The sequence below is a fragment of the Primulina eburnea genome, chromosome 11 (assembly GCF_022965805.1).
Source record: "Primulina eburnea isolate SZY01 chromosome 11, ASM2296580v1, whole genome shotgun sequence".
Classification (NCBI taxonomy): Eukaryota; Viridiplantae; Streptophyta; class Magnoliopsida; order Lamiales; family Gesneriaceae; genus Primulina; species Primulina eburnea.
The window spans coordinates 6,168,355-6,240,443 of NC_133111.1; the positions used below are offsets into that span (position 1 = coordinate 6,168,355).

General features: G+C 33.6%; 5 protein-coding genes and 1 pseudogene across 6 annotated transcripts; 3 read left to right on the forward strand and 3 right to left on the reverse strand.

Annotated features, from left to right (window-relative positions):
- Nucleotides 1-2,021: 2,021 nt before the first annotated feature.
- Nucleotides 2,022-6,286, reverse strand: LOC140804251 (DNA repair protein recA homolog 1, chloroplastic-like). Its single transcript, XM_073160141.1, has 13 exons — nt 5,899-6,286; nt 5,129-5,220; nt 4,917-4,992; nt 4,345-4,407; nt 4,059-4,188; nt 3,846-3,931; nt 3,621-3,746; nt 3,380-3,484; nt 3,233-3,289; nt 2,997-3,059; nt 2,845-2,921; nt 2,691-2,763; nt 2,022-2,397 (listed from the first exon to the last, which is right to left on the reverse strand). The coding sequence occupies exons 1-13, from the start codon at nt 6,124-6,126 to the stop codon at nt 2,293-2,295; spliced, it is 1,281 nt and encodes a 426-aa protein (XP_073016242.1). The 5' UTR covers nt 6,127-6,286; the 3' UTR covers nt 2,022-2,292.
- A 4,941-nt stretch (nt 6,287-11,227) lies between these two features.
- On the reverse strand, nt 11,228-13,080 carry LOC140805104 (putative 4-hydroxy-4-methyl-2-oxoglutarate aldolase 3). Its single transcript, XM_073161294.1, has 2 exons — nt 12,876-13,080; nt 11,228-11,906 (listed from the first exon to the last, which is right to left on the reverse strand). Exon 2 carries the CDS (start codon nt 11,896-11,898, stop codon nt 11,398-11,400), a length of 501 nt encoding a protein of 166 aa, XP_073017395.1. The 5' UTR covers nt 11,899-11,906; nt 12,876-13,080; the 3' UTR covers nt 11,228-11,397.
- Nucleotides 13,081-24,517: 11,437 nt separating this feature from the next.
- LOC140804582 (uncharacterized) lies at nt 24,518-25,549 on the reverse strand. The gene has a single exon (XM_073160640.1). It carries the CDS (start codon nt 25,547-25,549, stop codon nt 24,518-24,520), a length of 1,032 nt encoding a protein of 343 aa, XP_073016741.1.
- Nucleotides 25,550-36,591: 11,042 nt separating this feature from the next.
- Nucleotides 36,592-46,306, forward strand: LOC140804492 (uncharacterized). The gene is made up of 6 exons (XM_073160531.1): nt 36,592-36,672; nt 37,463-37,596; nt 37,752-37,898; nt 44,343-44,567; nt 44,728-45,223; nt 46,060-46,306. Exons 2-5 carry the CDS (start codon nt 37,496-37,498, stop codon nt 44,969-44,971), a joined length of 717 nt encoding a protein of 238 aa, XP_073016632.1. The 5' UTR covers nt 36,592-36,672; nt 37,463-37,495; the 3' UTR covers nt 44,972-45,223; nt 46,060-46,306.
- Nucleotides 46,307-49,999: 3,693 nt separating this feature from the next.
- Nucleotides 50,000-58,623, forward strand: LOC140804171 (sec14 cytosolic factor). 2 transcript variants are annotated; one of them, XM_073160006.1, is made up of 11 exons: nt 50,002-50,272; nt 50,382-50,410; nt 52,931-53,014; nt 53,101-53,154; nt 55,106-55,180; nt 55,471-55,524; nt 55,699-55,758; nt 55,842-55,937; nt 56,993-57,094; nt 57,523-57,603; nt 58,061-58,623. In XM_073160006.1, exons 1-11 carry the CDS (start codon nt 50,191-50,193, stop codon nt 58,379-58,381), a joined length of 1,038 nt encoding a protein of 345 aa, XP_073016107.1. In that variant the 5' UTR covers nt 50,002-50,190; the 3' UTR covers nt 58,382-58,623. The 2 variants fall into 2 exon arrangements, with proteins under 2 accessions (XP_073016108.1, XP_073016107.1); XM_073160007.1 differs by lacking the exon at nt 56,993-57,094 and having other exon boundaries at nt 50,000-50,272.
- Nucleotides 58,624-61,130: 2,507 nt separating this feature from the next.
- LOC140804172 (KH domain-containing protein At5g56140-like) lies at nt 61,131-71,389 on the forward strand (annotated as a pseudogene).
- Nucleotides 71,390-72,089: the final 700 nt, after the last annotated feature.

A 72,089-nucleotide genomic window follows, 5' to 3' on the forward strand; every position in this document is an offset into this window, starting at 1 on the left:
CGGGTATTACGATTGGTGGGTGTATTGCTTCATTGATGATTTTGAGTTAATGGTGAAAGCATAATTTACTGAATGGGCAACGGTTTCAGAAGTAACCATATTTGGACTACTTTTATTGACTGGTATGATTGTTAAGAAGTAGTTCCTTTTTTAAAAAAAAAAATACTTTGGAAGATAAGCTGAAGCACACCCTAATTTGCCATTCTTGGTTTTGTAAGCATCTTTACTTTTTAAATGACATGTTGAAGTACAAGCTCTAAATTTCATAATTGTAAAAAGCATACAAAATATGCACCTCAAAGTTATCTGGTTTACAATTGGCAAAATCCGATATTATGGCCATCTATCCCTTCTTGTGTCAAATCAGCTCATCGATATCAGAAGTAATGAGCGGGCCATATGTTCCCAATTTTATGGGAATAGTCATGAGTGTTCCATCCTTTTACATAGCTCTTTGATAATCACACTAGAAATTACATGATACAATTTTTGAACAAATTAAATTGGTTATCAGAGTATGTTTATGATATATGCAGTCCGGAGAATTTTTCCTAGGTGTTAGCAACAACTACATGTAGTGTTTGAAAGTGTTGGTCAATTCAAAGGTTTTACCATTTTGCTTGATCTGACTTGTGCTGTGAGGAACATTCATGTTTTCAAGTTTCCGTCCTCTATTACCATCTGACTTGTGCTGTGAGGAACATTCATATTTTGATCCATCTCCAAGACTCCAACTTTCCGGAGCCTTCAAGTTTCCGTCCTCTATTACCAATGCGTCATTTGTGTTGCGAAAATGTTATGTTACTTTATCAGTTTGAGCAGTTTTATTATCTTCGAAAAGAAGAACCATCAAACTCTGTGTCTGGTATCCTCACACTCAACTTTGATTATATTCTAACCATTTTCTAGTTACGCTGAACCATTGGTGTTTGTTTCATGTTAATGAATTAAGCAAGCAAGAGTGGCAACGGATTCACATTGTCACATTCTCCTAATAGTGGTGTACCAAATCATGTTTTGGATTAGGCTTTACTAGCTATATCTTTTTTTATTTCAACGGATCCGAGGAGTTGAAATGTGTCCTTTATCATATTCCCACATCACCAAATACATCTCAAGGTGATAGTATTTCCTGTGATGCTGCTCCAGGTTTCCATTAGAAGTACCATGCACCCAAAAAAGGTACTGGTGACAATATTGGAAAGCTATGGAGCTGACTTCCGGATGCCGAAAGAGTATTCAACTGATTTGCTGTCTCTGGAACAACCATTTTAAGTGCTAAATTGATAAATGAGATGAGATATCAATCACTCCCACTCCAAAACATTAACTAAGATTCTTTTGCTGTTGAAACTATCTATGGTATAATGTTGGAAAACATATTGATGATTTAAAGTTGGGAGTCTATCTCCATCTCAAGTTCAGTTGTGGTGGTATTCAGGTACATCAGGAAAGGTGAAATCTTCGATCATGAATCATCCCACCATGTGTAATCTGGCTGGACTTAGTTTGTCGTTGCTTGGGGTGTCGATCTCGGAAAAGAAATCCCATCTCTTGGTCTTTACCACCCAGCAAAATGTGCCTTTGGCATATTATTTAAGTTGCTTTTGCTTTGAGTTTTGTTTCTCTCTGTTCGTAGAAAGGAGACCGACACCCCAAAAAACATCCGAGGTTCATGAGTGAGTTAGGAAAGGTATAATCTTGTGAGGTATCTTCGAACTATTCAGCTCATTTTTGTTTGTACGACTTTCATATTTCACGTTTTATTATGAATAAATTTATGTATGAATATTTTGATTTTTTTATTAAAGAAAAATATATCGGGCAGCTTTTCTACACCGTGTTTTAAATCAGTAGAATGAAACGGTGGAATTATATTATAGTAACTTGAAAATTTAAAATTTACAGTTTCATATTTGAATTAATATTTTGGCACCAACACACAAGTACAAGAACCACCATTTGAAAGACAAATTTGTCTTTTCACAATTCGAGGAATCTTTGTTCACGATCCACGGACATAGATTTGATCTGTTTAAATAAAATTCCTAGCCATTTCCAAGCAAGTTCATCCACGAGCAAGTCACATTCCATGGGAAGATGAACATCAGCCAAAATGATGGAAACCGTGGGATTCCATGAAAACCTTCCCAGGTCGTTTTGCTTGAAGAATGTGTACATTTATACCCAAACCAAGAATCTAGACTACCAACTAATGTTCAAATAATATTTCTCGTCCATTGAACATTTGTAACCGATCTTCTGAGAGAAACCTTGCACAAGATGGAAAACTCACAACATTTCTTGGAGTATATCTTCATCTCCGGATTGTGGAAGCGAGAGCTTCATGTAAGAGTCCACTCGACCAACTCCTTCAGCCACTGCAGCTCTAACTTTCTGCAGGTATGCGAATTGTAGTTACTCTTTCGGGTTCCATAGAAATAGAAAAAGAAGGGCTTAACACATGGGAGTCACAATGTAAACTTTGTGATCTGTTTTTGTAAGATATCATTGAATTTCACTAAGTTCCTTTGTGCTGGTTTGCAGACTGAAGCCGATTAAATTTGTTAAACCATTGGGGGAGTTGGCGAAGAAAAATTATTTTTGTCCTAAAAACAAATGTAGAGAGCAGTACCCTAAATCCATAAGCAAGATTCAAGCTGTTGAACTACCAAATGGAGTGTGGTTACCTTCTCTATCTCTTCAGACAAAAGAGGATTTTCTTTAAGGTGCTGTAATGCTCTGTCTCTTCCTTGTCCCAATCTATATTCAATAGCCAAGTATGTTAAACATGCACTCAACAATTATCTATTTTTTTCAACCAAAAGATAATACAGAGCAAACCTCTGATCTCCATAGCTATACCAAGCACCCTTTTTTAAGACAACATCCGTCATTTCACCACAATCCAATATGCAACCCTGAATGGCAGGTATAAAAATCTTGGGGCAAGAAAAAACCAGGGTAGAAACAACAAACTAATTTTTCATACTCACCAGCTTGCTGACTCCCTCTCCAAATATAATTTCAAACTCAGCTTGCTTGTATGGCCTTGAAACCTGTCGTAGAAAACATTAGGTGAAACCAAGATTCGTAGCATCGGTGTAAACATACACTAAAAAAGACATTACTCAGAAGTCCACGCCATGAATGTCTCTACTCAGGCAGCACATTCAAGAAAGAAATAAATGGCAGCCAGCAATATACATTCATGTGGTTTTGTGGCACTGACCTTACTCTTTTGAACTCTTACACGAACTTTAAGTCCAACATCTTCATCTCCTTTGACCTAGGATAAATAAATCTTTTACGACTAAACCCTAACTCTTTAGAGTAGAAAAGTGTGATATATTATTAAATTGTGTGGTTTTGGGCTTACAGACTTTATCTTCCCGGTAGGGCGTATCTCAAGTCGGACAGATGCAAAGAACTTCAAAGCAATACCACCACTAGTGACTTCAGGATTTCCATAAAAGACACCTATCTGGTTTGAGGAAGGATATCACCAGAATTCAGATGAATAGTTACCATAAGTTTCATGCACAGCACATTTCATACAAAAGAGATCAGACAGTTGCTCCAATATTAGAAGCAAATAACAGTTCTTTGATCAAACATACCTTGTGTCTTATTTGATTCAAGAATACAAGTGTGCACCCAGCTTTAGAAGCATTGCCAGACATCTTACGCAATGCTTGGCTCATAAGTCGAGCTTGCAAGCCCATTTGTTGCATTCCGATTTCACCCTAAGTGGATAATATAGCACAAACAATTTCAATGTTCTAGGAGAAAACCACTGGCTTAGAATACAGAATTTATAAAGTAATACAACTTAAGCAACTTACTTCGATTTCAGCCCGTGGAGTTAGTGCTGAGACTGAATCAATGCAAATGAGATCAACAGCACCAGATCTACACATTCGGTCAGCAACTGACACAGAAACCACATAAACCAGAAGCATATGTAGCAGTACTATATGATTGTGGCTCAGAAAAAAAAGGTCACTATAAAAAGCTGTAATTCATGTCTTGACAACTTAACAAGGAAATAAATTTACTCTCTAGTGCCATTTCTCCATTATCAGGCTGGCAAACAATCAAATTTTCTACATCGACTCCCAAAGCTTTTGAGTATGTTGGATCAAATGCGTGCTCAGCGTCAACTAGCATGGCATTTCCACCAAGACTCTGTATAACACTGAGAAATTTCAGATTGTTTATATACTGCATCGTGGGCAAAAACCAGGACACACGCTATCAACAAATTTTAAAATGTGTTGCATTATATATGATGGATTGTGAATTGCAAATAGCCGGCATAAGTAAAACAAACACACACTAAACCTGGACTTCTGCGATTGCATGGAGTGCTAATGTAGTCTTTCCACTACTTTCTGGTCCATATATCTGACAAAAACAAAGGTTAAAATTTGTCGAGTGTTAAACTGCATGTATTATGCCAAGATTTTCAGTGCCAAAGTTGAAAAACTTATCAATATACATTTAGAGAGGAAAATTTATCAAGCTTTTTCCCCAAATCCTCGGGCCTAATTCTCTCCAACCATTCAAGTTTTGCCATAGTTACAAGGTGACAATGTCTTAGGGTTGATACCCTCCCGCACTGTGCTTAACTCCAGAAACTGGAATCTTGACTACTACTGTAGTGTATTTAGACATAAACATCTTGTGTCAAACCAATTTGACCATACTGCATGCCTTCATCGAAACCTCGATCAAAATTTTGAATCCCGAAAACCAAATTTCAGCAAACAATTTTGGCATGTAAAATGTTTCCGAAAGAACATGTTCCACAGGTAGAATCCAAATGAATTTCAAGAAATAAGTCCAAAACATAGTAATATAAGAGCTAAGCTAAAGAATATGGAGGATATGGACAAAGCAAAACAAGCCAATACCTCCACAATTCTTCCTCTGGGTAGGCCACCGCCTAGAGCAAAGTCCAGCGTCAAGCAGCCACTGGGAAAAGTTTCACTACACAAGGAAAAGGGCATGCAAATAGCAAAAATCCATACAGAGTTGTAAGACATTTGGTCGCGTCTTCATATGCATGCACATTGGGGTAGAGTCAGATTCATATAGTTAATTGGCATTCATGAAAAACACCTACACCAGAGCTCCCCCAGCACTTCCCAGCCTCGTAACGCTTCCTTTCCCAAAAGAGTTATTTATGTCGTTCATAACCGCATCAAGGGCTTTTTGCTGTCCAAAGAATATAAGCTTGTCAGTAACAGTAAAAAGTACAAAAATATTATGAGATTATCTTTGTACATGTCCCTGTTTGCTAGGTCTAACAAAACTACTGGTTTTCCACCCAGGCCAGCAGCGTAGAATCGATTTTCAGTTTCAAGTACAAATATCCCCTGTTTGCTTTGGTGATATAAAATACAGAATCTCATATCTTCACATTTATACTTCCATGGTAGTCCACCATGATGAAACGATCTTAAGATACCATGCTTAGCCCAGGTTGGTGAACTCAAAGGTCAGGGAGTAATTTTCTTATTCTATCAATGATCCTCTCACATTTGTTAACAAGATATCTCAACAATCAACATCATAAAAAAACCAATTAGATGATGGAAAATGTAGAACAAAAGTACATCTTTTACCCTTTGCCTGATAAAAAAAAACCTACGAAAAACCTTAGCTTAACACAGATTTTTTATGTCTATGATGTTCCTTGGGGGCGCTTCCACTCTGCAAAACTTAAATGTTAAATATGCGATACAAACAAACTTCAATCATGGAACTAACATTTCCCCGCCCCATTTGGCTCCCCGTAATTAGTAATACAGTGACTGCAATAAACCAAATCAACTCGGAACATATAATCTTTCTTAACTTTAAAGGTGTTCGGGAATTATACTGGCCACTAACCCGGTCAAGAAAACGAGAGTCCGAGTCATTTGCAAAGGCCCCATTAATTTTCCCATCAAACTCCGCACGAACACGTATTTTCCTCGCCGAAAACTTCCGTCCCACGCGAAACGGAGGAGAGCCTTGAAATAAAACATGAACCAGAGGAGCCTTTGAGAAGCTTGGTGAGCTATAGTTCTTGGATTTCGAGGAAGGATACTGGGTTTTTAACGAGAAAACCAAATCCATTGCTGGATTTATGTTGTATTAATATCGAACTAGGAAGAATCAGGGCAAGGTAACGGCAAGAAGCAGTCGAGGAAAAAGAAGCGTTTTGCTTTGTTCAGAATCTTCTCTGAGAAGCTTTTCTTTCGTGGGGGAAAGCCCAACCCTCGAAGTGGTCCATACTAAGAAACAAATGGGTTGTAAAATGAGCGTGTCTCTGATCCGACTCGAATAACATTTAATTACTTATTGTTTGATAATATTTTGACAAATGAGCGTGTCTCTGATCCGACTCGAATAACATTTAATTACTTATTGTTTGATAATATTTTGACATATATATATATATATATATATATATATATAGAGTAGGTTTCTTGTGAGACGGTCTCACGACTTTTTATCTGTTAAACGGGTCAAAAATGACCCAAATAAGATAGAGTAGATTTCTTGTGAGACGGTCTCACGACTCTTTATCTGTCAAACGGGTCAAAAATGACCCAAATAAGATATTCGTCTATATATATATATATATAACTCAAAACCGTAACAAAAATTAATTGAAATGATATAAACCATGTAAATTTTAAATATAGCTTATATTTTTAAGAGATATCAAATTTAAATTTAAATTTTAGGTAACAAAAAATTAAAAGACTTCACATTTAATCATACATTTATTTCTATTTTCAAATATTTAATACAGTAGATAAATACATTAATACTAATAAATATTTCTTTTTATAGCAATTTTTCGGCGAAAACTTTCAAATATTAAAAAAAACATATTGTTTTTATATATATACAGAGATTTTTAATTAATTTACGATTTATTTCATGATGATTTAGCTCACATAAAATAAAAATTGCTCCCATTGAGATTACCGTCTACACAATCTTTAATTAATTGATAAAATATTTTTGACTAATTAATTAATTATTTTTTAACATGAGCAATGTGAGTGCCCGCCACTACTAATACAATTTATTAAAGTTAAACCTCGTTTACTAACTAATTTTCGTATGGTGGTGAAATTTTTTACAATTCACAACATCCTCAAACCATCCAACTATATATAATATATTTTTCTTTATATTTAATTTTATCACACGCCATTTCAATTTAATAAATTTTGAATTTTACCAGAAAAACTACTTTATTCTGTAATTTTTTAATTGAAACACATGCATCACGTGTGTCACGATCTGCTAGTATTTATATACCCGTGACTCGTGAGCATAAGATTTGTTACTTGTATACTTGCATGGATGTCTCATATGTTCCATCGAGCGAACATATAACCACGAGACTTTGGTCATAGCAAATACATGTGAGTACAACGAAGTTTCTCTAATTACAGCTGAATGGTTACGATAACATTCATTTCCACGAGTCATTGCCTCAAGTTTGAACAAGTACATCTGAGTTGATATGACCCCGTAAAATGCTAAGTTCGTAAAGGTAATACTTATATGTGTACATCGACGTTTTGCAACGAGGTTGCTAGACGAAATTAAGATTTATACTGAAGAACAAAACTCGACGATGGGACGGGGTGGCGGCGGGTTTGTCGTCCCCGTACCCGAATTCCATCCCAACCCCATATCCGTCCTGATTCCAGCCTTTTTGGGTTCGGAGAATTCCCAAACCCGAAACTTCGGGGATCAACTTCTCATCTCCGTCTTCATCCTCGCTTCAAAAATATTAATATGACAAGACGATGACGTATCCAGAAATTTTCTCAAACCAAAACTTATTATTATCTATTATTATTAGTTATGATATTAATATCAATATTAATATTAATAATGTTATTAATATTTTAAAAAATAATATTATTATATTATTATTAATATTAATAATACTATTATTTTATTATTGATATTATTTTCGAGCAAATTCGGAGATGGTGATAGTAATCTCATACCGCCCCGAACTACATCGGAGATTTAAAAAAATCTCTAAACTCGAACCTAAACCCGAATAAATCGAAAATCTCCATCCTCGTTTCGGATTTTCTCACTGAACTCCAGACCCATGGAAAAAGTTGTCGCTTGAGTCTCACTCATGGTTGTATCCCACTTGCCCCATAGATGGAATATTGGATATATATTTCACATGTCACACAATAATGGTCACATTGATGGAATAGTTGTGATAAAGATATTTGACAGTACACACATTTAATGAGTCAGCAAAACATGTAATATAACGTACATCCGACAAAAAAATCTGTTGGGCTCGGAGACATGGCCCATTGATGAACTACCATACTTTTTGACTCAAATCTAGGTAAATTTGAGAGTAATAATATTTTAATCTGGATTTTTTTCATGTTTCTATTTATTTTATATATGACATTTAAAATTAAATGAAAAGATGGGTACCTATTTGGGTGTATTTAGTCATTTTTTTACTTTATTGCGGTGGTGGAAGCTTTTGTGGATGCCTCCGAAGGCCCGTATCCCAACAACAGTTAATTTGAAGATGTTATGTCCGGTAAGTCAACTGTTGTTTATGAATTTTATTGAATCAGTTGTAATAAACAATCTTTATTTTAATATAATTCATTATTTTATAGTTTGCTATTTCTTTATTTGTATACACATGTTAACAACATGGACAAAGACCTTGATTATACTTTAATACAAATGAATCGTAATTCGATACTGAAACTCATTTGTAAGCACTGTATAATCTAAATTTGTTCCTAGTCGATTCAGCCGCCTAAAACATGGATAAATGTCGCTTGAGCTCCAGACTAGCATCTATGATGTTGTGTACCGCGTTTCTTGGTAAGGGCATAGAGATGTCCAAACATGCAGATGGGTAGTCATATGATGATTATACCGAACAAACCTCTTTGAACTTTCCAAGTGGTCATCCTTCATCGAGAAGATAAGTCTGTGGTTATGATTATATATCATTAGTCCTTACGATCCGGGACAATACTGAGGCTCTATATGCTAGGGTTGTGCTTTGACTCGTTTACCTGCTCCAAGAGAGTCATCAGGTGGCGAGATTGTGTACAGTTACGACACGTGTAGGTGCCAATGTATTGTAGTCGGGAATTCACTGCTCACCTACGGGTGTGGATATCCTATGTGTTTTAATGAAATAATAGTGTATGGAATCTCTGGCCAGGATATGAGATATACGTTAGAGAAGGAGTTCTTCAATTGTACATGCGATGCCACTATTTATTCTCAAAGACGTGTCACATAGTTATCGAATTATTATGCAACCCTCAACGAACCAATGGTTGCATATTCGATCAGGGTATATGAGATGAAGGGACCATACTGTACGTTAATCATAATCGACTGGTTCTTGCAGACACTATCAGTGATACCTAGGGAATCATGATGCGATGCTACTAGACACTCTTACCATGATCCGATGAGTTTAATCAGAATTATGATTTCTGACATTCTCATGATCCAATATTGATACATAGAATGGGGCGAATTAGGATAAGCCCAAATAAAGGATTATGTCCTGAATCACAATGAGTTGTGAACTCACGGCTAGCTGTATCCCTAAACCATTGAGGGTCACACAAGCACTTGATCATTTGTTCTCGTTGAGAGAATAAATTCAAGTAGTTGAATTTATATAAAATTATGATATAATAAATTCAAGAAGTTGAATTTATGATAATTAAATTTTGAAAAATAAATTCAAGGATTTGAATTTATGAGATAGTAAATTCAAGAAGTTGAATTTATGAATTACATTTGAGGAGAATAAATTCAAGGAGTTCTGAATTTAAATTATTAAACTTAAAAATTTGAGTTTATTAAATATAATGAAAAGTATGTTTAAATGGGCTTGTAGTAGTACAAGTCCAACATACGAAATAATTAATTTTTTAATGGACTTTGATTAATTAATTACACTAGTTGGACTAGTCCATTTAATTAATCAAGCTCATTAATGTTAATTAAATAGGTCCAATTATTATATTATGTTAATTAGGGCATGGAGGTTTTATTTAAGTGGGAGACCTAAAAACCTTGCCACCAATCCTTGTGATTCTCGAAAATTCCCTCTCCAAAAACCTAAAAAATTCAGCCACCCTCTTCGCAAAAGGGGATTGAGCCGCCTCTCGAATTATTTATCTTAACGTAAAAACTTCTTCCAAATATTATAGTGCTAGTTGGAACTTGGAAGAGGATCAAATCTTCTAGTCATGGATTTGATAGAAGAGTTGGCGAAAGGAGTTTTTGAAGAGCGTTCGTAGGGAATTCATCAAGGGCTATATCCGCTAACCTCGGAATAGTTGGAGCCTTGTGAATTTTTCACCAAAGGTATAACTTCTAACATCCTATGAATGTTTTGATTATAAAAATCATACGAGTGTCCAAAACAAATATATCTTGAATGTCAAGATCTAAAAAAATTTTAGAACTTCCGCTGCATTTGAGCACGAGAAAACCAAGATCCAACAGATGTATCATACACCTGCTTGAGGTATTTTTCCTTTACGCAAAATGTATTATGCCACTACTAGCCATTGCATTCTGTTTTGTGTTGTGGTCTTGTGGATCGGATTTGGTGGAAAAAGATTGTGTTCTTGTAACATTTATGGAACCTAGATTGTGGGTTATTTCTGTCCAAGGTGCTTACGAGGGATGACTTTTGAGCTGTTCTCGTTGATGTGCTGGGATATTTGGACTGATTATTGTAAAATCATTAATCCATTCAGAATCTTCATTTAAAACTGAGTTGAATGTGTCTTGCGTCTATTCTTTAGAAAAGGCTCAAATCGCTGTTCACGACAGCAGATTCAGGGTCCGAGCATGACTGATCACCAATGGAAAGCACCCGAGTATAATATGCTAAAAATGTAAGCATATGCCTGGTGTAAGGTAATAGTGCTGCGGCAATGGTTAGGAACTTTACGGGAGAGGTTACGTGAGCTCAAGCCAAGTTAATCAGGTGGTCGGTTCTATCTTCAGTGCAGAACAGAAAGCTATAAGCTATAACCGAGGGGAGAATTTATACATCGACAGGGTGCTGAAAATACATCTACTTGGAAACCCAAACAACTATTTGTTTGAAAGAAGTCGAGAACCAATAAAAAAAACATCTTATTGTTGAAATAAATATTAACAATAAGTATTTTGTTTTTGAAATATGTTGTATTTTAAATGCTCATCACGAGTTACACATTACAATAACAAAGTTTATCAGGATAATAATATTACAGGCGCAGTAAAATGAAACCTGGAAAGCTTGCATAGACAACTTATTGGACAATGAATCAAATACATAATGATTTCGAGCAAGAGCTAAACAGAAAGCTCTGTTTTGGATATGAGAATACCATCACTATCTGCGTACAACCACTCTCCGTCATGAATTTCCGTCCCCGCGATATGAATCGGGATGTGCCTCTCGCCGACGCCTCTTTTCTTTGATTTTTTGGGATGTGATGCCAATGCTCTAACCCCAGTATCACAACCATTGATCTCATCCACATCTCGGATACAACCATTGACAACTATTCCAGCCCAACCATTATTTTGAGCTAATTGGCCTAGATTTCCTCCAACCAAAGCACAATTCATGCTGCCCCCACCATCTACTACAAGAACTCTACCATGGCCCTTGGATTCAAGGAACTCTCTAACCAATACGTTGTCCTCAAATACCTTGAGAGTGGCGACCGGGCCAGAGAACGCTCGACGTTTCCCATACATTTGGAAGATAGGGGGTAGGATTCGAATGTGACCACTTTCAAGTAGTGGTTCATTTGCATCACAAAAGTCAGTAGTTGCTAAGGAAGCCATGGGTTCCCCTGTAAACACAAGTAAGCAGCCGTAATATACTGTCGAAAAGAATGTAATATATACGTGATGTAAATCGAATCGACCAGCGGGGGGCGTCCCCATGGTGATCGGTAGCTTTGACTCATATTTTAAAGATGGAGAATAAGGTCTAAAACTCCATCATAAGCTAACCCAAGGAGAATTGTCCAAGTCCATACATACAATTCTCGATTGTATTTACAAGACATTATCGTGTGATCCATAAAAACAGTCCAACACATAAGAGCCAGTTTGATCCATGATATCACGTTAAGATTGAGACTTGGGTATAACTCTCATCCAAAAGCTAGCTGAAGAAGTAGTATTGTCCAAGTCCATATATACAACTCACAATGACAAAATCCAACCGATATTAGACATCCAACGCATACAATTATAAGGTCTAGATCTATAACTCTCAACTGCTATTATGAATAGTTTATCGATCTTATCCATAATTCGATGGCAACTGCACATCATTGCCGCTATGATGGATCCATATTTATGATCATTAGCAAAAGATAATTACCAGATTGAAACGATTTAATACAAAAATTACTTCAAAAAATGAACTTTCCGGCTTCCAAACAACTAAAATACCGTTAAAAGAAATGCACACACACCCTAAAACAATTTCAACTGGATTTAATACCAATACACTAGTTAACAAATCTTCCCCAGCTCGTAAACCAACTTTTTTGAAAGCAAAAGTTGGTAAGGACAACTGAAACTATAATGAACAACGAGAGGCCAATTCATTAATCAAATCCATCCAGATCGAATCAAAGATGCTGATCTATTTCATGGGTCATGGTTTACGCAGGTTAACAAGAAATCACCACCTTAATGTCAAAAAAAGAAACCACACAAATCCAAAATCACATAAATGGCTTCCTAAACAATAGATACAGAATTGCCAGCAATCAGAAATTAAATTTTGCGACGAATGTGATTCTTACCTTGGAATTAAAAATCAACGACCCTAAGATGCAGAGATCACGGAAATGGATAGTGCGAAGTTAGAATACCAATAATTTGGGAATTTATACTCCACCGAGTTTCTATCCTTCGATTATTGTGCCGTGAACTTGCGGTCTACTGAAAGTGTTGAGAAGCTGGGACAAGCAACTAAGGTTACTTGGTAAACCCTGATCGAAATCATTAATAATTGAATCCAATAATATGTTTGGAATCAGGAAATAGTAAGCAGGGGTGGACGTTGGTCGGTTCGATTCTGTTTTTTATATAACAGTTCGGTTTTTTGATTTTTCAGTTTTGAATATATCTGGTCTAAAACAAACCATTTTATTTCGGTTCGGTCTGGTTTTTTCCTAATATGGTTCGGTTTATATGGTCGGTTATATACACTTTTATAATATTTTGTTAAAAAATAACATTATACGTCACTTGATACTTGATAGATGCAGCACATATAAAAGAAACAATGACAGTAGATGAGTAGAACATATATGATGACAATAAATTTATAACTTAACAATATAAGTTTCAATCAGTAGCTCTTCAATAAAGAGTTAAAATTTCAATTCTCAGACTCTAAAATTCACATAGATTTTGTGTCTCAAATCTCAATACATTTAACAATATGAGCTTCAATAAAATTTGAACTTCCAATTGTAAAACTCCAAAATTTTGTTTTGCAAAACTAAAAACAAAAATGACATTAAATTCATCACAATAGTGATCATGAATCGCAATCTTGAAACATAAGTTAAATATATGTAAACTTACTTAAACTAACAAAGATATTTCCCAATCATATAAGAAAAATCTTATTTTGTGAAAAAAACAATAAATTCATTAAAACTAATTAGGATAACTCGTAATCTTGTAACAATAAATGAAAATGCATAAACTTAACTAGTTAACTAACAATATTTCGTTGAAGCCCTATAGCTTAATATAATATGGCCGATTCGGTTATTTCGGTTTTCTGATGATCAAAACCATAAACCAAACCGAGAAACCAATTTTTTTTAATTTTGAAACTGTAACCAGCCGAAAAACCAATAAAACCAAATTATTTAAACAGAATTTTTCGATCCGATCAATTATTTCGGTTTTAATCAAATTATGACACCCCTAATTATAAGGGGTTTGGAGAGTATTTCATGGAAATTGAATCATAAAAAGAAATAAAAATATTTTTACTAATAAATTTTTATAAATTACTCATAATTTTAAATGTTCTTCTCAAATTTTATAAAATATCATTTATCCAAAAATACATATTATCAATTCACAAACATTTATATCATATATATTTTTGAGAAAATTATTTCAAAATCAATTTTAAATATTTTATTTTTAAAAAATCTATAAATAAGACATTTTTATTAAAAAAATTTGCAGTTTTAATAGTAAAAACTGAATTTATCAAAATCTGACAAATTTATTTTTAACGATAAACATTATAATTTTTACATTTATTAAAAAAATTGTTCAATTAAAAATATTTTTTATATGTTCGAAAATAATTTTTTTTTTTGATAAAAAAATTAAGAATAGTTATTTAAATATTGTTAATAAACAAATCATTTTAAAAAATAACAATACAGAATTTTTTAAAATAAAAATAATTAATTTTAATAGGTAAAAAAAATTTCAAATTACATTTAAAATTTTTACCAAATACTCGAATATAATTTCAAATCTATAGATTTAAAATCCAATTTCAAACCTAAATCCAAATCAACATCAAAATCTCATTTTTTACTTGTCCAAACAAACTGTAAAGCACGAGACCCATTATTTATCTCCAGAAAAACTATTGTGACACCATTTTATAAATCAATTTAATCATATTGATCTCTATCCCGACTCAACTCATGGAAAAATGTTACTTTTAATATCAAAAATATTATTTTTTATGATAGTTATAGTCAGATAAATCCGTATTGACGTAAGTCATGAGACGGTTTCATTAGAGACTTACTGATTTATCTCATATCAAATTACTGAGTAAAATTTTACGATATTATTCTTCATATATTTTTTAATTTATATTAATTTATTATTAAAAAAAGAATTTAAATCAAGCAAATCAAACTTATTATTTTTTATTCAATATTATTTCACACATTAATTAAATATTTTAATAATCACAATATTATATATCTAACTCAATCCCATCAACTTATCTACCTTCTCCGCGGATCAAGATCCTCTGCTGTGGGGGAATCTGCTGTGGGTTCCCCCACAGCAGAGGTGCTGTGTATTAAATTTTTTTTATTTTTTTTAAAAATTGGTATTTTTACATTTTAATTAATTTAAAATCAAAATTTATTTTTTTTATATTAAAATATGTGAATAATAATTCAATTTAAAGTTACTATTTTATTTTTGGTTATAAATATATATTGTGTGGGTAAAATAACGTCTCTCTTATTATTATTTTTTTATAATTTTTCAACTTTTTTTTAAAAAAAATGTTAATAAAAATTTAATTTTTTGTTATAACTATGTTATTCCGAACGAACAAGAAAAAAAGTCGGTTCATTCAATTTTTTTTAATATTATAGTTCTTTTTAAAAAAAAAACTATTTTTCTTATCTTGTTAATTTTTATTTAGAAATTAAAATTTTATTAATCACATATTTGTAACAGATAATAATCTTGTTGGCTTTTTTATATTCTAATTCTTTTGAAAAATTGTTTTCTCTTTTTTTGTATTGTTAATTTTTCTCATTCCTTTTTAAAATTTTAAATACAAAAAATATTTTTTCTTTTCTTAGGGATTTAAGAAATAATCCAATTTTAAAAAAAATGTAAAAAAAAAACTAAGTGTTCGAACACGAAAAAATTACACAAAATAATTTTCTTTTTATATCGTGTCAATTTTTTGGTATTATTTTTAATTGTTCGATAAGTTCAACCTTTTTAATTTTTTTGTAAATTTTTTAATTGGATTATTTCTTATATCCCTAAAATATAAATTTTTTTAATTGGATTATTTTTTAAATATATATATATATATATATATTTATATATATATATATATATATATATATATTTCCTGTATTTAGACATTAATTTTATTTTTGTTACAAATATGTGATTAATAAAATTTTAACTTCTAAATAAAAAATTAACAAGAATAAAAAAAGAGAAAATAGTTTTTTTAAAAAAACTATAATATTAAAGAAAAATGACATATACCGTCGTTTTTCTTGTTCGTTCGGGATCACGTATTTGTAACAAAAAAATTAAATTTTGATTAACAATTTTTTAAAAAAAGAGTTGAAAAAATTATTTAAAAAAATAATAAGAGATGCGTCATTTTACCCACACAATATATATTTGTAACCAAAAAAAAATTATAACTCTAAATTGGATTATTAATCACATATTTTAATATAAAAAATATAATTTTGATTTTTAAATAATTAAAATATAAATATATCAATTTTTTTAAAAAAATTAATACACAGCACCCTCTGCTGTGGGGGAACCCACAGGAGAGGATCTTGACCCCTTCTCCGCATGGACACACACTGCAAATTACAAAACTCGGGAAAATTTTCAGTTCTATTTTTTGAGACAAGAGGTTTGACCCCTTCCCGTGTGGTTTCTCATTGCATTATCCTTGCACGAGCTACATACCTTATTGTGGTCGATCCCTACAGAGCTTAAGCGGAGAAATACCGTATTTTCATGCTTTCTTGAACTATTTCAATGTACTATTCAGGGTGGTCATTGAGAACTTGATGTTGAGCAAAGCTCGAACCCTGTTCCACAATCTTCTAGTAAAAGAGCAATCAAAGAAAACTGCCGAATAGATTACCTCATGCCCAGAAGGACAAAATTGAATGACAGTGTGCCGATATGCTATCTCAAGGCTTCATCCGCCATATTACTTCACCTTTTTCTTCACCGGTATTGCTGGTAAAATATGTTGGATCCCGGTTTTCTACGCGCCCAAACGCAGCGAAAGTTTTAAATTTTATTTATTTATTTTGACAATCAAAATATGATTTGTTTGGGCGCTCGTATGATTTTAACAAAATATTTATAAGATGTTAGAAATTATACCTTTGGTGAATAATTTCACTTGACACCAACTACTCCGGCATTAGCGGACGTAGCTCTTGTTGTAAATCCCTACGAACGTTCTTCGATCTATTTCTTTAATCTTCGAATCAGGTGCACGACCGAATTACTTGTTCCTCTTCTAACTTGCAATAGAAAGTATAGAAGATTTTTAAGTAAAGATAAAACACTATTTGGTTCAACCTTTTTTTGAGAGCACAAAATCATTTTAAATTATATAAGCCGAAAGAATTTTTTTATTGACTCAAATCTTTCGGATGCCCTATGAAGAAAAAGGGAAGAGCCGAAAATTAATGATTTCATGCCAATCAACTTTTTTTGTTATTATGATGCACACTTTAATTTCGAGATCACCAATGTCTAAATAAAGCATGTGTACTCTTTTGACTGTCTTAACAGTCATGCTCTCAAAATTTCTATAAGTTTTTATAAACTTTATTTACAAGCTTATCGATTGATCATATCAAACTTATATCTTAAAATTCAACTCATTGAATTTATTATCTCAACGGGAACAAGTAAACCAGTACTTGTGTGACCCTCAATGGTTCAGGGATACAGCTAGCCGTGGGTTCACAACTCTTTGTGATTCAGAACATATTCCTTTATTCATGCTTACCCTTTTTAGCCACATTCTTTTCATCAACACCTTGATTAAGAATGTCAGAACTCATTTCTGATTGCACCCATCGGATCATGGTAAGAGCGTCTAGTAGCATCGCCCCATGATCCCCTAGGTATCACTTATAGTTCTTGCAAGAACCAGTCGATTATGATTAACGTACAGTACGGTTCCTTCATCTCATATATCCCGATCGAATCTGCAACCATTGGTTCATCGAGGGTTGCATATTAATTCGATAACTATGTGATAACTATAAATAGTGGCATCGCGTGTACTATTGAAGAACTCCTTCTCCAACGTGCATCTCACACTCTGGCCAGAGATTTCATGCACTATTATTTCATCAGATCACATAGGATATCCACACCCGTAGGTGAGCGGTGAATCCCCGACTACAATGCACTGGCTCCTATATGTGTCGCAACTGTACCCAACCTCGCCACCTGATGACTCTCCTGGAGCCGGTAAACGAGTCAAAGCACAGCCCTAGCATATAGAGCCTCAGTGTTGTTTCGGGGCGTAAGGACTAATGGTGTACAATCATAACCACAGACTTATCCTCTCGATGAATGATAACCACTTGAAAAGTCCGAGGGAGGGTTGTTCGGTATAATCATCATATGACTACCCATCTGCATGTTTGGACATCTCCATGCCCTTACCAAGAAACACAGTACATAACAATCACAGATGCTAGTCTCGAGCTCAAGCGGCCTTTATCCCTGTTTTAGGTGGCCGAATCAACTAGGAACGAATTTAGAATATGCATTGTTTACAAATGAGTTTCAACATCGAATTACGATTCATTTGTATTAAAGTATAATCAAGGACTTTATCTATGCTGTTTGCATGGATATACAGATAAAGTATAACAAGACCATAAAAAGTTAAATTATATTAAAATAAAGATTTTTTATTTCACTTGAGTCAATAAATTCCCTAGCCAACCGTTGGCTTGCAGCATCTACTCTAACAAAAAATCAGATGATTCTTGGCGCTTATGTATTGATTATCGCTTTCTCAGTGCCAAGACAACCAAAGACAAGTTTCCCATCCCACTTATTGGACGAACGAGCTATTGGACTAATTGTGTGACTCGTTACTTTTCAAAGTTGGATCTCCGAGCCGGAGCATCCAAATCACTGCGTTTCGAACACATCATGGGCATTTTGAGTTCCTCATCATGCCGTTCGACCGGACCAATGCCCCCTTGATATTCTAGCCGTTGACGGATTCAATTTCCACGCTTATCTGCACAAATTCTTCTGTCTTTTTCGATGACAGTCTCGTCTATAGTCGGACATGGGAGTGGGACGAACACCATGCCCATCTATATGAGGTGTTCTCTATCTTGGCCAAGGTCTTCTCCTCGATCAAACACTCGAAGTGTTCCTTCGGGCGCATGGAGGTGGGATAAATTGGCCACACGGTTTCCCGCAAGGGCCTAGAAGTGGACACAACAAAAAATTCTACGATCACTGAGTGACCCCATCCTTCTACATTGAGCGCACTACGATTAGTTTATTGGAAGCAATTTCAGTGTTGCTCGGTTTTAGCCAAGTTCATGATGAAAGAGCTTGATTCCTTTTATTATTTTGGATCATTATTGTTTTAACGTTTAGTTTTGGGTTTTTATGCTTAATTTATCTTGTAAACAAAATCATATTTCAGCCAACAAACTTGAGTTTGTGCTTGAGGGAGAGAAATTATCTCATGGATTTAAATGATCGCAATATGTGGAACTTGTCAAGAATCACTCCTTGTCACGTTAGTCATTTAAACCGAGGTTCCTACTTTTCTAAGTAGCGGGTCGAGGTCCTTGCATGGATATCTTAGATTCTTGCTTCGGTTCTTACCACATTTGTTGGCAATGGGTCGAGATAGAATCACATAATAGATTCTCGCTTCTCTAAGCAATAGGTCTAAGTTTCGTCGCGTTATTTTTTAGTTGTTTTATCCTTGTTTCATTTGTTTGTTATTTTGGTATTGTTTTGTAGTCGTTTATGTGGGTCACACGTACAACAATTTGAGATAATAAATATGAAAATAAAGAATTGGACATTGAGATTTACGTAGAAAAACCCTAAAAAATATTAAGGTAAAAACCACTAACAATATATAAAGAATTCCACTATAATATTTTATGGTGTACAATTATTCACTGTGTTTCTAAAGAGAACACACACTCTCTTAATACAGGAGAACAAACACCTCACAAATATTATATTAATTACCACTCAAATGCTATAAGATTAGAGAAAACTCGACGAAAGTGATGCAACCAAAATTAATGAGTCGCGTAGATTGCGGACGCGAGATCCGACTAGTTAGTAAACTGGTCCACTTGGTCGGTAAATGAGCTCACCTGGCTGGTAAACGGATCCACGTATGAAATATACAGTTAATTTGTAAGGCATCACCTGCGTCACGAGCACTCATTAAATGGGCGCCGGGAGGGTTCCCAGCATAGACACTCTGACGTTCAAGTCAGTAAGCAGTTCAAAAAAAACTCAGAGAACTAAAGAACTTTTATAAAAAATGATAGCCTCCCCAAATTGTGCCGGAGTTCCTCTATTTATAGATTTTTAGGAGTGCTTAACAGGCTTGGGATTTCGCAAGCACCATCCAAATTCTGAGCCTCGGTAATGTTAAAACTAAACAAATAATTAATTGAATTAGACTTACTAAATTGAGCTTATTCTTATTAATCAAACAAATAATTAATCGAGTCGGATTAAATAATTATATTGGGCTTGTACTCGTCATAAGCCCCCTACTCTCGAGCATCTTCAAATAAATGGAGGTTATCGATAGTGTAAATTAAGTGTGAAAATCAGTCAATAAAAGATTAAAATTTTTATGCAGGTTTTAGGGAATGATTTTATTTCCTTTTTTGCAGTAAAAACGATTTTTATTTCCGATATTATATATATATGGAATTGTTATAAATTTAGTAGAGAGAATGAGAGAAAAACTAGTCTCTTATTACAACCAAACAACTCTATTTATAATGTAGAGAGGTTAGTCTATAAAAAGAACTTTACAATCAAATCAATCACCTAAATATCATATATATATAACACTCCCCCTTAGATGATTGATGGAGAATCCAGTGTTGCCTCGTTAAAACCTTGTCAGTAAAACCCAGTGGGAAAAACCTGAACGAAGGAAAAAGAGTACAACAACTAACACTCCCCCTGATTTCAATCATCGAAGATCTGTTAATTGATGCATCCCTATCTTGTACACCAATTTCTTGAATGTTGATGTTGGTAACGCTTTTGTGAATAAATCAGCTACATTGTCACTAGAACGAATTTGTTGTACATCAATATCACCTTTCTTCTGAAGTTCGTGTGTGTAGAAAAACTTTGGCGAAATATGTTTCGTTCGATCACCTTTGATATATCCTCCTTTTAGTTGTGCGATGCAAGCAGTATTATCTTCAAATATAGTCGTCGGGCTATCTTTCATTGTTGGTAACCCGCATGATTCTTGAATATGTTGGGTTACGGACCTCAACCACATACATTCTCGGCTTGCTTCATGCATTGCAATGATCTCAGAGTGATTAGATGATGTCGCTGTTAAAGTTTGCTTTGTCGACTTCCATGAAATAGCAGTGCCCCCTCGTGTAAACACATAACCTGTTTGGGATTTGGCTTTATGTGGATCTGAAAGATAGCCTGCATCTGCATATCCTATTAAAGATAAATCTGATTTTTTCGAATAAAACAATCCCATGTTAGTCGTACCACGAAGGTAACGAAATATGTGTTTCACACCATTCCAATGTCTTCGGGTTGGAGAGGAACTATATCTTGCTAGGAGATTAACAGAGAATGCTATATCTGGTCGAGTGCAATTTGCAAGATATGACAATGCACCAATTGCACTAAGATATGGTACTTCAGGACCAATGATTTTTTCTCCATGTTCAAGTGGACGGAAAGGATCTTTATTAGTGTCGAGTGATCGGACGACCATTGGTGATGGTAATGGGTGTGCTTTGTCCATGTAAAAGCGTTTTAATATCTTTTCTGTGTATGAAGATTGATGAACAAACATTCCTTCGGATAAATGTTCAATTTGCAATCCAAGACAGAACTTTGTCTTTCCCAAGTCTTTCATCTCAAATTCACTTTTTAAATAATTGGCAGTTTTGGTGAGCTCTTCGGGAGTTCCTATAAGATTTAAATCATCGACATATACTGCCACGATTGCAAAACCCTCATCCGTTCTTTTTGTAAAAATACATGGGCAAATAACATCATTTGTATAACCTTCTTGTAGTAGAAACTTGCTAAGACGATTGTACCACATGCGTCCAGATTGTTTTAATCCATATAATGATTTTTGTAATTTTATTGAGAACATGGTCTTGGGGGTTGTATCACTTGCTTCTGGTGGTTTAAATCCTTCAGGGATTTTCATGTATATGTCGTTATCAAGTGATCCATATAGATATGCAGTGACCACATCCATTAGTCGCATGTCCAAATTTTCTGATACAGCCAAGCTAATCAAAAATCTAAAAGTGGTGGCATCCATCACAGGTGAGTATGTTTCCTCATAGTCGATTCCAGGTCTTTGAGAAAAACCTTGAGCAACGAGTCTGGCTTTGTATCTTACAATTTCATCATTTTCATTCCTTTTTCGTACAAACACCCATTTGTATCCTACAGGGACTACATTTTTAGGTGTTTGAACTACGGGTCCAAACACTTTACGTTTTTCTAAAGAATCTAATTCAGCTTGTATAGCTTCCTTCCATTTTGGCCAGTCATTTCTTTGTTGACAATCTTTAACAGATTGTGGTTCGGGGTCATTAACACCTTGCGTGATATCAAGGACCACATTAAGAGTGAAAACATTGTCAATGTTTGTTTTTCTCCGATCCCATATTTTACGAGATATCAAATAATTTGTTGAAGTCTCGGTATTTTCATGTGATTCTGGTTCTCCCTGAATCACGTTATCCACATCTGTTTCATTTATTTTTCTTGTTGTATCATGTAAGGTTGCTTCTTCTGGAGCTTTCAATTCTTGCTTTTCTTGCACCTTTCTTTTCCTAGGTACTATATCCTTCGAACCAATCGGTCGACCACGTTTCTGGCGTATTTTAGATTCATTTGCGGGTGAAGTATTAGATGGTCCTGTAGGGACATCGATCTTCACTGGAGTATTCTCCACTTGTATGTGTGGCTTTGTTACATTTTTTGTATTAACAAAAGCATCGGGCAATTCATTAGCAATTCTTTGCAAGTGAATGATCCTTCCAACTTCTTGATCACATTGATTGTTTCGGGGATCATAATGTGCTAATGTTTTCTCATTCCAACAAATTTTTCGTTGTTCTTCTGGATACAATTTTGCTCTTCCCAGTGTTGGAAAATCACTTTCATCAAAATGACAGTCTGCAAATCTTGCGGTAAACAAGTCGCCTGTTAATGGCTCCAAATATCTAATGATAGAAGGTGAGTCATATCCCATATAAATTCCAAGTCTACGTTGTGGACCCATTTTGGTCCGTTGTGTAGGTGGGATGGGTACTTGTACCGCACAACCAAATACTCTAATGTGAGAAACTTCAGGTTCTCGACCATACACAAGCTGCAAAGGTGAGTATTGGTGGTAGTTAGTTGGTCTTACACGAATAAGTGATGCAGCGTGTATGATAGCATGACCCCAAGCTGAAGATGGTAGTTTTGTTTTCATGAGTAGCGGTCTTGCAATTAATTGCAATCTTTTAATAAATGATTCTGCAAGACCGTTCTGTGTATGAACATGAGCAACTGAATGCTCAACTGAGATCCCAATTGATATACAAAAATCATCAAATGCTTGTGATTTGAATTCAGCAGCATTATCAAGACGAATTGTCTTGATTGGGTGATCAGGGAATTGAGCTCGTAATTTAATAATTTGACCAAGTAGCTTTGAAAAAGCTATATTTCGAGTTGCAAGCAAACTAACATGTGACCACCTAGTTGAGGCATCAATTAATACCATGAAGTATCGAAATGGTCCACATGATGGGTGTATAGGCCCACAAATATCCCCATGAATTCTTTCCAAGAATGTTGGAATTTCAATATCAACCTTCGTTGGGGAAGGTCTTATAATGAGTTTGCCTTGTGAACAGGCCACACATGAAAACTCATTATTTAAAATAATCTTTTGGTTCTTTAGGGGATGTCCACGAGTATTATTTATTATTCTTTGCATCATTGAACTCCCAGGGTGACCAAGTCGGTCGTGCCATAATATGAAAATTTTCTTGTCAACAAACTTCATGTTTGTGACTGTATTTGCCTCAATTGCTTTAATTATTGTGCAATACATTCCAGAGGAGAGTGCACGTAATCTTTCTTTTATTTGCTTCTGGCCGCATATAATAGATGTAATACAAAGGTATTCAACATTGTTTGCATTCAATGTTTCGATATGATATCCATTTCGGCGGATATCTTTAAAGCTAAGCAAATTTCTATTGGATTTGCTAGCATATAGAGCATTTTCAATATATAGGCTTGTCTCATTTGGTAAAATGAATTTTGCCTTTCCATGGCCTTCAATAATTTTTGATGCACCCGATATTGTTATAACATTATTTTCAGCTAATGTTAATTCTAAAAAATACCTTTTGCTTTTAAGGATGGTGTGTGTTGTACCACTATCGGCTAGACAAACGTCTTGATATTCCCTCATTAATCTAAAAATAAATGCATAATAAAGTAAGTTATAACTCTAATAAAATTGTAGTTAAACAAGGTTCTCAAAGTAGTTATCACTTATTACAACTCAAGAAAAACCTTAAACAAAGATATAATAATGCGGACATCCTAGAAAAAAAATAATTAAAAGCATTGAGCCAAGACAAGAAAAAATACTAGAATTAGAATTTGATCAATCTATATTTTCTAGCACACCACCCCCAATCAAATGATCAATATTCCCATCCGGTTGTGCAAAGAAATCAGAGACATCTAAATGAGTTATGTCGACAGGGCCATCATCATCAGCAAAATTTGTCTCTATTTTTCCTTTTCCTTTTCTTGAATTTTGGTAGAGATCTACAAGATGCTTTGCCGTACGACAGGTACGAGACCAATGCCCCTCCGTTCCACATTTGAAACACTTATCTTCATATTCTTTTGGTTTTCCAACTGATTCTTCATTATTCGGTTTCCACGGTTGGTGGTTTGTTTTCTGTCTCTTTCCATCATGTTGCTGAAAATTTTTCCTTTGACCATTGCCGCGTCCGCGTCCACGCCCACGCCCTCTTCCATAATGAGGGATTTGGGTTGAGTTGACATTCACTTCAGGGAATGCTGTTTCATTTGCTTCAGGAAATGGTGTAGAGCCGGTTGGGCGCATTTGATGATTTTTCATCAGTAGTTCATTGTTTTGTTCAGCAACTAGTAGACATGAAATAAGCTCAGAGTATTTTTTAAATCCACGCTCACGATATTGCTGCTGCAGGAGCACATTTGATGCGTGGAAAGTAGAGAATGTTTTTTCAAGTAAATCTTGATCAGAAATGTTTTCTCCACAAAGTTTGAGCTTGGAACAAATTTTGAATAATGCAGAATTATAGTCGCTTACAGATTTGAAATCTTGCAGGCGAAGGTGGATCCATTCATAGCGGGCTCTTGGGAGAACTATAGTTCTCTGATGGTCAAACCTTTCTTTAAGATCTTTCCAAAGTTCTTGCGGGTTTTTCACAGTGAGATACTCGGCTTTCAATCCATCATCGAGATGGTGACGAAGGAAAATGAGTGATTTTGCAAGATCCTGCAGGGATTCGTTGTTTGCTTCTTTTATCGTATCTCCAAGATTTTTAGAAATGAGATGAACCTCAGCATCCAAAATCCATGACAAATAGTTTTTTCCACTGATATCAAGTGCTTCGAATTCGAGTTTGGTAATATTTGTCATATCAACTGTTAAATGAAAAAAAAATTAAGAAAATTAATAACGAATGAAATCACCCACAGGTTTTAGATGGAATACTGATTATAACAAAACACTTTTAATTGAGTTTTGAGTAAAGTTATGAAATCATACATATAATTTGAAAATATATATATTTATCGATTTTTAAATTTGAATTTTAATAATTAAATATATAAGTATATATTAAACAAATATATAAGGGGAGATGTGAGTTTAAATATATAACAGATACATGATTATTCGGTTGTCTATATATTGATGGAATCATTTTTTGATTTGAATCGGTAAGATTAGGATCAATCACGTTAATGTAGATCTAAAATCAAGAAAATGCCTAAAAGCAAAAAAAATTAAGAATCAATCACGTTAATGGTCAAAAAGTAAAAGCATATAAAGTAAATGTATTTCTAATTAGTATTTAGTCAATATTCTTCAGGAATATAAATTGAAGATCTTGGATAATATTCTTCAGGAATATTGATAGATATAAGATCTTGAATAATATTCTTCAGGAATATTGGTAAATTTAAGATCTTGTATCCTTAGATCTGTCACGATTTATCAACATAAAAATATGTAGTGCTGCTTTAAGAACACCAACATAAAATAAGAGTTTGTGCTTCTTCAAGAGCATCAATATAAATATAAAATATTGTGCTACTTCTGGAGCATTAATATAAAACTAAGATTATCATCATAAGATCATATTTGCTATTTCGAGAGCATCAATATGAAATCTACATATTGTGCTTTATCGAGAGCATACGAAAGAAAATAATTAATGAGTTTACCTTTGAAGAGCACTCGTGCTGATAACGTGTTATAAATTTAGTAGAGAGAATGAGAGAAAAACTAGTCTCTTATTACAACCAAACAACTCTATTTATAATGTAGAGAGGTTAGTCTATAAAAAGAACTTTACAATCAAATCAATCACCTAAATATCATATATATATAACATGATTTTATTTCCTTTGATTTGTTATGGTAAAAAAATCTCCAACCACTATAAATATGAGTAGGCGTGATATAACTCAAAAAAAAGACAAAACCATAGCAAGAAGAATTGTGAGTGGACCGAAATTGCAGACATGAGTACGCATTATCTTTTCCATCTTTTCATTACGTTTGTATTGGTTTTGACTGTTTATGCTTGCATTGTTGTTTTCATCTCTTTGTATTGTGTCTTGGATTAAGACTTTTGAAACGTGTCTCACTTTACTTTTAAATAATCTTTCCATTCTTTCATATTTGAACGAAACGAGACGGTTTTCTCATCTACGCTTTTTTACTTATTTTTTATTTCTTAGTTTGGGTTTTGAATTGTTGTATGGCAGAATTGCTCGATTTCATCTGCTGATGTGGTGTATATATGGCGACTTGGTGGATATGGAGATGAGTCGTTCACTGCTGGGAAGAGGGATGATTGTTTGCGATCGGTCGAAAGGGCGGTGGATCATCGACGCTTACTGTGGTTGGATATGAAGGCAGCACTGTGAAAATCTTATTGTTCACGGAGCGAAGATGGTGATGGTCATTCTGCATTCTCCGGTGACCCTGTCTGTGGTTGTGGAGTTGTGTGCTTTGGCATTGATTTCATCGGCAATGTTGGTGGCATGTAGCGGCGGCGGCACTGATGATCGTATGGCTGCTACTTGAGGGGGGGAGCATACCATATGAAGATGGTCGTGCCCGTGGTGAGTTTCTTCTCCAAGCACAGGTTCTCGGGCGGTGACGGCAGCGGCAAGACCTTTAACCAAAGGCGGTGTTGCTTTTTAACTGTTAGGAGAAAGGGACATTCTGGTGTGCGATCCATGAGGCGGAGATGGTCTTGCTATGGCGTTCGTGGATCGGAGCCGTGGTGGAAGAATTGCTCTTTGGGGGAGACCAGTGGCATGTTGCCGTAGTGGTGTGCAACGGTCGGTTTGGTCCGGTTTTAATAAACTTCGGTTCGATTTTTCGATTTACGATTTTTCGAATGCCTAATCCTAAACCAAACCATTTTAATTCGGTCTGGTTTGGTTTTTTTGTATTACGGTTTGGTTATTACGGTCTGTGTAATAATTGTAGTTATAAATGAAGTTGTACGTTATAAATTTTAAAAAAAATAAAAAAAAAATCACAATCAAATTGGTTTGGATTATCTTACAAAAATCAAAATAAAATAATAAAAAACAGGCATAGTTTTTATTTTGTGTAACCAATTTGTTAAGTTTCTCACAAATATCAAAATAAAATAATAAAAAATATAGCTATGACAATTGTAAGCAATTTGGAATTTGGATATGTTGATAGTGAATAATTCCAGCATTGGATCCATCAACTACTGCAACAAAAATCCTCATATGTAGGGAAATTAAAATATCAACATATTATGAAAAAGAATAAGTTCATATAAATTAGATCAACTTAACAAACCTGATTGCAAGTCACAATTATATATCAATAATGCAAGAATCTCTTCCATCAATGATAAAATCTAGAAAAATTTTAACACGAGTATCATCAACCGATAAAGAATAAAATAGTTTGGATCGAAGCAATATAAAGAATAAAATCTAGAAAAATTTAAAAACGAATATCATCAACAAAGGCTCGAAGCATTGAGTTTTCTCCAATCTTGATTTTTGTCGCTGAAGCCTAAAATTCTGAATCGTCAATTTCAAATGTCAATCTCAAAACCTAAATAAATTAGTTTATTATTTATTCATTTATTTTTATGTTTTATTTTTAATTTTTAGGTTAGGACATGTTTGGAGTACAATATAATAAAAAACAAAGAATTCTCGTATATTCGGTTTTTATGTTTTTTCAAACCGAACCGAAAAATTAAAAATGCGTAATATCGAAACTGAAAACCGGTAAAATAACCGAAAGAACCGAACCAAAAAAACCAAATTTTACGGTTCGGCCGGTTTTTTCAGTTTTATCCGAAATTTGAACACACATACATGTTGGTGACGAGATGCAGCAATGACCGTGACTGGTGGTGATAGGAGGCTAGAGTTTATTTAGTTAGGGTTTCATGCTGCTTGAGATGATGGGTACAAGCCCAATAATGATTTAATCCGACTCGATTAATTATTTGTTAGATTAATAAGAATAAGCCCGATCGAATAAGCCTAATTCAATTAATTATTTGTTTAGTTTTAACATTATTGAGACCCAGAATTTGGATGATGCTTGCGAAAGCTTAAGCCCATTAAGTACTTCTAAAAATCTATAAATAGAGGGACTGTAACACAATTCGGGGAGTCTATCATTTTTTGTAAAAGTTATTTAGTTCTCCGAGTTTTCTTTGAACTGCTTACTGACTTGAGCATCAGAGTGTGTATGCCAGGAACCCTCCTGATGCCCAGTTATCGAGTGCTCGTGACGCAGGTGACACCCTGCAAATTAACTGTATATTTCCTACGTGGATCCGTTTACTAGCCAGGTGAGCTCATTTACCGACCAAGTAGACCGACCAATTTACCAACCAGTCAGATCTCGTGTCCGCAATCTACACGACTCATTAATTTTGGCTGCATCAGAAGGGATGATTAGAATGAGGGGAGATAGCTCTATTTATAGATCTTTCTACGCGTATTGTGGAACACGTTTTCATTTATTCATTAAATGAAAACATGTTGCAAACAATTGTTGAATTTTTCCGCTGCGTTTGTCAACCAACACTATTAATATATGCCCCACCATCATTCACATTTGCCGAAAGTTTATTCTGTGTCTGTTACATTATTTCGTGTTATCTCTTAATTTAAAAACTTTCTTGTAGTCTTAAACTTGTGTTGATTGTGATTCTCTTGGTTCACAACACGACGTTCACAAAGAACGACGAGGGACATTTGCTCGGAGGTCTTGGTCCATTAGCTACTTGGCCTTTGTCTGTCTGACCCGTCTTCGAAAGATGATGCGACACTTGCTATCAAGTTCCCTTATTTTCATGCCCGAGGACAACCACGAGTCTCATGGGATAGGTATGTAATGGACTCCATGCCCCAACTCAAGCCCAGTGACAAACAACCCGCAAATCTGAGTGGATCAGTTTCAGCAGTGGATAAAATTTACGAACGGTGCACACATGGGAAACATGGAATAGCATGATGATTTTTATCCGCATTAGTGTTTATTGTTCTTTTAGTTGGTCATGTTATAATTTGGTCTTTTAAATTTCTAGATTAGGATTTGGTCGTTCATATTTTTAGATCTGGTTATCGTATTTAACTCTGACGTTGGTTTAATTATATGCATTACACCAAAGATCGTCAAGTTCTTTCTAAAGAACCCATAATATTTCACAGAGAATCACTCATTGATCAAATCGATCCCCCAATTAATTGTATCATAACTCGATCTTACAAACATAACAAATTTTTACATAGATCAAACTGCATAATAAATAAGTCGTTTTGATACAAACTATAAATCGCAAGCATTGAGTGCAATCACAAAAAAATTCTTAATTAAAGTTATATAAGTAAATTTATCAAGAATCGATTTTATGACTTTGAAGAGAATTTATGTTCTTCTTAAAATGGGTAAAAAAATTATATAATGTTGAAAAATAATATTTAAAATGTGTGTATTGAATATTTGAATATTGAATATTTGAATGTTGAAAATAAGAGTTGTAAGTATTGAAAATTAGTGTGTGATGATGTAGGTAATGATGTATTTTATTTTTGAATTATTTATAAAGATTTTCTATAAATAGATCTCTCATTTGTGAAAAAAAAACACAATTGAGTAGAGAGAAAAATATTATAAAGTGTGTAGTTTGGTAAATTTTGAGAGTTTGACATTTTTACTTTTTAACATAAATTTTTACTTTTTCACAACATGTTATCAGCACGAAGCTCTAAAAGTCCTCCATACTTTTCCAAGCTCCAAATAGAAGAAAAATGTAACAAAAGTAATAATATTTATTTTATTTTTATTTATTTATTGTATATATATTTAATATATAATATAATGTTATTATTAGAAATAATAAAAATAAAATTTTCAAAAACTTGTTATAAATCCTGAGAGGATGTTAAGACGACATCCCACACTCCCGGTAAGGGATACGACAAGTATAAAAGCTTATAAGGTTTTTAAACAAAATAAATTATGACACTTCATTATAATAATGTGATATGATATACATAATTATTTAAACATGTCTAATATTATATATATATATATATATATATATATATATATATATATATCATATTATTACCATAAAATTATACAAATACATACCTTTATTTTTTTTGTACACCAACGATCATAAACGGTAAAAAACGGCTAGTTTTTTCTCTATAAATATGATCTCACAAACTCTTTCAATCACTCCAACTTTCTCTTCTTATCTAAAAATTATTCTTCATCAAACGGTTATTTTTAATTATTTTGGTTATCATACTCACGAGTCTTGTATTTATCGGAGAATATCATCCTCGTGTGTTTTCTTTATTTTTATAAATGCTTGTACTTGTTGTTTATCCATTACTTTGTATTACAATATTCATTAACTAATAAAATGCATCGTAATTTTTTTAGTACCACCATGTCAAATTTGACAAAGCTCGAATTTGTTGCGCTCGACATCACGGGGAAAAAATATATGCCATGGACTCTCGATGTAGAAATGCATCTTGAGTCATTGGGTCTAAGTAAGACCATAAAAGAAAATGGCATATCGGCGTCACAAGAAAGGCAAAAGCCACTATATTTTTGCGTCGACATCTAGACGAGGGATTGAAATGTGAATATTTAATTGAAAAAGATCCCATGGCTTTGTGGAAAAGATTGAAAGAAAGATTTGAACATATAAGAGAAATTATACTTCTGACCGTCCGTGATGAATGGAATATGTTAAGATTCCAAGATTTTAAGAAAGTCAGTGATTATAATTCAGCGATGTATCGAATAATCTCGCAGCTAAAATTTTGTGGACATGAGGTCACAGAATCGGAAATGGTTGAAAAAACATTTTTCACGTTTCATGCATCAAATATTACTCTACAACAACAATATAGAGTACGTGGATTTGCGAGATATTCTGAACTCATCGCCTGTCTTCTTGTGGCGGAAAAGAACAACGAGCTATTAATGAGAAATCATCAGTCTCGACCCACTGGATCAACAGCATTTCCAGAAGTAAATGCTGTAAGTAAAAATGAATTTAAGCCTCGAAGCCAAAATCAAATTCAAAGACAAGATTTTGGTTGAGGACGTGGAATTGGTCGTGGTCGTGGTCGAGGCCGTGGTTTTGAAAACAATAGAGATAGTTATTTTTATAACTCATCTCAAAAGAGCGTCCCAAACCATCCACTGAAAAGGCATCATCAGAATACACGTGTTAATGAGAATCACTCAAAAAGATATGAAAGTTCTTGTTTCAGATGTGGTACTCCAGTACATTGGTCCCATATTTGTCGAGCCCCTGAGCATCTTTGTAAACTTTATAAAGAATCATTAAAGGGGAAAGAAAGGAGACCAACTTCACTGAACTCAGTGACCGTTTGAGTGATTCAACTCATTTTGATGCTGGTGATTTTTTGAATGATTTCTCTGGAAATGATCAATATGTTGGTGGGATAGAAATGAACAATATTGATGCTGCAGATTTTCTCAATGATTTCTCTGAAAATGAACAATATAGTGGTAAAATATAAATGTACAATAATTTATTTTTCATGTATTCATATAATAATGTTTTATTGTTTAATTATGATATGTGTTATATTTAAATATATATTGCCAGTAATTTTATTTCATTGCATATTTTTTTGAAGTTCAAAAATGAAAAATTCTATGAGCAAAGCTGAAGTTTGCATACCCGATAGTGGTACAACGCACGCTATCCTCCGAGATAAAAGATATTTCTTGGAACTAAAACCAACAAAAACAACGGTGAATACAATATCAGGTCCTGTAGACTTGATTAAATGATGTGGTAAATCACAATTTTTGTTACCTAACAGTACAAAATTTTTGATCAATGATGCTTTATATTCACCACAATCGAAAAAAATTTTATTGAGTTTTAATGATATATATTCCCATGGGTTTGATACTCAAACAATGAATGAAGGGAATGAGAAGTATATGTGTCTTATCATATATAAATCAGGAAAGAAATATGTGATTGAAAAACTACCAATGCTCTCTACTGGATTTCATTATACACATATAAGTCTCATTGAATCAAACATGGTAGTTGATAATTCTTCAATACTGATCAATTGGCATGATCGATTAGGGCATCCTGGTTCCACAATGATGCGAAGAATTATAGAAAATACACATGCTCATCCATTGAAAGACCAGAAGATCTTTCAGAATAATAAGTTTCAATGTAAAACATGTTCTCTTGGAAAACTTATTATAAGATCATCACCAGTTAAAATCCAAACTGAATCACCAATGTTTCTTGAACGTATTCAGGGTGATATTTGTGGACCAATTCATCCACCATGTGGACCATTCAGATACTTTATGGTATTGATTGATGCCTCCAGCAGATGGTCACATGTATGTTTATTGTCAACTCGAAATGTTGCATTTGCAAGATTACTTGCTCAAATAATAAAATTGAGGAATCAATTTCCCGATTATACAATCAAAAAAATTAGACTTGATAATGCGGGTGAATTTACTTCCCAGACTTTTCATGATTATTGTATGTCTATGGAAATCATTGTTGAGCATCATGTTGCTCATGTACATACACAAAATGGATTGGCTGAATCATTGATTAAACGTTTGCAAATGATTGCTAGACCAATGATTATGAAAACAAATCTCCCTATTTCTATATGGGGACATGCAATTTTACATGCTCCTTCATTAATTCGCATCAGACCAAGTGTATATCATAAACACTCCCCATTGCAGCTTGCATTTGGTAAAGAACCAGACATTTCTCATCTGAGAATTTTTGGATGTATGGTGTATGTGCCTATTGCACCACCTCAAAGAAAAAAAATGGGACCTCAAAGAAAGATTGGAATTTATATCGGTTATGATAGTCCATCAATCATTCGATATCTTGAACCTCAGAAAGGCGACGTGTTCACAGCACGTTTTGCGGATTGTCATTTTAATGAGAAAATCTTCTCAATGTTAGGGGGAGAACAGAAACATATCGAAAAGGAAATTACATGGTATGTATCGTCATTGTTACATCTGGATCCAAGAACAAAACAATGTGAAAAAGATGTACAACAAATTGTACACTTGCAAAGAATAGCAAACCAAATACTTGATGCATTTGCAGACACAAAAGGGGTAACTAAATCATATATACATGCTGCAAATGTCCCTGCTCGAATTGAAATTCCAAAGAAACAAATTGAAGATACTCATGATGTCATTAAACGCCTGAAGCGTGGAAGGTCAGTAGGTCCAAGGATAAAAATCCTCGAAAAAAAAAATTCATAGAGAAACACGAGGATCACAAAATAAAGAATGATGTTCTTGAAGAAACACATGATGATTACAAAATAGAGAATGATGTTCCTGAAGAAACACATGATGATGAAAATGTTCTGTCAGAACCATAAACTGACGAGAATCATGAAATCTATATCAATTACATTAATATTGGAAAAATATGGAACCGAAAAGATATAGAAGATATTGATGATATATTTTCTTATAATGTGGCAATCGACATCATAAATGATAATGATTATCATGAACCAAAATCTTTTGGTGAATGTAAAAATCGGCAGGATTGGATAAAATGGAAAGAAGCCATCCGGGTTGAATTGGATTCGCTAAATAAACATAATGTTTTTGGACCTATAGTCCTTACACCTGAAGGTGTAAAACCTGTTGGATACAAATGAATTTTTTTTATTCGAAAGCGAAATGAGAAAAATGAAATAGTAAGATATAAAGCTCGACTTGTTGCACAAAGTTTTTCTCAAAGACCTGGAATTGATTATGAAGAAACGTATTCTCCCGTGATGGATGCAATTACGTTTTGGTATTTGATTAACTTGGCAGTATCTGAAAATTTAGAAATGCGTCTTATGAATGTTGTTACAGCTTACTTATATGGATCACTTGATAGTAATATATATATATATGAAAATCCCTGATGCCTGAAGCACAAAGTTCAAAACCCAGAGAATGTTATTATGTGAAATTACAAAGATCATTATATGGGTTAAAGCAATCCGGTCGAATGTGGTATAATCGACTAAGTGATCACTTGATGAAAAAAAGATATGTAAATAATTCAATATGTCCTTGTGTTTTCATTAAGAAAACAACATCCTGATGCGTAATTATTGCTGTATATGTTGATGATTTAAACATTGAACGAATAAGGAAATTCAAGAAGTTGTGTCATACTTGAAGGAAGAATTTGAAATGAAGGATCTTGGAAAAACCAAGTATTGTCTGGGTTTACAAATTGAACAAAAAGAATGTGGAATGTTTGTTCACCAGATAAATTATACAGAAAAGATCCTTAAACGTTTTAATATGGATAAATCAAATCCTTTAAGTACTCCAATGGTTGTTAGATCATTAAACATAGAAAAGGATCCATTCCGTCCATGTGAAGATGATGAAGCTATTCTTGGTCCAGAAGTACCATATCTAAGTGCTATCGGTGCCCTTATGTATCTTACAAATTGTACAAGGCCTGATATATCTTTTGCCGTAAATTTGTTGGCAAGATTTAGCACATATCCAACAAAGAGACACTGGAACGGAATTAAACATATATTCCGTTATCTACGAGGAACGACGAACTTGGGACTTTTGTATTCAAAAGATGCTAATCCAAGTATAATTGGTTACGCTGATGCTGGATACTTATCTGATCCACAGAAGGCACGTTTCCAAACTGGATATGTATTTATTCGTGGAGGCACTGCAATTTCTTGGCGTTCACAGAAACAAACGCTTGTAACAACTTCATCAAATCATGCCGAGATTATTGCACTACATGAAGCAAGCCGTGAATGTGTGTGGTTAAAATCAATGAGCCAACATATCCAAATCTCATGCGGATTATCATTCGACGAGAAGCCTGTGATACTATATGAAGATAATGCTGCATGTATTGCTCAAATGAAAGAATGATACATAAAAAGCGACAGAACTAAACATATTCCTCCTAAGTTCTTCGCATTCACCAAAGAGCTTGAGAAGAATAAATGTATTGATGTTCGTCACATTCAATCAAGTGAAAACTCATCAGATCTTTTCACAAAGGCACTTCCTACGTCAATATTCAGAAAGCACATATATAATATTGGGATGCGCAATCTACGAAATTTGTGAAGAACTGTTCGTGTCAACATGAGGGGGAGTTTACGTGACTGCACTCTTTTTCCCTTGCTATGATTTTTATCCCAATGAGTTTTTCCTAGTAAGGTTTTTAACGAGCCATTATAAAAACACGTAATGAATACAATCATTATGATCATCATCACAAGGGGGAGTGTTGAAAAATAATATTTAAAATGTGTGTATTGAATATTTGAATGTTGAAAATAAGAGTTGTAAGTATTGAAAATTAGTGTGTGATGATGTAGGTAATGATGTATTTTATTTTTGGATTATTTGTAAAGATTTTCTATAAATAGATTTCTCATTTGTGAAAAAAAACACAATTGAGTAGAGAGAAAAATATTATAAAAGTATGTAGTTTGGTAAATTTTGAGAGTTTGAGATTTTTACTTTTTACCATAAATTTTTTACTTTTTCACAACATATAAATAATTTTTGAGATTATTATTATTTTTGAATCATATCAAAATAACTGGTAGATAACAAAGAACCTATATTAAAAATAGCCTAGTACGATTATGTTGACTTGTTCTTGTTTTTCTCCAACGAGAACTGAAAAAAAATTCTTTTCCATTATATATATCGTTAAATACTTGGATTGTAGGACGAATTCGAGGGATCACAGTATTACCTTTTCCCCAATTACGGGAATCCACTGATTTGGCTGTAATGCTTTTGCAATCGAATAATCTAGACTAATACCAAGATCTCCAAAGCGGTGAGTAGTGAATCTGGTAGTTGGGACTGCAGCCAATATTCATCAAGGGTGTTCAAAACTAGGGAAGAAGTTTGATTGTTCTCAGGTAAAATTGATGAATGCTAGCTTTTAAATACTATCCATTAGTATATCTAAGTGCAGAGGATTAATGTTCTTGAAAACTGTGTGATTCCCTCATAGCCGATTGGTTTCTTTTTGATACCCTAGAACCCAGTTGACATACGACGAACAAAGGCCTGAAAAACACGAACCTTCAGCTCAAGCCACGGACTAGAAAATCTGGGAGGAAAGGCTAGGATACAAGTGAAATGCAAATAATATTATTTGGAATTACTGGTGCCATATTTTGGTATTTATCGAACGGTATCTTAATGAATGTTTGAGATTTTTTTTTATTTGCTAGATTTGATTTTTATGGTACATCTTAATATGTTAGGATCCATGGATATTTATCTTGATGAGTTGGGCTCTCTCGGGCCGAGTCATTGGTGATACATTGTCAGGCTAAACTTCATCTAATGCTTGTTACAACACTAGCTCAGGCATTCAGGAGCTCAAGGAGTTCTGATCAGCCGCGCAATTGGTCGAGCACTCAAAACTCCATCCTGAGGAGTTAGTCCACTGTTGGACATTTATATCCTCTTTAAGCCCATATGAACGGTCACAAGCGAATGTGCCCCACTTGATGTGTCGAGAGTTAGTCACATGTCCATCTTAGGTGTCAGTCACTCTGTTGCTAGGAATATCATCTAGTTATTTCCGTCTTGTAGTCTTGTTAACATTTTATGTATGGAAAAACACAATGATCTATTACAGGAAAAAAAATACTTGAGAAGCAGTTCACTGAAAAATCTTCTGATTTGCTGCATCATCAGGGGAAGATTGACCTGATAAAAACCGAAAGGATAATGGCATCCAATAGCAACCAGTGTATGGAATCTTACATTGTCCAGCTCCACGACCAAGTGCTAGAGAAAAGATGCATGCTCGAGGAACTGGAGTCTGAATGGTATATTAGAAACAAAGTTCTGCATTTCATTCTCGTTTTCATTCCATTCGGTTCTTGTTTTTCATTTTAGTGTTTGAACCCATTAAGGACTGAATTTTAAGCTTACGGTGTCATAATTTATTTCATTGTGAGGATGACTCTGGATATTCATGTAGGGATGCAATTGAAAATGTTCTGCAGGAAAAGAAAAGAAATATTGAACAGTCTCTCCATGCGCAGTATCCCGAGGTGTATAGCAAACTTACAAGAATAAAAGAAATTAAATTAGAAACTGAAGCAGTCGAAGCTGAGATTAAAAGAAGGTATTCAATTATATAACAAGTGACTATTTATAGGCCATATGAATTGATTAGGAAAAAAATAGCTTTGTACTTTATATTGCTACGTGTTTGTACCTTTGTTTAGCACAATATTTTCTGCTATAATAAACAATACTGTATGGTACCAAATGTTGGGATGCTTAGGAACATGATTGTCATGAATATGATCCCAAGAGTAAGGAAACATTGCATTCAGTTGCTGGTGAAAGTAGAATCATTAAATATGAATTTCTTGAGGCTTCAATGAAAATGTTGTGGTATTCAGTGTAGGCTAATGAATGTATCTAGTTCTAAAGTTGAAATTGGTGCTATCGAAAAGATAAGAGAAATTATTATGAAAAAATCAATAAGCATAGAGAAAGAGGTCCATGTAGTATTGATTTATCAAGCAAACTGAGATTACGTAGGACTTCTTCCTTATCATTGTAGCAAAATGTATGGGTGTTGATGATGTTAGCCAAAATGTTAAAATTCGAAGCATGAAAAAATAATTATAGAGCACTAAACAAAAACAGGATCATATAGATATAGACAGAGCACTAAACAAAAGCAGGGTGCAACTGGAAGTATAAATATCGAGTATGTAAAACAATAAGAAACCAGTAAATCAATACAAGGTCTGTACAAAGTACAATTTCCTTAAATCAATATGGAGAACCAAAAGACACTTCCACATTCATGAGCCATAATTTTTATTCAAATTTAAATTTAATTCAAATTTCCAACAATCTCCCACATGAATGAACATTGATACAAATCTTGGTGTTAAAGTTCTACGTTTGAATCCTGCATTGCTTTACTAGGTGATCAGTAGACATGATGTCCTTGAACCGTTCCGTCGTTTATATAAATTAAGATATATTTCACACATAAATCACCTTGATTTTGTTCTCGTCATTGTGTTCGTTTTTTGCCATGAACACACGTCTGGTTCTACGAGATGGTCTAGAATTGAGCCTAATAATTCCTTCGAAGCGGTCTCCTTTTTCTCAAACATAGGTGATTCTTTATTGCTTCTCATCATAATCATTAAAATCCATATATTTATTCTAAACATTCACTGTTTCGTAATAGGAATGAACTAGGATAACTCCCACAGTGATCCAAATCAGTGCGATTAAGTTGTCCCATTCAACCAAGTTATTGGGATTTCCTTTCAATATAAGTTGGATTTTCCGTTGCACCAATTTATTTTATAGGCTTAAGTCACATTCCATTTGATTTCGCAACTAACTTTCTGTTTAATCATTTGGTTAGCGGATCTGCTATATTATTCTTTGACTTTCATAGTCTAAAGAGATAACTCCAGTTGAGAGCAATTGTGTAATGATAATTGTGTCTACGACGTACATGCTTAGACTTACCATTATACATATTGTTTTTTGCATTTCCAATCACAGATTGGCGACCACAATGTATACTTATGGTCGACACGGGTTTTTCTCATCCTGAAACATCTTCTGAAAATTGACGCAGTCATTCAGCCTTTTCAGCATATTTGTCAAGAGCTATAAACTCAGATTTCATCGTGGATCTGATTATTACATTTAGAAAATTTCCAGGCAATTGATGCACCTCAGTTTGCATCATTATATCATTCATTCATTCTGATAACTTCTGTCCAGTGTTAAACTCCTTGATTACTCGTGAATCTACTCAATTTGCTTACTGCATAAGCTATATCTCGTCTTGTACAGCTCATTAACTACACCATACTTCCAATGACTCGAGAGTATTGTAATTGAGAAATACTCACATCGATTCCTTGATATATGTTGACTTATATATATCGGGGTTCTAGCAATGCAGAGTCATCCTTATTGAATTTCTCAAAGACTTTGTTCACGGAATGTGATTGACTTAGAACTAGCCCTTCTAATGTTCTATGAATTTTAATTCCAAGGATCACATCGGCTAAGCTGCAATTCTTTCATGTCGAATTTCGAGTTTAACAACTTTTTAGTGGATTTAATCTTCTTATCATTGCTACCAATGATAAGTATGTCATCTACGTAAAGACATAAAATGATATGACCATTTTCAGTGTTCTTTACGTATATACATTTATCGTATTCACTGAATTTAAATCCACTTTCTATTACGGTTTTGTCAAATTTTTCGTGTCATTGCTTTGATGTTTGTTTTAAGCCATATAGAGATTTCACCAGTTTACAAATATTATTTTCTTGCCTTGTCACAAAAAATCTCTCAGGTTGTTCCATGTAAATTTTCTCTTCTAAATCTCCATTTAGAAAAGCCTTCTTTACATCTATTTAGTGTATTTCAAGATTCCGTAAGGCGACAATTGCAAGTATCATACGAATTGATGTTATTCTCGTTACAGGAGAATAAATGTGAAAAGAGTCAAGTCCTCCATGTTGATGGTAACATTTGATTACTAATCTTTATCTATGGTTCTATCCCGGAAGAAGATCCACTAATTCTTATGTCTGGTTACTGTAAAATATATTCTATTTCGGAATTGATAGCCTCTTTATATTGAGGAACCTCGGATGAATTAACTGATTTTTTGAAGTTATGAGGTTCACTCTCCATCATGAATTTGATGAAATCCGGACCAAAAGATTTCTCTGTCTAGCTCTCTTACTTCGTGTAACTTCAAACTACCTCTTGTTCGTTCTCAATTGTCTCATGTGATCTTTTGGATGAACTTTGTTCTTCTTTAGATTTGCATTGAAACACATGTTCAAAGAACGAAGCATTTCTTGATTTTATTATCGTATTCTTGTGAATATCATGTATTTGAGATTCACGTACAAGAAAACGATAAGCGTTACTGTTTTGAGCATATCCAATGAAAATGCAATCGATAGTTTTGCTCCTTTCTTTACTTTCTTCGGAGTGAGTGTTGCTACCTTGGCAAGACACCCCCACACTTACAAGTATTGGTAGGAAGGACAACTTATTTTCCATAACTCGTATTTTTATCTTGGTTTTTCGGGACACCTTATTTAAAAGGTAATTTGTTGTTAGAACAGATTTCCCCCACATGTTTATTGGTAAACCAGAACTTAATAACAACACATTCATCATTTCTTTCAAGATGCGATTCTTTCTCTCTACAATGTCATTTTGCTGATGAGAATAAGATGCGGTAATTTTGTGTTTGATACCATGTTGAGCACAAAACTCAGCAAATGGTGATTCGTATTCACCTCCACGATCACTTCTTAGACCTTAATTTTCTTACTAAGTTGGTTTTCAACTCCACTTTTGTAGTGGACAAATTTTTCAATTGCTTCATCTTTACTTTTAGGAAGATACATTACAAAATTTTGTGTTATCGTCAACAAAAGTAATGAAGTATTTATCACCACATGTTTGCACTCCTTTTAAATCACATATATCACTATGAATTAGATTAAGATGCTCATTATTTCTTTCAATTGTTCGAAAAGATGATCTTGTTAGTTTTGACTCGACACAAGTTTTGCATTTGTGTTGTTTATCAATTTGGAATGCATGAATATTTTTCATGTTGATTAGTCTACGAATTGTATCAAATTAATGTGTGCAAGTTTAACATGCCACAAACAAGAAGATTTCAGCAAGTAAGCAGAAATATTAACTTTATTAATCACAGATTTGATAACCATTACATTGAGTTTGAACAAACCATTATTTACATAGCTTTTGCCAACAAACATTCAACTTTTACACAAAACAATTTTTTCTGACTCAAAAGATAATGCGGAAACCATGCTTGTTAAGAAGTGACCCAGACACCAAGTTTTTCGGATGTTTGGTACATACAACACATTGTTCAGAGGCAACTCTTTTCCAAATGTCATCTTTAGAACAACTTTTCTTTGACCTTTGATCTCCAACATAGTGGAATTTCCTGTGAATAGTTTTCTCCCATTCTCAGATTCCTCAAGATTTGCAAACATCTGCTTATCCGAGCAAACATGACGAATGACACCAGTGTTGCTCAATCACTCCCTTGGTTTGAACCCACTAGATTAACTTCTGATATTACAGCACTGTGATTCATGTTTGAAACCTCTTGAGATATGTTCTCTACAACATTCACCTCTCGGTTTTTCTTCAGCTTCTTACAATCAGAGCCCTTGTGACCTATACCATCATAGTTGTAGCATTTTCTAGAGAACTTGTTCTTTGAAATGCCTCATTTGAGTCTCAGGTTCATCTTTTGTGGAAGGAGAAAAGTTTCTCTTTTTCAAACTTTGGCTATGCTCGACAACATTTGCCTTGGCACCAACTGGAGAAAACAATTGTCTTTCAGATCTGTTGTTGTCTTCCTCAATGCGAAGTCGTACAATGAGCTCTTCAACATTCATCTTTTTACGCTTGTGTTTCAAATAGTTTTTGAAATTCTTTCATGCTGGTGGTAGCTTTTCAACAATAACAGTCACTTGGAAAGATTTGCTCAAAGTCATTCTCTCAAAGTCAATCTCGTGAGGAATCACTTGGATTTCTTGAACTCGGATGCTTACCTCTTAGAATCCACCATTTTAAAATCTAGAAAGTCGGCCAACAAGAAACTTCTTGTCCCCAACATCTTCGGTTTTGTACTTTTTATCGAAGGATACCCATAGCTCTTTAACCATTTTCTTTTCGCAAAACACATTGTAGAGCGAATTGACCAATCCATTCAGTAAAAAATTTCGGCATAGGAAATTAGAATGATTTCATGCCTCCAGAGCACTGACGGATTCAATATCTCCCTCACCCTCTTTGAATTTAGGAGCATCCTCATATAATAATGTGGCAGGTTCATCGCTGTCAAGTAAATTAACATTTTATGCTACCACTTTTTGAAGTCCACACCAGTAAACTTCTCTAGTTTTTCTCCGTGAATGGCTGTCACAACAATTGCAGCAGCACGCGTGGCAACATGAGGAACGACTTGAGGCGTAATAGGAACAGTGACATGATGGACAACATGACCAGTTTCTCTTTGCACGTTCGTTTCAGAAGCCATATCTCAACAACTTGCGTAATGAGTATAACAAAATCTGTTTTAAGATTGTTAGCCAAAATGCTAAAATTCGAAGTATGAAAACAACAATTATAGAGCAGTAAACGAAAACAAGATCGTATAGATACAAACAAAGCACTAATAAAAGCAGTGTGTAACTGGAAGTATAAATATCGAGTGTGTAAAACAATAGGAAACCAGTAAATCAAACCAAGGTCGGTACGAAGTACAATTTTCTTAAAATAGATTTATCATCTCCGAAGGTGCTTCGAGGATCAGGACGAACAGCTGTTTCCCATGATACAACGATAAAACCATGCAACAACTTAGCACGAAGTAACTACACCGGCGAACTGAAAACGTACATTCACTTTATCACCAAATTTAACGGAAAACGATGAAAAGCTAACTATATGAAATGTAAGGGAATGCTTGAGTGAGATATTGAGTGTGTTTGTAAAATATATTTTTATATAAAGATTGAGGAAATGAACGTACTATTTATAAGTTTCAAAATACAAACAAAAATTTATGCAAGATTAATTAACTGAATTAATCTTACAATTAACTTAAGAATATGAAAAACCAAAAGTCTCCAATTAATTCAAGAATGTGGAAAGTCAATAGACAGTTCCACAATCATGAGCCACAAGTAACTCAAGAATATGCAGAGTCAAAAGACACTCCTACATTCATGAGCTATAATTTTCTTTCAAACTTTAAATTTAATTCAAATTTCCAACATATAAAAAATAAGTTTCTTACAAAACCTGATTAATAAAACTGCATTAATGTTATGGCTTCCTTTTATTTGTAATTGATTCATGCTTCTTTCTATCAGCTGGCAAATTTGTATTTCTATTTTTCTTCTGCATTTTCTCATTGCTTGCAATCTTATAACGTGAAATGTTAGATTTCCGCTATCTATATGTTGGAATGTTTGACCTTCTGCCAGAAAGTATGGAGCTTAGCATAATGACAGTATTGACTTAAATTGTTGATATATTTTTTCCTCGCATATTTCACTTGAAATTTCCGAAATTCTAATTCCCAAGTATGACACCAACTGTTGCCTGGCATTCGAGCCAAGAGTGATTAACCCAGGCCATTTCCTAAGCTCGATCGGAAGTGTAGATGAAGACAAGATTAACTATACATACATACATATATATATATATATATGTGTGTGTGTGTGTGTGTGTGGAACACTGCCTATATATATATGTGTGTGTATGTATATATATATATGTGGAACACTGCCTTCCTTGGGTACATCTGAAACAATTTGAAAATTCTTGAAAATCTTATGTTTTGATAATTTATTACTTTTTTCTTTGAGCCATTACCTTTTAGATGACCATCATCTCATAGATGCTTGGAGTTCATTGTGTTTTTGGAGACCTATAACTTCTTAAGTTGTCTTATTATGTCTTTAATTTTACTTGCTTTATTTCTTCTCATAGAGAGGATGAAATTGTTAAGCTTTCATCCGATATTGGAAAACAGCCCAAGTTGGCTCCTAGAAGATCTTACATAGAGCAGATAAATGAGATCACAAAGAATAGCAGGAAACAGGACACTGACATCCAACTGATCCTGAAAGATACCAGGGAGCTCCAATTGGAGAGTAATACCTTACAGGAACGCCTTAATCGAACTTTCGCTGTTTTGGAAGAAACAATTTTGAGGTCTGATATTCTGATATGGTGGTTTTTTTCCCTCCTTAACCAAGCATAAAATACTGGGAATTATTCTTTTCGTCCATATGTATTTGTTTAGAAGAGTTTGCAAGATTTTGTTTCTACAATATATTGTTCCGTTTACTGAGAAGAAATCCATCATAAACAGGGACGCTAAGAAAGATGCTGTTGCTCGAAAAGCTCACACACTTCTCGCGAGCATCCACGAGACCTTTGAACAGATAACTGAAAAGATTCTCGCCACTGACAGAAGCCGGAGAAACATTGCTGATTACGAGGCCAAGCTTGCAATATATGATTCTAGAAGTTTGAACATGGACAGACTACGAGTAGAGCTTGACGCTATTAGAAAAGAAAATGACCTCCTTGAGAAACACCTTCACAATACATGAATTTGTAAGTTCTCTACCCGTCGATTGTAGGTGTATGTGCCTGGGTATCAACTGATTACTCACATTTATGCATATTTGGGTACTCTTTACCCAAGGCTGTGTCAACTCCTAGAATAAGAGTGAAATGTGTGTTCGATTCAAGTCCAGATTGGCACCAGGCTTCTGGTTGAAGGGTGCATTAGTTAAATGGAAAGCTAGCCATCACAATTCTCTTCGCGTCCATTTACTTTGTTTAATTGTTTATATTCTAAGGTTCAGTTTGGTAAGTATTATTAGTGTTGGATTATTTATTAATCTTGTGTTTGCTTTCATTTATAAATTTCAGATTGACTACTCGTATGACAAATTTTACTGTTTCACTTGGAGATTGAGTCCATGAGTTCACGCTGGATAATATTTATCCACCTATACTGAAGAAGAAAAATGCCCAAAATAGCCCTTACTTTTAATTAAAATATGGCAAGTGGGTTTTGCACACGCCATCATCCCTATTTCTTGTGAAGAATCGGTCGCTGCACAGTATTTTCGTAGTTGAAATTGGACAACCATAGATCCACATTTCTTACAAAGATCTGCATAAATCCGAAGCTTCTTCGAAGGCGAAATTTTAGAAATTATAGCTTTTGAGGTATTTTGTGATTTTTTATGTTGCATATCCTGCATAAAGCTTTGAGAATTCATAAATGTGAGAAAAATTAACCATTACTGATAACTTTGTGTTTTTCTTTCCAGCTTTTTTGTATAATTGTCTTTTACGAACACGGATCTAACCTCCTATTTCGATATTCACTGACGAAGAGAGTGGAGAGGGTTTCCAAATCGCAGATGGAGAGCGTTTGATTTTTTGGTGCAAAACAGGGAGTAGGTTGGGGAGAAAGTAAACATTTACGACAAAATAAATTAATATACAATATTAAAGGGTATTTTGGTCATAAAAAAATTTGTCATGCTTTTATCACTCTACTTTATTTCACACCACACATGATATTATATATATCTGAAATTACATATATTATCCTATCAAACATTTATCAATCAAATTATCAATCATTCATTTATCACATCCTAAAAACCAAGTGAACCCTAAGGATTTGGCAAATCTTGGCAAAGCTCAAGCCCTTTTCGATGCAGCCGGGGTAGACTTGCATGAAATCTAACAGATGCAGCTGCGTATATCGACAATAACAGGGGAAACTTTATTGTTATGTACATGAAGATGAATTTATTGTGTATAATCTACATCTATATAAATATGAAAACTGAGATGTTGCTTAAATCAGTAAGTTCTTGCCAAAACTCCATCTATATACCTATAATCTATAAAGTATGGATAGTGAAAAAAAATTCAATTATGAATTTATTTAATTACTATTCACATGTCAATTTTCTTCTAGTTCTCCGGTTGCAATTGTTGTACTTTCATATTAATAATAATTTAATTTAAATCAATTGCTCAATTAATTGTGGTTATCTCCATCCAATAACTTCCATTTAGTTCTCTTTATTTTTTCCATTAATTGTTTTCCCGTCCCACAACTTCCATTCTCACCAATACTTACTTTTTTTTTTAATAATTAGAATGTTTGCATAAGACTACTATTAATAGTCATTATAATTTCCCTATCAGTTAGTTATGAGAATTTTAAACTTATAATATATGTCCTTAAGTCTGCTTCATTTTATGTAAATGATTGTATGTATCGATAAAATCCATAATTTGGTTGATTTTTATGTTATTCTATCTTATACATGATGTTTGGCTAGAAAAACATTTTTTAGCAGGTCTATTGTGAGATAGTATAATGAATATTATCCGTAAGATGAGTCAATCATATATATATTTATAATTAATAGTAATATTTTTTCATGGTTGATCTAAATAGAATCTATTTCTCATAAAATTGATTATTGAAAATGTCTTACATGAGTTTTTTTTGAATGTTTTTTTTTTCTAATTTGTTTCGATTCATTATGTTTTATATATTATGTTCATTATCATTCAATATATAACATAAAATCAGCGGCTTGAATTTTAATTTGAAAAACAATTTTGAAAGTAAATTATATGTATTCTTAATTATTATATTAATCTAATATGACAAGATTAAACAAACATGAATAGATAATAAAATGATTCAAATTGTTTTTTTTAAACAAAAAATTTAATTTTACAACATAATTGGTATTTAAGTACAACATACGTGTTTCAAGCTGATTTCTATATATAAGAAAAAATTATTAAGATATATGTTTAGGCATACCGAAAGTGTTTGAAACAATTTAATTTCATTCATTTTTTGTGATATTTTTTATCAAACCTTTTCGAATAAATGTTTAAAAATAAAATTTGAATATAAATTTATCGAAAATATAAAATACATTTAAATGATTACATTAGTTACATCAATTTATTTAATTTCTGCCATTGTGTTACCATTATATATGTTTAATTGTATATATAAATATATACTCTCAACTTATAGGAAGTAATGTAGGTCATAAGGTGATAATTCTAATAATTTCCTTGGCTCCTTCTTGTCAAATATTTTCTTTTAAATTCCAACGAAAATAGTTTCTTTTTAATTATATCATATGCAACGACAATTAACAAAAATCAAGTTGATCTTTATCTCACACAAGACCTATTTTGGTCAACCCATTTTTAGTCATGAAACAATTATGTGTTGATGTATCCAGAGTTATAAATCATATGACTTAATTTTTTTTATATATAATAATGATAGAAGCCAAAAAAAATTCAACGACAAATGTTATATTTAAGAAAATTTATTTGTTTTAAAATTGTATGATTTATAATCAATTTACGCTTATTAATTATAATTATTAATTACATATAATAACAACATGTATATCGCACGAATGAGTTACTAGTTTTTGGATAAAGTTCAATTTCAATATTTAAATTTTTCTTTTTAAATATATATAATATAAATTAAATATATAATCAAAACTTGACAAGAATTTGATATCGATCCAATAAAATAATTTATTTAAATATCGTGATATTTACTGTAAAATAAACCAAAATTTTTTTTTTACACACACTAAAAAAATATAACACAACATTGTATTAATTTTGAACATGTACAAATTAAATTGCGCCATCCTTTGACTTTTCTTTAAGAATGCTTCCAAATCATCCGCAAGATTTATAAATAAATACATATATCTTTCATATTTATAATGCTCCTGTTCTAGGAATATTCTATTCGTTAAGCATATCCTGAAAGGCTTTGTTTGGTTTGCTTCCCATTAAAATAGAAATATTTTCATCGCAAAAAAAAAAAAAGATAACAATAATAATAAGAGTAGATCTCACAAGACGGTCTCACTGATTATATTTTGTGAGACATATCTCTTATTTGAGTTATCCATGAAAAAATATTACTTTTTATGATAAGAATATTACTTTTTATTGTGAAAAATAATATTTTTTCATGGATGACTCAAATAAGAGATCCGTCTCATAAAATACGACTCGTGAGACAGTCTCACACATGTTTTTGCCTAATAATAAAATCAAAAATTATCATGCTATTTCATTTTTATTCGTAAAATTTTATTATCAGCTACTTCACATCTCAACAGAATCATTAATTTTAATTCCATTATTATCACTTTCACATATAAAATACTTTATTGTTACATTTTATTATGATCTAATACATTATAGTTTTATTCATTCATACATCGTAATTCATATGATATTGAGTAATATTTCCTAAGAAATAAAACTATTTAGACTAAAGTTCGAACCCACTCCCACTTTGTACTTAAAAAATTGAAACAAAACCAGCTACAAATCGAAGATCAACGAAATGTTACAATAGAGATAATTTATGACAGAAATGTATAAATTCATGTTTGATCTTATATTTAAAAAAATGATGGGTCAATATTAGCAATTGAATCCAAGCAATTTTCATACATAGTAATTCATACGATATTTAGTAATATTTACTAAAAAATAAAACTTTTAGACTAAAGTTCGAATCAGCTTACAGATAAAGATTCGCGAGGCCGTCTCACAAAAGACTTATTCAAAATTAAAACAAAACCAGCTACAAATCGAAGATCAATGAAACGTTACAAATTATAGAGATAATTTATGACATAAATGTATAATTCATGTTTGATCTTATATTAAAAAAAATGATGGGTCAATGTTAGCTATTGAATCCATCTCCCTTTGAAATAGTAAGAATTCTACTATTTTAAACATACTTTTTACCTAACACACTAAACAAAACACATGAAAAATCCGTTAAAAAAAACACATGAAAAATAAAATCTAATCCCATCAATTTTTTGCAAGAAAAAGTACCAAAATAAGCCCAAAGTATGAAATTTCATTTTTTTTAATGCCATTAATAAGTTAATAGTAAACATTAAAGATTTATAAATTTTTGTATATTCAAAACTAATATTTGATATCGAATTTAATGCAACGTAAATCCTATATTAAATGTCCATAGGTAATTAAAAACAATATTAGAATTTGGTGGAATTTTTTTTTTTTGAAATAAAAGTCAATAAACAAGTTTTTTTTTTTTTTGGACAGTAAAACAAGGTTTTCGGTAAAATCAAGAGTTCTAATTAAAAATTATTTCCCTTCATTTTCATACCAAAAATTCAATTGAATATGAAATGTTATAAATTATATATATATATATATATATATATATATATATATATATATATATATATATATATATTTTAAAGAGTGGGTCTTATGTGAGACTGTCTCACGGATCATAATCTGTGCGACGGGTCAACCCTACCCATATTCAAAATAAAAATTAATACTCTTAGCATAAAAAGTAATACTTTTTCATGGGTGACCGACCCAAATAAGAGATCCGTCTCATAAATACGACTCGTGAGACCGTTTCACATAAGTTTTTGGCTTTTTCAAATTATAGTGGATTTAATAAACTTTAATGCTTTTGAAAATTTTAGGCATATTTTTCCTCAATCGGAACGTGGCCAAATGAGACATGGGAGAAAAGCAAATATATTCAAGTCTCAAGTTAAGGAGGTTAGTTGAGAGATAAAAAGCGACCAAAATTCACACCCCCTTGTCTGAAAGCCAGCCCCCACCCGCATCCAACGCCATGTGGAAACTCCATTAGCTATTTAAAGCGAAAGGGGGATGGAAGTTGAAATCTGGGTCTGAATCTTTCGGTGCAAATTGTTGAATGTGTGAAGAAAAAATAAAAGCAAAAATGGTTTTCATAACTGAAGAAATGATCAACCAGTTTCAATCCCTTGTGGAAAAAAGTCAGCTTCTTCTTTTTCTTAACTAACTACTTAACAATACAGGCCCCTAACCCCAGGATTTTCTTATTTTCTTGATGTTTCGATCAATGTTTTGCTTTTTCTATTGCAGTTGATGAACCACTGAAGAAGCCTTTCCAGGTTCGCCATTTTTTAACTGATGTGTTTCGAACTTTTGTTGATGTTGGAAAAATTTTGATTCTTGATGAGGCTAAGTTTGATCTGGGTTTTTGATGGTGGGCTGCATACTTGGTTTGCTCATTTCCAACCCTGGTTGTGATGATAGATTGGTCAATTGTGTGGTTTGAAACTCTGATTTGTAACTTGTAAGGATTACTCTAGTCAACTACATGTTCTTACCTGGAAATTTGAGCTGGATTTGTGGTGGGGAATCTCTGTAATTTCTGTCTTGTGTGTCACTCAAGTACATGATTTGATCTACTTTTTATTTGTGAATCATGAAGATTTTTCAGTAGCACCAAAAGAAATCGATGTGTCTGGAGTTTACCAGATTTGAAGTTTTTCTAGAGTATTCATTATCGTGATCCTGCATCGATTCTGCAAGCAACTGTGTTGATAATCTTGAGGGGCTCTCCCTGTATAGACTATCTTCTCGAGCTTATAGCTTGCATTCCTTTTGATGCCACGACTTCCCGGAATTTCAAAATAGACGAGTTGGGCATGTGTCTTGATCATTACCGACTACAAGGCTCTTACCAAAGCTACATTTAATTAAGCGAATGGAATCGGCAGCATGAAAATTCGAAGATTAAAATAATAATTGTAGCACATGCTTAGATGGAACTCTGGGAATCGTGCAAAAATAAAACTGAGGACGAACGGAACAATACATGCTTGTCTGGGAAAAAAAACTGACTGAGGCAAAATACACATTATAAATTGAACAAAACAAGTATTATGGTACAAACTTGAATACACCGGAATTGACTATATTAAAGCAATAATTGAGTTCAATTTACATTCCTAGAACATTCTGAAATTGTCTGAACACTATTAATGATCTCGGACTAAGTAAAGGCTTTTGACTGCTCTCTGCCTGAACACTCCTGCTTCTAATCTTCTTCTTCTAATTGCCTATCTAGAACATCTTACATGTTTCAGGGGCATAGAGTGTGTTACTATGTTAGTCGGTACAAGTATTTTACAGATTATAACATTAATGTTAGATAACCAGTTTAAAACATACACAGTATGATTTTTGGTGAACTAAACTGAGCAGAAGGTAAACTTAAAATAGAATAGAGCAAAACAGAATGCACAGTACTAAATTTAGGCAATTGTGGCTTCCGAATACTTTTACAAAGTGATTGTGTAATGAGTACTCATCTTAGACTATTTCTTAGGGAGAAGATGTAAAATCGATTGCTAACTCCTTTGTCATGGATCACACTTGGCATAAAATTTACGGAGTCAAATGCACATAATCGATTCTAGAACAAGCATTAACACACCATTGGAGCATAGAACTTCTGAGTCACTACTTAACTTATATGAGTCGCTGCTGAACTTATATTAGCATCAGACAACACGTTATTTATTATATGAAAATATGGTTAAAAGCATTACTTGATAGTCAAGATATGGCTTAAAAACATATGCAAGAGTATCTTCTCTGCGAAAATAAATAATTCATGGATGCCAACAAAACTTAGACAATTATCGAGCAAAATTGTGCATATGTGGTTTGGATATGGATATGGATATGCTCAAGTGATTTTTTGATAACAAAGTACTATGTGATCCACCGGTATAAGGGCAAATTGCATAAGGCACGTAAAACCCTTAGTTTTTTAAAATCGGACATAAAACCTCTTGCCTGAGGTAAATGTACAGGGGTTAGAAGGCCATTAATTTTATACAAATGATTTTGTGATTTTTTTGCATTTTTACGAGGATGTAAAATGCTATTTGCCATTTGTTATTATGATATAAGTAAGTCCACTCTTAAAGTTGAAAATGTGTTTTTGGAACTAGAAGAGTTATTGAAAATCCATATGGCTACAAGTAATTTAGAATGGATTGTTTGAAGCCGATGTTCAAATCACAAATTCCGTCCTGCTATGTCGTATCTAGCAGGACAAACTGTTAACCCAGGGTAATTCTAAGCTACTTGACTTGGATTTCTGTTATATTATATAATGGTGTTCTGAAACTTTACAAATGATTTCTACACAAGTAATGCTGATCACATGCTGTCTGTGTTTTTCTTTAAATGGCTAAATGAAAAAATTCTTTTACAATTTGAAATGACACTTTTGAAGTACTATACATGTCACCATTTGTACCGACAGAAGATCTTGATTTTGTGGATATTCAATTATGCAGAGTTAGGTTGTTCAAATATTTGGAATTAGTAATAAAGTTGAGCTTGATTAGAATGCATTAGAAAAGTTGGCCTTCTTTTAAAGCTTCATTTGGTTATTCCTATTGTTTAACCTTTCATTTACCTTGCTATCATATTTTTTAATGATGCTTCTGTCTACGTTAATTATAATGAATTTCTGGTTATTTTTGTGCAATTATACAAGACAGCTTTGAATTCATGTTATTTGGAGAAATTGTCATGCCATGCCACTAGGCGATGACGTGTGAAAATAAGGGTTGAACAATACTGCCTGATAATCTTGACTTAATTTTCAGAATATTCATAACGGATACGAAAGGGAGACCTTGATGAGGTTTTTAAAAGCAAGGGATGGGAACCTTTTGGATGCACATAAAATGGTTTGTCGGTGTTCATTCAATTTATTTGAGTGAGTTTCTTTTTTTCTTGCTTTTTTTAAGTTCTTATCAGTTCCCATATTTTTCAGCTTATCGACTGTTTGAAATGGAGGATACAAAATGAAATTGATAACATACTACTGGTGAGGTTTTAGCTACTCAGCTCGTTTGTTTCTGCTATTGATTTACATATTTCTGATTTATCTTGGATCAACGCATCATATTATTGGCCCAAAGTATGAATTATATCGCTCTATTGATGCTTTCAAGCTCAAAAATCATTATATCGATCGAGCTTGAATCTAGCCAATTCGACTCATCATACATCTTTATTTAATGAGCATATACCAACACTTTAAGTAATAGCTACTTAAGCCTGGAGGTCCTGAGTTCAAGTGTTGGGGTAGACGAAAGAAACCACTTTCCAGGAGTGAGATATTCTATGATTGGCAGTGCATGGGCATGAGTTAGGGCTCATGTTGGACCATTCTAACGACCCATGACCAGTAGTGGTGCATGTGTATGGACCGAGACCCATGTTGGTTCAGCCTAATAGCTCATGATCGTTACAAAAAAATGATTCTTCGATCAACAAGCATTCGTAGGTCTTTTGGTCGAATGAAATAATTCGAATGTATAAATTATGAGTGAATCGATAATTTTTTTAGATGAGCTTGTGTGTTGGGAACGTTGTTTGCTCCTGAAAGCATAAACTATTACCTCCATTTATAAGTTATTGTACAATAGCGGGTGGTCAATATATAAAGATTTTGCTCCTGAAAGCATAAACTATTACCTCCATTTATAAGTTATTGTACAATAGCAGGTGGTCAATATATAAAGAACTAAGATTACATGTTTGGATTTTGTAAATCAAAACCCCTTCCCAAACTGTACAATAGCGGGCGGTCAATTTGTAAAGAACTAAGATTACATGTTTGGATTTTGTAAAGGTTGGTACACTTACTAGTTACTGGGAATGACAATGTGTTACCCCAAATCCTCATCGACAAACAAGCAATTATGGTTTCATATTTTCTAAAAACTTCGGCATAATCTTCCAGTCATTTGGAATCTTCCAGTCATTTGGACTTCTCAACGAAGACAACTCAAATATATACTCCGTATTTATATTCCGCATTAAGTACCCTTTTTGTTCCTATTACATGGGCTTAATTCCTAAAACTATTATAGTGCCTCTTGTTATGATGTGCTAAAAAGGTGCCCTGATTTATTATTTTAGACGATTTTGGTCTCTATAGCCAATTTATCATTAAAGACTCACAATTCCTCATTTTCCCCCATAATCAATTTCTAGCTGGGATAGTATTTTTCCATCCTTATTATTTGGGACCAAAACATTTTGGTCTCTTTTCCGTGAAATTTTTTACAATGCATTTATGTCAGGACCAAATATAAATTGAAGCTCTTACCACAAGGAGTCCAAATATATGCTTAGTTCAACCACTACATGGAAGGATGAAGATTCATTGAAGAAATTGAGATCAAAACCTTTATTCTATGTAAATTAGCTGAAGAAAAAAAGGTAAAAATGGAGTGTATTCCTCGTCAATGCACCCGTTTGTATCAACAAGACACACACCTAAAAAAAACATGAATGTATCACAATAACTATCGACTTAGGGATGGGCACCCCGCTCGTTCATGCAGTGGCGTTCCTGTGTAATTCAATGTAGTGCGAAGTGGACTAGATTCTGGGATTGGTGTCCCGTCCATTCAGATTGTGGCATCCCTTGCGTCTTTCTTTCCACAAGTTTGATTCTCGGTCCAGTTCTAACTTTACTCATTTAAACAGAAACCAAAATATTTCTTACTTAGTTCTAAAGACCATTTGAAATAATCAAAACATCACAATTTAATGTACAATCTCCTTGGGAACGATAATTTCCCCTGCTAGCGTGACGATCCAAACTTGGTACTCGAGTTATTGTACAATTCAAAATAATTGAGTTGTATCATTGCAGTAATTATATATAGTGACATTTGTCCTACTCTATGTTTTTGGTATCCTCATTAAGTGCTTTCAATAGATTTATGTTGGATTCTTTAATTGATTGTGCACTTTACTTGCAGAAGCCAATAGATACTGATGTGTATATAGCAGTACGAGAATCTCAGCTTGTTGGAATTTCTGGATATTCGAAAGAGGTACTGCTTGGATCATAATTAGAGTTCTATTTTATCTGAGCTGCGTTGCAAGGGTGGCAAAATAGACAAAATTATCAACTCCGCCTTACAGCAACCATGCAGAATGAGTAAAAAAAACTACCAGTCACCCAGGATGACACAAAAATCGTACAATTCAGTAGATTATTTTTCCTCACTTTGTTTTTACTACCTTTGCTCACACGCCGTGACATTTCTTCTTGAAGCATTTCCAAAGTTGTCTGATGAGGTTATTTTATGGGTTTGATAGTGTTACTTCCTTAATTATACAGGGTCTTCCGGTAATTGCTGTTGGTGTGGGGCTCAGCACATATGACAAAGCTTCTGTAAGATATTCACATCCCACTGTTTTGTCATCCTTCTTCAACTCACTAGATGAATGGTTAAAAAAAATAATTTCCGCAAATTAAGTGCCATAATGAGCGTTTTGCTTTTACTTGTAGCATAAATTTTTTGTTTATGTAGTAATGCTTACTAATACCTGTTTTCTTCATTCTAAGATTCACTATTATGTCCAATCACATATACAAATGAATGAATACAGAGATCGTGTTATATTGGTGAGTTTCAGCATTTATACAACCATTATTATGTTGAAAATATCTCTTTCGCATTGCTAGACTAACATTAATTCTTGTTATAGCCTTCTGCAACGAAAAAATATGGACGGTATATTGGCACCTGCATAAAGATTTTGGACATGACTGGCTTAAAGCTTTCAGCATTAAGTCAAATTAAGGTACTTCATATTACATTGATAGCACCAGAAATTTCGCATAGGAGATAAAAATTTAAACTCAAAAAATGTATGAGAGACAAATTTATAGTTTTCCTCATACATAAAAATTTAAAAGTTCATCGAAAAGTTAAAAATAAAGGGGGGGGGGGGGGGGGGGCAATGACCCCTGCTCTTCCTGCTCTAGCTCTGCCACTGAATTGCATGGCATTCAAGAGCCCCCCCCAGCTTATGGTGCGCAAAATCATATATTATATGAGAATTTAATTCTAGCATGTTATTGAATATGGTATTAAGATACCTTCTTTCATTCACATACTCGTTTTTTAACCAAACAAATATGAATTCTTAGCTAATTAATAGTTTATCAACATCAGTCTCGCTAATAATTTAGCTTAGTAGTAGCAATAGATTTTCAAGGATTTAGGTACTGTCTTCGAGTTACTTGAATGTGTGGGTGAATTTTTTTTTTAAAAAAATAACCAATGACAATCTTAACTCAAACTAGAATCTATTCATATAGTAAATTTAGGTGATTCTATATAATTCATTATAGAAAAATCTCACTTAAATCATGTTACAACATTTAGAGTAGAAAATAAACATTTTGATCAATTTTATTATTGTGTTGTTTTCTGGACTTATATATTTAAATGTACTGCTAGAATTTATATGCATTTGTCTGTCATGATTTACATGATTGACCATAAATTCATCAATAATATGTATAATTAGTTTAATGGGATCTCTCTGACTAAATGTCAATTCGAATTACGCACCTTAGTCTTTTTAAAATGTTGACTCATCTGTTCTATTTTACGTTTTTTGAGTGAGTTAAATGATAGTAATTTACCCTTTTCTATCAATATTTTAAGATTTTACAGGGTGACAATTGTATAATTTGGTATTCACCCACCTCAATCACATGTGGCTCCGCCACCGACTATGTTGTGCATACATGTAGGCATATATTATATACCTTTTTTAAGTTCTGGTCTTGAACTTTTGGCTTCGTAATTTTTGAGACAGAATGACCAATTCAATAATTGTGATTGCAGATATTGACTGTAATCTCTACAATAGATGACCTTAACTATCCTGAGAAGACCGAGATTTACTACATAGTCAATGCTCCATATATATTTGCAGCATGTTGGAAGGTTTGACAAAGGGAATCCGGTCGATGACCCTCGTCGAATTTGAATTTTTAAAAATGACCTCCTTTTGTTTAGTTTGAACTACTGTATCACGTGTTTTTAGTCAAGAGGAGGTCATTGTTTTTTTCTAAAACTCAAATTTGACCAAGGTCTTTAACCCAAACACCCTATTTAACACATGTACAAGCTCACGGGTGGGACGAGCAGAGGGACTGGGTGGTCTGGGGTAATCTTCCCCACATCGGAATTTTTTTTAATTTTTATCTTAAATGTTTTATGAAAAATAAAATTTTACCCCCTGAATATGTTGAATGGCCCCTCTCGTCCCATCTGGCCATCGTGTTGAAACTCTTGGATCCACCTCAACAGACTCTACATTTGTTAAAGCACTCTTCGACATTCAATATTTATGTTTCGCTTCTTCCTTTCAGGTTGTTAAACCTCTTTTGCGTGAGAGAACAAGGAAGAGAGTGCAGGTTCTTTCCGGCTCTGGAAGAGACGACTTGTTGAAGGTAGGCCCTTTATTTGGTTTCGACCCGTCATGAGGAAGCTTTTAAACTCCAAAAATTATTGTTGTGACCATGTTAACAAATTTCTGGGAGGGTCATTAGAACTTTGACAGAAGTTGATGGCAGAAACCACATAGTTTTCACATTTGGATAATTGAAAGACCAAATCTGAAAATTGTGAACATGAGGAACCAAATCTGTTTTTACAATAAAGATGAAATGGACTAAAACTGTAATTATCCTCATTTTCCTTTAATTTGATCGAATAGTTTACATATGTTAGAGGTGATCCGAAAATTGACCCCCTTCTCAGCATCACATGGCCCTGTCCATGCATTAAAGATGGTAGAGCTGCATCATCTTGGAAAAGCTCGACAGTGAGCTATTTGGTCGGCTTTCATTGCAATTGCATCTTAAATGTGTGGTTCGTCCTTGATAACTTGTCTCAAAATTCTTGCAGATTATGGATTATCAATCCCTCCCGCATTTTTGTCGAAGAGAAGGCTCAGGATCATCTCGGCATTCTAGCAACGGAACTGTTAGCGACTGTTTTTCATTTAACCATCCATTCCACCAGCAGCTTTACAACTATATCAAGGAGCAATCTGCGCAAGTCACTTCGCCTGCACCTATCAAACAGGGCTCATTCCATGTGGATTTTCCAGAGCCTGATCCGGAAGGTGTAAAAATCGCTCAGACTATAGAAAGTGAGTTTCAAAGACTCGGTAATCAAAACGGGGTTTCCCACTCATTACACAAGCTTAACATAAACGGGGATTGAAATTGGATGCTGATGTTCGTGGAGTTTTGACCAAACACTTATTCCAAGGCTGTGACATGGAATTCTTGCATTATGTTGATGCAAGTTTCTTGACAAGCAATAATGCATCATTTTAGAGATATGCTGAGCTTCTTGCTAAGCATTGCATCTATCTTGTGGATTGGATACTAAATGGCTTGATTATTAGAGCCTCTTATGGGAACTGGGAAGTGAAATGGAGGGTTCTTACATGTGTTTTAATCTATGTATCCTAGTTTTATAATGTCATGATGTAACAAGCACATGGTATGTGTATCAAAAATCATAGATGATGGTTCACATTCAAATCTTTTAATATATATTGTTGGGTTAATTTGGCATGAGTGAGAGTAACACTGGGATGAGTGATTGCGTCAAGTTGTTGACGTTGCGTTGCTTGATCTGGTTGGTTAGGTGGATCATAAAAGAGTAACATCATATTTTAATAGGTATATTATCTCTGTTAGGGAGAGGGCTGACTGTAAGGAAAAAGTAAGACTAATCTATAAGGAATATGAGACAACATCAGCAGAGAGACACGCACCTCCCTGAACTCATTAGTTTAACAACCTGAGCCGTTAGCAGCCAAGTAGGTGTACTCTGCGCTGCCACGAGTATAAGGAAATAAGTTGCGTCTTGAATATCAGATATAGTTTTTGGCCTAGTGGTAAGCACTTGATCATAACAATTTATATAAAACTAGGTAATGGGTTCAAGTCTTCCAAGAAACATATTTATGTACTTCTTGGAGGAAAAATGTTGGGTTAAGACTGCATGAGTGAGAGTAGTACTAAAATGAGTGATCTCTTGAGAAGTTCTCGAACGTTAAACTGTTGATGTTGCGTCGCTTGATATGGTTGGCTAGGTGGGTCGTAAAAGAATGATGCCAGATCTTAATGGGTAATATTATCTCTGTTGGACATGGTCGTCGGTAAGGAAATGATAAGACTGATCTATAAGGGATATGAGACAACACCGACAGATAAACACGACCTATCCGGAGTCATGAACCTAACAGCCTAACCCATTAGCTCCCAAATAGGTGGACCTTGCGCTGGCCACAAGTATAATGAAATAAAGTTGCGTCTTGGCTAACAACTATATCTTTTGATCTAGTGATAAGCAATTGATGCTAGCAATTGGTATAAGAGCGAGGTCATGAGTTCAAGTCTTCCAAGAAGGATATTATCTTGGCGGAAATGTTGGTTTAAATGTGCATGAGTGAAAGTAGTACTGAGATCTCGTGCGTCAAGTTGTCGACGTTGCCGCTTGATCTAGATGGCTAGATGTATCGTAAAAGAGTGATGTCAGATCTTAACGGGTAATAGTGTCTCTGTTGAGACATGACCGATGGTAGGGAAATGATAATACTGATTTCTAAGAGATATGAGATAACATCAGAAGATAGAGACACATCTCTCTACACTCATGAACCTAATTGCCCGACTCATGAACAACCAAGTAAGTGTACTCTGTATTGACACAAATATAAGGAAATAAAATTGTCATTTGGCTAACAATTATAATTTTTAGCCTAGTAATAAACAATTTTAACAAAACTCTATCACTTTCCCCTGTTGATTTATTTCACCCCTTGCGTTAGTTGTTACAAATATCTATCATATAATTACACACATATTATGAATTATTTTTATTGATATTCTTGAAGTTACATATTTTTATTTACTTGTATTTTAAATTATTCAAATTTATTATTTACTTATACTACTACAATATATTATAAATGTTGAGATCCTTATAAATTATACTGAGTTCCCTTGGTTTCTAACATCTTATCAAATTTTATTTTCTAAAACATCCCTCCCCGTAATTGTGTTAATTTAAAAGAAGCCAATACATAACAAAATAGGATCCAAATGTTGGCTTTAAATTACAAAATTATTTAAATTCTTACATTTCACGAAAAAATTTACTATAACTGTTATATTATTATCTATATTATATTATTAAATTTGAGATAAAAATAATAATTTTTGATGTCATTGTCTGTTTTAAGAATTATATATGTTAATAAAGTGTTAAAATTTAATATAATTACATGTAATTCAACAGAAAGAATTTTTATTTATTTAAAATCAAGTTATAGGTTCAATTTTTATTTGGGTTTTTTTTACCTTTCTTTTTCTATTTATTTTTTTAATTTATATATCAAAATTACAATGTAATTCCTCGTTATTTCTTATAATTATATTTTGATCTTCATTTAATTATAAAACTATCCTGTTGTGTTGGTGTATTAGTCATTATTAACATTGAGTTATGAATATCAACTACTTTAAGTATGTCATATCATATCATTTTTTCCTCAAAAATACTCCTTCCTCATAAATATTATTATTTTTAAATAATAATAATAATAAATTAGAAATCCAAACATTAACTATAAATAAAAATTACTCATTATATTTCATATAAATATAAAAACGTAATTTAGATATAAAAAAATTTACATTATTTCGCGTGCAGGTTTAGTAAGTAGCTATAAAGTCGCATATTTACTATATAATATAATAATAATTTACTATTTTATTTTAATTTAAAAAATAACATATCCAAAAAAACAATCGCTTCTTATTTATTCGTTATTTAATTTTGACTATTTCTCCTAAAACAAACAATTATTATGTTTTTATTAAAATATGTTTTAACTTTAAAATATATAATTTTCTATTTATTTTTTAAAAGAAAGAAGGTTGGCCAAATAATAGGAATATGGCATGATCCAACGTAGAATTCCACACAAAAACAGCTGCAAGAATATACAGTATCGTTAAGTTTGTCCTCTCTTTCGTCCCCGTTTTGTGTCTGCTGGTGGCGGCCGTCCTCTTCGTTTCCGCCGGGAAAGATGTCGTTTGGAAGGTATATGGCATACTCACCGTCACCATCCAGTACTCCTCACTCTCCGCACTTCAACGCTGGCGCTGCCGGAATCCGCTCCGCTTCTGCTGTAGAACAGGAAAAGTATTTTCTTGTTTCTTGTTGTGGTTTTTTGCATCAAGTGTTGTGTTTGAAGAATCGGTAGCTTTATTTATAGCATCTTGTTTATGAGAGGAATCCATGATATTGACTTGGTGTCAACTCGATCTCCATTGATCTTTAATCTTTCTGTTATTTGTTTCATCCGTATTGAGTAGAATCTTGTGAGATGTATGGTGAGATTTGCTTGCTTCCTTCAATTGTTTGTGAAAGAATTGTTGCGCATAAACGTACAGAGAGTACGTTTGGTCAACATTGTACACAACACTGCAGTGGAAATTTATTATTTAACACAAGTATAAGTGTATAACTTTAGGCTACGTTTGGTTGGAAGGATAGGATAAACTAATGATTAGTATATAAATGATAAAGAAAATGATTGTGGTAGGATTGTAATATATGGTGTAAAATAATATTATGTTTGATAAGATTTTTAAGTGTAGGAGAATTTTGAATTTTTTGATGAAAAGACAAAATTGCCCTTCCCCTTCTCGGCGGCGGCGACGGCCGGCGCCGAAATGGTCGGCGCTGGCTCCGGCGGTCGGCCGGCGGCGGTCGTGGCGGTGGCGGCGGTTGGTGGCGAGAAGTGGTGGTGAGTTTGAATTTAGGAGAAAGGTAAAATTGGAAAAATAGGATGAATTAAGAGTAGGATAAATAATCCTAGGGGGTGAGGAGGTATTATTTTAACCTACCTAATATAACCTAATCATTCATAGGAGGGATTGTCTTGGTTAAATAATCACGCGTACCAAATGCCGGATAAAATGGGATAAAATAATCTACCCCACTTTATCATTCGAACCAAACGCTCCCTTACTAAATAAACACTTTGATTAAATTTTGCACAAGTACAAAGACTTGTGCAACGCCTCATGGCAAAACATCACTAGAACAATTATGTAAATAGTTTACACCCAAAAGCCAATACTAGTGAAAGTAACAAAACTGAATTCCTCGACACTCCAAGAAATTAACATGCATCAAACAAAAAAGTAAATACTAGATGCGTGAAACAAAACACGTGTTGCTTAAACCAAATGAAGTTCACTCTTCGATCAACACTCTGCGTCAGTGTTGTTCTTGAGTGTTGCCAGCACCGATCAACAACGCAGTCACAGGGTAGACGGAACACCCTTGCTCCTTGTGCCAATCTTTAAGAAACTGAGAATTTTTCAGCAAAGCTCCTGCAGCCATCCCTGTATATTCCAGCAATTTTCTCTACGCACACTTTTTATGATTGACCCACTTTCTTTTTATAGTCCCTCTTTGACCTAGATTTTCATAGATCTTTCTCACCTATAAACAAGGAAAGTAGAGTTTACTAGGAATCAAACTCTAATTCAAAGTAAATACCGTATATCTTATAGATATGTTTCCAACTTAATTAAAGCATTCCTAATAATAGGATTCAGTATACTAGAAGTGCAAAATCGAAATAATATCTTAAATGAATTCGGAATATAATATTCCTTTCAGTTTGATAATCAGAAACCGTATGTGAGATTTGATTGCTTTAATATCCTTAATATTCTTCAGTCTCCCGGCAGCTTATAACCAAAATACTTTTGGTCACCACCCCACTTGGGTTTTCTCCGGCCTCTTGAGAAAACATTTATCACGTTATATATTTTAACTATGCAAGAATTTGATGGGGGCATATTTTCTTGGATTTGATCGTTCTATAACTCCTTTTTCTTCCTTTCTTTCTTATGTTTCATTGCTACTTTCTGTGCTAAAACTAAATGCTGTTTCACTTTGACAGATATTTATCAGAATTGCTCGCTGAACGGAACTCTCTTTATCCATTTGTGGCCTTGCTTCCACAAAGCTACCGGTTATTGAATCAAGGCATGTATATAGCTTTACATGTTCTCTATCATTTCATTACACTACCACGAAAAAAATGGCTCCGAAGTTTTTTCTTTCTGTGTTTTGGTTAGGTGAAGTTAACTGATAGCAAGTAATCATGCCATTTCAATGTTTCCTAAGAAACGCTTGTGATAATACACTCTGTGCGTATCCACTTTAAAACTTAATCATTAAGAAGTAGGGGCATTGCGCGTTGTAATGTTAGATCAAGCATGCAAGCTGATACTTACGAGAAACTAAGGTCCGATTCCAGCAAGTGTCATTAGTCCAGACGCAGGTTTCAAAATTATCCTGAGCCTGAAATCACAAATAAAATAGTTAGAAGGGGGCCAGGAGGGTGTCCTGACATAGCTCCTCCGATACTCAAGTCAGAGACTGGAGATATGAGTGGAGAGCAGTTAATGATGCTGATGAAAAACAATATAGTGAATGAATTAACTGAGCACTTAAACATTGGTATTTATAAGAGAATATTTGGGTCCTGATGAGCTTGTCTTCCATTTGGACTAGGGATGAACTAGGTGTAGTTGGCCCATCATAAGGTATAACAAGCCTACTTTCTTGGATTGTTGCTCTTCTCTTGCAAAACATTACTATGATTGACAGAAACTTGAAATAACTTTGTTGTTTATTCATTTCTTTCTTAGTCACTGTTCCACTAGGTGGACTTCAGGGCTAGTAGTCTGTTACATTTGAATTCTCTGTCAGTAGACTTTTTCTACTGAGCTTGATTTCTCACCCTTTCATGTGGTTTGTTTAGAGTAAACCTTGCCATCAGTTATAAATTAAATTAACTTTTGTGGGATATTTCAATTCTTTTACTTTCAGCGGGTATGATGTAGAGGATTAGTTTCATCAGTCTGGTTCTAACTTATCCTGTGAATTGTGTATGTTGTATGTGAGGACTATCTCCATTCTTTGTATTTATATTCCAAGTTCTATCATAGGAGATATTACATGTATTTTTTTCAAAGAGACCTAAAGTTTGGAGGTGTTGATTGCTTCAATCTTATTTATGTGTTTACATAGAATTAATACTTCCTAATGAAGTATTATTTTTCATTTGGTATTATTATTGAACAAAAAATAACTTCTATTTTTTAATTATTATATATTATATATATACAAATGTAACCTTTGTCTCCTTATTTTACCTACCTATTACATGTGAATTCTTTTCTGCAAATTAACTTATGTCTTCCTTTTCTAACACTCATATGAATATATGATATATCTTGAACAGCGCTTTGAACTAGCTAGTTGATTGGCTTTGGATTCCATTGTTGATTATACACATTAGCACTTATTTATATCGGATTTTTTTAATATCAGAACTAATTTTATCATAAAAAGACATAGTTGTCAAAAACCCGAGGCGCAAAAAAGTGCTCAAGTGTCATGGGTCTTAAAGTTCAAAGCGAAACCCACGTTTTACGAGAAAAAAACGCAATAAACAAAATAATATCAAAAAAATAAAAATAAAGTCTTTGAAAATATGAGAGATGAAATATCAAATGTCATAATAATCGTCATCTTCATCTTCTAAATCTATGTCATTAGCCACATTATCGGTATTCATTGGTATCTTCTTCTTCAGTTTCATTATCAATGTTGATCTCTTCTTCATCTACAAAACTAATTCGAGTTGAAGATTGCTTTTTTTTTTTTTTGCTGAAGTAGATGACGATGCTCCTTTTGAAGTAGATGTATTTCGAGATCAAAAGTCATATGAACTTTCACCAACCCCAGCCGCTTGTGCTATTCCACTCCAACGCAAGTCATCATCTTCATAGACAAAACCGTTATAATCATCATCTTTATCACTGTCATCCAACTTTTTCAACAACCATTTGTTATTATCATCTATTCTGACAAAGAAATAGGATCGATCTTATCTCACATGGAATATTTTCACCTCAATGCTCTGTTATATTTGATATATACTAAATCATTTAATCGTTGTTAAGATAATCTATTTCATTTTTTAGAATGTATCTGCCAAAAAATTAGAAAGTAAGAAGTTAGGTTCATACTCCATAATATAAAATTTAGTGTGTATAAAAAAACTTCTAACTTACATGTTCAAATACAATCCAATTACGTTCATCTTCAAATACACTCCAATTATGTTCACAACATGAAGAAGAGCGTGTGAAGTACAAAATCTTCGTTGCAAATGTTTTAAATCCAGGTGTTGGTGCACCATAAGAAGACCACCAATCAACTTGAATGTTGAAACACAAAAAATATAAGGTTAAATTTCTTATCATCCAAAGTTTGTATCTATTTTGTAAGTAATGCTTGAGAAATGAATTGATATAACACTAAATATTATTTACTTGGTAATTTTTAATTCTTTTTTTTATAATCATGGGTAAACCAAAAAATCTCGTTTTTTTGTATTTATCCAATTGATTTGTGAATTGTGATCTTATCTTGTAAATCTTGATCTCGCACCAATCTAGCTATGCATTTGTACATATCCTCCAACACTTCTTCATCATTTTCTATGTCACGATTTGAGTAAAAAAAAAACTCGCGATTTAAGAAATATCCAGCCTCATACAAAAGATTATGAAGTTGAATGTTCCATATGTTGTCTATGATTTCAAAAATACAACGATTTTTTTTCCATTATTATTAAATGATGCAGTGATAGCTTCTTTGACTCTGTCCATTGCCTCATAGACTATGTTGCATGGATACGGGTATGTGTATCATATCAAATACGATACAGATATGTCAATACGAATTTTTTTGAAAATATAAGATACAATACGGCTAGGATACGACAATTATTAAAAAATATATAAATATACATATATATATATATAAATATATATATATATATATATATATATATATATATATAAATTTAGTACTAAAAATTAAAAATTATATATAACTATATAAAAAATATATACACGAAAATGATACCCTACACACCTTTGGTGTGTACTTCCCTGGGCGCCGCTGAGTTGGCGTCCACATGACTCCTATTTTTTTTTTCAATTGTCAATATACAACTCTTTTTCTCAAAAAATAAACGATGACTCCTATTTTTTTTTCAATTGTCAATACACAAAATCTGGAAAACTAATATCTTCTTCTCAAAAAATAAGTGATCGACACTTACCCACCACTTCACCACCCAATCTCCGTCTTAGGATCGAAACTCATCCACCACTCTGCCACCAGAACTCCGTCATTCCAAGGTATGCACCGATTACCTATCTTTATTTTTTTGTTGAACAGATTTTTTTATATTAAATTAGAACAAAACATGACTTATTGGTGGAATACATCAATGCCCGTTCATGTTTTTTGAGGTGATGAATTTTTAATATTTATTCAAGTGCCAAATCTAAGCAATGAGCTACACATGGAGTCCAATACACGTGTAAAAAATTGTTTTCCAAAAGACGACTTGAAAAAATTAAGTAAATTTACTTTTAAAAGAAAATTGATTTTTAATTCGATTTACAATTTAAAAAATTATCCGCTCTAACATTGTATCTTGCATTATCTGTTATAACCGAACCACGTTCTGATATCCAATTCGATTCACAAATTTAGAAAGTAACTCATACATCTTATCAGCAGTATTTGACATGGTTAAATACTGAAATATAAATAATAATCACCTATTATATAAAAAAACCACAGTTTTAAAAATTTACAGAAATTCCAAAAATTATGGTTTACCAATTTTGGGCAGCGAATAAGAAGGGGAACACAGCAGGGATAACGGAGCAGCGGCGGCAGCAAGGCAGAGACGCGGAGGCGAAGCAGAGGCGAGGCAGTGAGGGTGGTGAGATTTCAGAAGCAAGACACATTGTTTAAATGGGCTGGACTTAAATTTTTACACTTTAAATTGTAACAGTGTGTTTGGCAACCCGGATTTGGGAGTATTTCATGGGATTTGGATTTCAAAATCCTATTTTTACTGTTTGGCAATATATTTAAAAAAAAAGGATTTGAATTTGCTTAGGATTTCATGGGATTTCAACAAGTATATCCAAATCCCATCAAATTTGATGAGATTTGGATTTTAAAAACATAAAATTACTTTTTTAACCAACATATCATTAGGACTTGGGCAGACTTAAAACCGCACATGGACTTAAAATCGCACTTGAATTTTAAGTCTGCAGAAAGTTTTTAAAAAATGTGTGGCTTCTATGAGCGCAGAGGCGATCGACCTTCGCCTCAAAGCGAAGTGCACAGAAGCGTGCGCTTCGTTGACCTGCTGCGCTTGGGAGTTCCCCAAAGCGCATGCCTTGTGCCTCGCGTCGCTTTGCGCTTAAGTGACTGAGGCTACCACTTTTGACAAATACGTAACGAAGTATGATAGGAAGTTGTAGACTTTGTTGAAACTCTGTGCTGAAAGCTCTGATTATAAAAGCTCTGAATGAAACTTGTAACTGTATATATTCGAGATCATAGAGTGATTTGATGGTCATTCTACAAGAACTGAGCAAAACAGTTATCTTTCTGGGGTAATGCTACTGTCGAGTTTTCGCTGGAGAGAGTTTAAGGCCATTATCTCAATCTTAACCGATGAAGACCATGGCAGAGTCAGTCGCCCTTGAACATGTTTTTAGTGACAAGAAAGATAATTCAATCGATGGTCTACCATGTGTGTCATCATAATCAATGTTGTACCTATTATAACTTCTTAAAATCATGTAACAACACCATTAAGTCGAATATTTCATCGCAACTTCGTATTTAGTGAGATTATCACGAGTGAATTAGAAGCCTTTTGATTTCTTATTAAGAGTTTATAATGTACATTTTGAATATAAAACAGAAGAATATGTGCAACTTAATGAGATTGCCAGGTATCTTCCATCTAATTTGGCCTGAAGGTTAATTTGGGAAAGGGCACCATTTTGGTTATAAACTTAAAAGATTAGCTACTTTGTGAATCAAGCTTCTGATCTCTGCTTTGTAATCACTTGTAGGATCAAGAGTTTAACATTTTACCAAAAAATTATATCTGGTGATATGCAATTCAAATCTGTGTACACAACAACCAAAACGTCCTCAAGTTTCAACCCTGTTACTAGTAGGACAATTGTTGTTTTCTATACTATATTCAAATAGCGATAAAAACTATAATTTGGACATTGAAGAACTTAGACACCACCTTGTCAAGTGTAGGTTTTCATGCCTCGTTGTTACAAATGTTACTGGAGTGTCTCGGTTGAACTTTAATCCATTCTATCCACGTCTTTTTTAATGTCAAGTTGATGTGGTTCGGTGGGCTACTCGCTTTAATGGCACCTTGTCACATTTCTCTTTTTAGAGTTTATTGAGGGAATCACAAGAGTAATTCCTCAAATGCTTTGTACTAATATTTGTTAGGGCCAGTTTGGATACAGAAACACCTAGTTCATAAAGGTAGAAGATTTTTTATTTTTTGTTTGGGTAAATCAGTAAAAAAGAGTTTTTTTTTTAAAGTTTTGAAGGAGAGCCATAAAAGAAGTCTAAAAGGGACATTTTGTAGCTTTTGGCTTTTTAAGTGTTTCTTTTTCAGAAAAAGCCAGATAAACCACAAGTTTTAAAGTTAAAGATTTTTCTTTCTTTCTTTGTTTTCTTCTCTTTTTTCTTTTTTATGGACATGTTTTAGTGAATTATTTTCCAAATGCACTCTTAGTGACTCAAGGTACATCTATCTTATTTTCTGTTTTCACTCCCCATGGCTATTGTATATCCTTTTAAAATTGGGTGAACTTAATCTTCTTTGGGTTATTTATCATGATATCTCTTAACTTTTACTAGATTTCCTCTTCCTTCACAGAACTCCTTGATTTCAACTAACTTATCAAGACTAGATGTTGTTTATCCATGCTGTGAAAACTATGCACTAATTTTTTAACCAATGCTAACTGATACATCTTATTATTGGAAATTCACCTTTTTGGATCAGAGATATCACGTGTATCTGAATTGTTGGGAAATGCATCCATTTTAGAACAAAACGGCCTTGAAGATGCAAGCCCTCAGCCTTCATGAGGAATATATTCAAATGGATTATCTAATGTGAGCAGATGGGCATCACCATTTCAAACAGAAGTATGGATACTAACCATTGACATTACCTTACATTTTATCTATTTTTTTAGTTAGTTAGAATATACATCAAGAAGTAATTCGACTTTTGAATTATGACTTGCTAACTTCCTCTTCTTGCTTTATCTTTAAGTTAGACTTCTCTCGTGACAGCTAGTTCGAAAATAACTAGTTCGAGAATGACGTAGGATTATTCTTACATATTCATTTTGGGTTTTCACTTGTTATTTGCTTGGTGTCATTTTGTTGCATTGATCTGACATCTGTTATGCAAGTTGCAATTCAATTCGACTAGGTTATAGCCACGAGTTTCACTATTGTATTAGGCCACCTTCTTCATTTTTTAGCTTTGGTCCTATTGATGGATGTTATCCTCTTTCCCCTTTCCATAAAAGCATTGACATATCTATTTTGCTTTGTTTTGTCACTTAACTTCCTACTTGGAACAAACTCTTTACTTTTTCTCTGGCTAACTAGCTCGTGGATAGTGGATACCCTTACTCTGTTTACGAAATGATGCTATTTTAGTATATAAGGTTATTTAACTGCAAGTGCCATGCAGGTTTAATCTCAAATAATTTAATTTGTCCTAATGTCATCTTTTGCTTTTTATGTTCGTAACTACAGTGGTTGAGTTGAAAGTATATTTGCCATCCTGGTTTTGCTAATCAAACATTTTGGGATTTTTCTAAACTTTTTTTGTTCTGTCGATCATTTTATCCCCAAAAACTATTTCTAAGTTATGCTTTTTAAAATCCTAAACACGAAGAATTTAAGAATGTTCTCTTTATAATGTTTCCTTCCTTACACTATGGAGCTTTCACATACAGATGTCAGGTTTGATGTAGTCCTCTTCTGCACAGAACTGGCTCGGTTCCCAAGGTAGTTCATCAGGCCTCATAGTCAAGCAAACTCTCCGTGTTGACATACCAGTTGATCAATATCCTAATGTATTTCTTTGTTACTTTCTCTGAGTGGTTTTCTGATATCAGTTTTTTTTTTTTTTTTTATCCCTTATACTTGGAATTGCAGTTCGATTTTGTTGGCCGCCTTCTTGGTCCTAGAGGGAACTCTTTGAAGCGAGTCAAAGCAACTACTGATTGTCATGTTCTGATGAGAGGGCATGGCAGCATCAAGGACCAACTGAGGGTAATCTTCCCTTCGCCCTTGTGTGTGCGTGGATGCTGACTTATTATTCCTTCTATCTGGCACTTGCATTTTTCTTCATGTGTTATTTACCAGAATATGCAGAACTAATGAGTTTCGACACATTGCTATATGTAGGAAGAGATGATGAGGGGGAAACCAGGATATGAGCATCTGAACGAACCACTCCACGTACTTGTTGAAGCAGAATTGCCAGTTGAGATAATAGATTCCTGCCTAATGCAGGCGCGGGAGATTATTGAAGATTTGCTCAAGCCAATGGTAACTTTCGTCTACCGTTCAAATACTGAATTGCATTGCTCTAGCAGCAGAACTAAACACTCCTATTTTTAAATGACAATTTCAAATCATGTCTATTTTTCTAAAAAAGAGGGTAATAATCTAATGACGAAATTTCAAATCATGTCTATTTTTCTAAAAAAAGAGGGTAATAATCTATGTGTTTTAACTCTGATATTGATTGCAATTGCAGAAAAAAACAAAAACATAACACAGGATGAATCTGAAGATTTTTTCAAGAAGCAACAGTTACGCGAACTTGCAATGCTCAACGATACACTTCGAGAAGAAGGCTCTCAAATGTCTGGTTCTGTATCCCCCTTCCACAATAGCCTTGGAATGAAAAGGGCAGAAACTCAGGGGTAACGCCCGAACCTTAAAGTTCATTCTGCCAGAAAACAGCTGTTTCCAAGCCACGTTCTCTGCGGTGCCAGCAATTCCTCTAGCTTCCATGGAGACACTGGTACCGGATGGTGTATATCGTATGAAGCGTGCATATATTACATTTTGTCATCAATGTGTTATGATGATGTGTCCTTCGGTTGAAGGCTTGTGTTTGTACGTTTGCTTTGGAGGTTTGGTTAATGCATTGTCTTTACTTGCATTTTCATGCGATTATTTCATTTTTTGCAAGTGGCAAGCTTGTGAATGTGGAATTTGTAAGAAGTCGGATTCATATTTGTTACAGAACAGAAATGGAAAATAAAACAAATTCAATGATGCAGTGTTTTCTCTTGTGATGTTGTATTGTTCTTTCCTTTGCAGTTTATCACTGCCTGTTCTTGTTCTTGTTTTTGACGACCTAAGGCCATCCACAATAGTAAATGTATTTCCTCCAAATATTTGTGGATCCCATAGTCCACATCATCAATCAAATATTTCACTACTCAAATATCTCACATCTCACAATCAAATATCTCACCAATCAAATATTTATGGGTCTCACTGTCACTTTAATTAAGTTTTTTTCATTTAAATAAAATAACTTACAATTTTATAAAAAATATTAAAAATATTTTTGAATATTTTTGAATATTAAAAAATGTTAAAAATATTTTTGAATATTAAAAAAATATTAAAATGATGATTAAAATTAGAAAGTTTAATTAAAAGATATTAAAAAAATGAAAAAAAAATATGAATAATCAGTTACAAATTTGTGACCGGTTATTCACTTTGCACACAAATCAAAAGGACACAATTGTGAATATTTGGTGGTGAAAAATATTTGGATGACATGGCACGCATTTTCAGAATTTTAAGCTATGTATTATTTATGTATCATCATTTTTTTATGTCA

Excerpts from the sequence above, each read along its gene's own strand:
- LOC140804251 (XM_073160141.1), bottom strand. The coding sequence starts at position 6,126 with ATGGATTTGGTTTTCTCGTTAAAAACCCAGTATCCTTCCTCGAAATCC. Across the intron at positions 5,221-5,898 it reads ACTCTCGTTTTCTTGACCGG|CAAAAAGCCCTTGATGCGGT; the intron begins GTTAGTGGCCAG and ends TTCTTTGGACAG. Across the intron at positions 2,922-2,996 it reads GAGAGGGAGTCAGCAAGCTG|GGTTGCATATTGGATTGTGG; the intron begins GTGAGTATGAAA and ends CCTGCCATTCAG.
- LOC140805104 (XM_073161294.1), bottom strand. The coding sequence starts at position 11,898 with ATGGCTTCCTTAGCAACTACTGACTTTTGTGATGCAAATGAACCACTA.
- LOC140804582 (XM_073160640.1), bottom strand. The coding sequence starts at position 25,549 with ATGACAAATATTACCAAACTCGAATTCGAAGCACTTGATATCAGTGGA.
- LOC140804492 (XM_073160531.1), top strand. The coding sequence starts at position 37,496 with ATGGCATCCAATAGCAACCAGTGTATGGAATCTTACATTGTCCAGCTC. Across the intron at positions 37,899-44,342 it reads GAAGCTGAGATTAAAAGAAG|AGAGGATGAAATTGTTAAGC; the intron begins GTATTCAATTAT and ends TTCTTCTCATAG. Across the intron at positions 44,568-44,727 it reads TTGGAAGAAACAATTTTGAG|GGACGCTAAGAAAGATGCTG; the intron begins GTCTGATATTCT and ends CATCATAAACAG.
- LOC140804171 (XM_073160006.1), top strand. The coding sequence starts at position 50,191 with ATGTGTGAAGAAAAAATAAAAGCAAAAATGGTTTTCATAACTGAAGAA. Across the intron at positions 55,181-55,470 it reads TTTCTGGATATTCGAAAGAG|GGTCTTCCGGTAATTGCTGT; the intron begins GTACTGCTTGGA and ends TTAATTATACAG. Across the intron at positions 55,938-56,992 it reads CAGCATTAAGTCAAATTAAG|ATATTGACTGTAATCTCTAC; the intron begins GTACTTCATATT and ends TTGTGATTGCAG.